Here is a 50,635-nt window from a genome sequence, read left to right as displayed (position 1 = left end):
GAGAGATTTTATACCTTGTCAAGGACCCCATAGCTAGTAAGTGGAGTAGCCAGAATTCAGGTGTGTCCTCCCTGACCCAGAGATGCACTATGATCCTGAGGGCAGTAGAACATGGCTTCAGACCACGGTTGGGCTGGGCTTCCCAGTCTCTCTGTGCTGTGGAAGGATTCAGGCCAGGGTCTGGTTGGCAGTTGGCAGATTCAGAACCTTCATTTTGTCAGTTTACAAAAAGATGATTAGGTTTAGAGGGCTCCCTTTGGAGAATTTTGCAAACTTGGAGAATCAGTCAATATAGTAATTTATTCATTTAAAAATAAAGGAGAATAGGTATATATTATTGGTCTTTTATTTTTTTATTTTTATTTTTTTAATAATCTCTACACTCAACATGGGTCTTGAACTCACGACCCTGAGATCAAGAGTTGCATGCTCTATCAACTGAGCCAACCAGGTGCCCCATATAATTGATCTTTTAAAAAATTTGTTTATAGATCTACTTAGAAAATCATATCATGGAACAAAATTTTCTTGGCAAGTATAGAATTTGACTAAAAGAGTGTATATTCTTAAAGTATATTCCTTTTTTAAAAATTTTTTTTGCACTAACAATATTTCTGTTGAAATGATGGTACTCATCATCACAATGAGAGCACCTTCCAATAGTTGTGCAGGAGACACATCCCACTGATGCATTCTTAGTCTTTGACTGTTCCTGTTAAGATGCATGCAGCTGACTACCTTTCCCTACAACTCCATTCACTAGATCACACTTCACGTATCCATTAAATTAGGGTTTATTTTACTAGACTGTGACTACTGTCCATCTCTGAATCCCAAAGCCTAGGATTGTGTTCTTAAGTGAATGAGTAGATGAAGTAAGCATTACTTTTGGTGACATTGGGGCATCACCTTTAGCAATTTCTTACAGAATAGTGTAGTTTTATCAGCAACACTTTTAAAATTCTCAGACTGGAATGCTTCTTGTGGGGAAGGGGCATGGCTAGTTTCATCCATATTTTGTAGGTTCTTATTAGCTTCAACAGCAGAGAGTGAAGTAGTATCGTTACTTTTGCCCAATGTTATAATAGCATTATTAGCATATTAATTTTTAGAAGTACTCTTCTGGAGACACAAGTTGGAGTATCTTGGGGTAAAATGAAATGATGTCAGGGATTTGCTTGATAAGATTCTGGGTATTTATATATTACTTCTGAAGTTAAGAAGTTAAAAAGTAAAAGGAATGAAGAGTCTGGCTTTGGTTTCAATTCTCACGTTGAATCCTTTTATTTAACTAATTTCTGATTTCAAATATTCTTATTGTCTAAGGCATAAGCTGTTTGTTAGCCAACGCACAAGACATGTGTAGTCCCCTCTCCCTGTTATTTCCTCTACAAAAGCTACAAAAGCTCTTTCTCAGCCTTCCTTGCAGTTAAGAATAGCATATAAGAGGGGTTTGACCAATGAGACACAGGAAGAAGTTGGCTGGGTCTCCTCAGAAGATTTTTACTTTCCTGATAAAAGGAGAATATGTGGTTGGTGCTACTCTTTTTTCCTTCTTCTCTGCCTTCAATGTGTATACAATATTTGGAGTTGCAACAACCATCTTGCAACCATGAGGCAACAGTCATGAGGGAAAGGCCAAGGACATTAAAGACACTGGCCCTTGCACCATCAAGTTGCTGAACCAACACTAGCAGCCTCCTAACTTACTAAAAATATGAAACAAACACCATTGGTAATCCCCATAGCTGGGTTTTCTGTAGCAGAACACATCCCAAATGTTCATATTGTTAGATACAAAGTCAGAGCATGAGTCCTTATTCTTGGTTCTGGAAGACTGGCACTTATGCATTCTGTAACCTGCAGTCTAATAATAATACATGGATTTGCATTTAAAAGACTGATACAAATTTTCAACCATGCTATGAGAATTTCATTTTTTTTTTTTTTGATGCTTGCTGATGGTGCAGGGTTAGTCTTGGATTGTGTATTTTTTTTTCTAACTGAGCTAGACTTCAGATTGTACCTGCTCTCTTTGTTCCTCTTGCTCACCCCCTTTGCTATGTGTTGAAAACCTTGTTACACCACTACAGACTCTACTCCAGTGACACCGTTTACAGAAAGAGGAAGCAGCTCGCACACAAAACGGACAAAAAAAAAATTTATTTCAAGCTCGTTTTCCTGGTAGATTGCCATGAGTCTTCAGCCAGGCCCTCCTAGATTCCTTTATCTCTGGTGTTTCTTCTTCAGCAGCTTTTGCTCTGCTCATGGACTTGTCAACACTCATATCAGAAAGATATTTATGCTGCGGAAAAGAAAGTTTCATGATGTTCTAAGAAGTAACTGAGTCAAAATATTACAATCATCGTATCAAGAGACTAAAGGGTAATGAGCTCATGGATAGCCTAAGTAACTAAGGAAGTGATGAAAGTCTCAGAGAAAAAGATACTGTTTTCATCCTAAAGTTGCTAGTAAAATGTGTTGGAGAAAGGGGAGATAAGAATGAGAAGAAATTAAGTGTCACTTGAATATGAAAAAATATGTAATCATTATTTAGTTTCTTTCAAGAGTTGTAGAAACACTTTATACTTCCACCAGAGTGTATGTAATGCCCATCTCACCACACTGTTACCGATATTATCTTTGAAAAAAGAAATTGTTGCCAAATCAATGGCTTATTTACCCAACAACTGTATCTGACTGTTATTTAAATGCAATGTTTAAGTGATCTGATTATTAGCAAGGTTAGATATCTTTATAGTTTCAGTAATCATTTGTGTTTCATCTTCTATAAATTGTTCAAATCCTTATGCATATGTTGTATGAATCTGGAAATAACACATTTAACTCTAGAGTATCTTTTATCAGATCAGAAACAGTTATCTAAGTTTGAGAAAGAAGATAAAACCAGAGTTTCTTGGTCATCTCAAAACAGTAATCTTTGGGTTTTTTTTTGAGATTTATTTATTTCTTTTAGGGAGAGAGAGAAAATGAGAGAGAGTGTGGTGGGGAGGGGCAAAGGGAGAGGGAGAGACAGAATCTCAAGCAGACTCCCTGCTGAGTGTAGAGCCCAATGAGGGGCTCGATCTCACAACCCTGAGGTCATGACCTGAGCAGAAATCAAGAGTCGGACGCCTAACTGACTGAGCCATCCAGGCACTCCACAAAACAGGAATCTTTGAATGAATGAGTCACGTGTCGGATCATGTAAATGTTCAGTGGATCAGATACCCTTATGTAAACATTGAATTTATTTAAATATGATCACTTCAAATTAATTTGGCTTACCTTTTCATTCGATTACAGTATAAGTGCTCTCCATTCCACCCTCAATGTGAACACTAACATGGCAATGAAATAACCAGGTCCCAACATCTCTTGCATACATTTTTACAGTCTGATATACTCCAGGAGGAAGGTCATAAACGTCAGAGCGATACAGTCCCGTATCCTCAATAAGGAGACAAAACACCATTAAATAACTTAAAAAAGGTAGTAGTCATTTATACATCCTATCAATTCTAATATGCTTTGTTAGACGACAATTAGAGAGCATTAGGCGCCATTGCACTTCTCCTCTGAGTACAAGTGAGGGTTTAGAGGAGGAACAAGCCTGAGAACATTTCAGGAATGGGCCACAGAGAAACATCTCACTCTAAAGAGATCTTGTGTCATTCTTGGTGTTAGATACTTTGTCAGGGTCTCCTGCAGAAGAAAGCTCTAGATTTCAGACAACATCTGGTCTTACAAATCCCAAAAGTTTTAACTGAATTATTTCTTTTTTTTAATTTAATTTAATTTTTTAAAATTTATTTATTAACATGTAATGAATTATTTGTTTCAGGGATACAGGTCTGTGATTATTCAGTCTTACACAATTCACAGTGCTCACCATAGCACGTACCCTCCCCAATGTCCATCACCCAGCCACCCCATCCCTCCCAAACCCCCTCCAGTCCAGCAACCCTCAGTTTGTTTCCTGAGATTAAGAGTCTCTTATGGTTTGTCTCCCTCTCTGGTTTTGTCTTGTTTCATTTTTCCCTCTCTTCCCCTATGATCCTCTGTCTTGTTTCTAAAATTCCTCATATCAGTGAGATCATATGATACTTGTCTTTCTCTGATTGACTTATTTCGCTTAGCATAATACCCTTTAGTTCCATCCACGTCATTGCAAATGGCAAGATTTCATTTTTTGATGGCTGCATAATATTCCATTGTATATATATACCACATCTTCTTTATCCATTCATCTTTAGCTGAAGTTTTTCTAACTAAGGATGTTGGTGATGTGAAGATGACCATTTCTTGAGATATAGCTAATCAGGAAAACTCATGGTTACAGGAAGGAGAGGAGCTCATCTGCCTTCTGGGGTCGGGACTGAAGACTGAGGGCCTTAAGGGCTATTTGTTCTCCTAAGCAGAGAACCAGATGTTCAGAAGACTACCTCCTCGGCAGGCTACTTTGATTTTGAAAGACGAAGTTCTGGGGCCTGGCCTGACTGGATTAGGATGGATTTGGAAGAGCATAGGAAGGAGATGAATTGCTCTGAATAATGCAAGGGGAGGTATTTGGAGGATGGGGGCATGTTAAAGAGTACAGCTCAAGACGGGGTCTGGAATAATTTGAGGAGAGGACAGATGTCAAGCAAGTCCTGCATTGGGCTCCCTGCTCAGCAGGAAGTCTGCTTCTCCCTCTGACCCTACCCCCCTTGTGCTCTCTCTCTCTCAAATAAATAAATAAAATAAAATCTTTTTTAAAAAAAAAGAGTCTGGTTTTCTGTTTGTCTCTTTTTTTCTTTGTTCATTTTGTTTCTTAAATTTAATAGGATTGCTCTGAAAAGAGCAGTTTTGTGAAGAGGTTAAGAGTGAGGGACTCTAGAGCTGGGGTTCAAATCCTACTTCTACCCCTTATTGTTTATGGGAAAGTTCTTTGTCTTGTTAATCCTTCATTTCGTTCCCTTATAAAACAGTGATAAAATAGTGCCTATCTCTGGGAAGCCTCAATGAGAAATCCATGCAAAGAACTAAGCATAGCATTTGGCACGTAAGATGTACTTAATCAAGGTTAGCTTTAATTAACATTATAGAAATGTTACCACAAATTCCACTTAATTTGATGCCTTATAATATAATCATTTTGCAGAGCTAGTCCCTGAGAGCTAACTCTTTTGATTTCCTCTCTTTTCCACACAACTCTTGGCATGGTTCTAGGAATGTCAGAGGCATTTGCTGAACTGAACTGATCTGAACTAAACATCAAACGTACAGTAGAAACTATAACCAGAGTTTAAATCTCTCTCTTTTGTTCTAATTTTTAAAGTCTTATGTAAACACTTATGAATAACAACCCTCGTATCAAGGCTTTTCCTTCAAAAATATGAGGAATGTAGAGGGAAGTACAGGAAGGTCATGATTTTTGGCCCCTGGGTGGTGGGTAAAGGAGTTCATTATATTATTCTGTCTACTTTGTCATGTAAAATTCCCTAGAATAATAAAAATAGTTTTTAAGCCAAAACAAGTAAGTTAAAGAAGAATAAATGTGTTCATTAAAGGACAGAAAAGAAAGCAGCACACTGATAAAGTTTGGTGCAAAACAAGTCATGCAGACTCATTGAATTTGTCTAAGATAGGCTCTGAGCATTACAGAAGCCATGAACATAATACATCTAGAATCCAGGAAGGCTTTATGTGAAACTTTTATCAATGCCAAAAGATGGACTGTATTATGCCAAGTGTCTGGACTAAATGAGGTGTCAAATGCATGAGATATAATTGGTGCTCAATTGTACATTAATGTTTATATAAGGGACTAGGATGAAGAGATAAAGAAAATGCTCCTTAAGTAAATAAATGACACTAACTTGGACACTGAAAAGAGGAAGGATAAACCTTAAAATACTTGTAATAAATTAGAGAAATGGTCAGGCAAAGATGGTCAGTAAAACAACAATGGTAAAGAATATGAAGGTGTGGTGGGGGAAAAGCAATTCAGACAGAGACATAAAGAGACTAAGAATACATAAAAGGGAAAAAGATGAAGATAATTATTTTAAAAAGTTACCACAAAGCCAATTGTCACCTAATTCCACATTTTTATTTTATAACAAATGCTGAAGGAATGATAGAATTAGAAAGCTACCATTTATAACTCCCACTGTAAAAATTGATTCTGGCAATAATCATCAATGGATCCTTTTTATAACTACAAGGTGAAATATAGTTGGAGAATAAAATATGCTTAAAAAATCACTTCACAGCTTGCTTATTAATTACAAGGGAAAGATTATGCTTTTGTAAATGGAGAGAAATTGTAGACCTCACCTCAATAAAGTTATCAAACAACCCCAACAATGTCAGCACCTGTTGTCAGGATGTACTTCTTGGTGTGATGCATGGGAAGCACATAATATCACCTATGTACTGTTCATGTCAAGAATGTTTGACATGGATCTGATCATGAGGAAACTATCAGACCAAGGCAGAATGTGGGGCATTCTACAAAGCAACTGACCTGGACACTTCAAAAATGAAATGCCATGAAGGATCGAGAAAAAAAAAAAAACCTTCTTTTTTAGGAGAGAGATGACAATGACAACCAAATGCTATGTATAGATAATTAGATCCTGAATTAAAAACAAAACAAAACAAAATGGTTAGAAAGAGCATTTTGGGGACAACTGGGGCTATTTGAATGGATTATATGATAGATTATATTACTGAATTAATGTTAACATTGGGGGTATAGTAATGTTATCACAATGGGGCAGAGATTCTCCTTAGTCTGAGGATGCATATGGCTTTATTTAGTATTTAGAGGTGAAGAACCATGATGTTTGCAATTTACTTTAAATTGGGTTCAGAAAAATAGAGAAAGAAAGAAAATGTGGCAAAATGTATGAGTGTTCCAAGTGTTTTTCTCTTATGTTACTAAGTGTTTGAAAAAAAAGTTGGGATAGAAAGGGTGAAACTTGAGATGATTATAGAAGTCTTATTTACCTATCAAGTAACACCATATTAGAGTGAGAAGTGCACTTCATTCATTCGTAAACATTTACTGAGTGTCCATGGGACACAAAGAGCTAAATGTATAATTATTTACATGCACCTGATATGTTATAGATTGTAGGTATTGAACTTCAGTTCTGGCTGGGTCATTTCCTTTCTAGTCCTGTTATCCTGCCATGCTGCCCCAGTAACTGCTTCACAAGACACAACAATAATTAAACAAAGCTGCCCAGGGCTCTTACCGTGTATTCAAAGCTGTGGCCGTGAAAGTGAACTGTGTGCAGGTCAAATTCACTCCCCATGCCAATCAGATACCAATTCACTTCATCCCCAACGTGGAACGTCAGACCTTGGTTATTTCCAAACAGTCTTCCGTTAATTGCTGTGAAGGGACACAATTTATTATATTCAACAAATATTTAAAATAATGTAGGTTTAAAAAAAAAACGTCTCATAGAAAGTATCACAGATGTTTTCGGAGGCCATGAGGATGTTAAAGTCAGCCTAAGGAAGCTGTTAAACATGACCAAGCCATCCATTCATGTGGGTGAGTCTAATTCTAGAGAGTTTTTCTTGCCTGAGGAAATGAAGCATTGACTTTGCTTTAAATAATTGGGTTGCACTAGAATATTTCACCACTATGGATACTTAAATTGATGGATACTTAAATGTGTCTATATATTTAAAGTATATTTAAAGTGGTCACAAGAGGCTTAGAAATTGAGTGTGTTCTTCTTTAACTGCTCTAAGTCAGACCTTCATGATCTGTCACTGGTATGATTAGAATGGCCTTTTAGTTGAGGTCTGGGCCTTTTGTCTTTCCCTCTCTCTCTAATCCTCTATAGGAGTGGTTTCCAAAGAGTAATAGGAAGAAAATATTAATTTAATTATATAATTATATATGTAATATATAATTTAATCATTAATCATATATAACTATATAGTATATAACATATGAATATTAATATATAACAATTAATAATCTATAATGAAATTATAGATTAACATATAACTATCAAGATATCAACATATCAATATATAAATATATAATATTTAAATTATATCAATATTTAAATATATAATATTTAAATTAAATTTAAATTTAAATATATAAATATATAAATTATATAAATTATATATAAAAACTATAAAATATCAATATCAATATATAAATATATAATATTTAAATTAAATTTAAATTTAAATATATAGATATATAAATTATATAAATTTATATAAAAACTATAAATAATATATAGATTATATATAAAAACTATATAAATTATATATAGTTATATATAAACTATATAAATTATATATTATATAAATTATATAATTAATATTTTATATATATAATTACATATAAATAATTATTTAATAAACATTAAATATTATTTGAGATTTAAGATTAACATTTAAAATAAATTTTAATAAAATATTTTATATAATCATTGTTAATTAATTTAATTATATAGTTATATATAGTTATATATATAATTATATATATATTTCCTCCTTTTTACTTTTCTATTTTGTGTTCATCTTTTGAAATGCCAAAAATGCATTAATACAGTGGTACAAATATATAATTTATAACCATATATCTAGGGAGGTTGGGTTCTAACTTTTAGCTGATGGAGGGATAGAATAGAAAAAACTAAGAGACTCTGCTTTAGACCGTGCTTCTCAGACTTTAATGTGCATGTGCCCTGAGACTCTTGTTCCCGTGCAGATTATGGCTTACTAGGTCTGTTTCACCTGAAATTCCGCATTTCTAACAAGCTCCCAAGTGATGCTGAGGCTGCTAGGACTACAAGTGGAGCACAAAGGCCGAGCTGAGTGCCAGAGCCGTTCCTCCAGTACACACCTCTTCCTGCTGTTCCCTCGTTCGGTGCCTTTAGTGCCTTCGGCACAGTGGTTCTGGACGGGATTTTGTCCTGCAGAGGACATTTGGCCACGCCTGGAGACATTTTGAGGTTGCACAACTTGGGGGGACGGTGTTACTGGCTTCCCGGGGGTTGGAGGGTAAGGATGCTGCTAAACATCTTACGATGCACAGGACAGCCCCCCACAATAGTTACCAGACTGAAATATGAATAGTGGCGAGCTTGAGAAACCCCAATTTAGATCGAGTCTAAATCCTTAACAGGGTAGTCAAGGTCTTGCACAATTCTGTAGGCTTTTCTTTTCTTTCTTTCTTAGGTCACATTCTTCCGGCTACATGGAATGTCATCCCCCTCCCTTTCTACTAGACAGACTCCCATGCATCTTTAAATACTCAACTTGGGCTCCTGGGTGGCTCAGTTGGTTAGGTGTCTGCTTTCAGCTCAGGTCATGATCCCAACATCCTCGGATCCAGCCCCGCATGGGGCTCCCTGCTCAGCGGAGAGCCTGCTTCTCCCTCACCCTCTGCCTGCCGCTCTGCCTACTTGTGCTCTCTCTCTCTGTGAGAGAGCACTGTGTTTGTATTTCTGTTACAGCAACCCCCCCTCCCCCGCCGGCCCCGCCAAGTCAGCAGAGATAGGCTGGCCCTGTTCTGTGAGCAACTTGAGAGAAGATGCCTCATCTAACTGGCCTTCGTATCTCCTCAGCACGAGTATAGTGCTCTGTGCCCTCCACGAGGCTTATTAAAAGATGATGGGTAGCAAGGATGCAGTCCTTGAATTAATTTCAAATTTACTATATGTATCTTGGGGGGGGGGGATGAAGAAGTTGAAAAAGATCACATTTGGGTTTGCCTTACTTAAGGATCCCTCATCTAGTCGCGTCCCCAAGCTTCCTCCAGTGAAAGGACTGGGACCAGAAGTCTGACTGAATGTGACTATAATTCAGTGAGATTGTTTATGTGCTTTTTTTTTGAATAATTGTCTCATTACTATGATTCTAGATGGGAAGGGGGACATAAAAAAGCAGGACGTGCCTAGTCACAAGCCACCTACAAAAGAATTTTGGTTGATGAGCATGGAGTTCTTTAAAGTTCTGCTTGGTGGGAAGATTGGATGGGGCCATGTGCTCTCCGGTTTGCCGCAAGCCCCACCTCTCCCTGTGTCCATCCAGGTAAGACACTTAGACAAGTGTGTAGGAAATCCCTCCAGAAATGATAGCTGGTATTCTTGGTTTTACATCACCTGCATGGTTCCAGAAGCGTTGGAATTTGCCTCACTGCTAAGTCTACAGCCCTTAGGCCAGATCCAGCCCTCTCGTTTCCTGTTTTTCTGTGGCCCATGAGTACAGGGTGGTTTTTAAATTTCCAAGTGGTTGGAAAAAACCAAATAACCAAAAAGAATATTTCCCAACATGTGAAAATTATATGAAATACAAACTTCAGTGTCCATAAAGGAAGTTTTATTGGCTCGTAGCCACTTCCATTTCTTTATGTCTCGTCTGTGGTTGCCTTTGTGCCCCACGGCAGAGTAAAATATAGCCTCTGGTAGGGACTGTGTGGTTTACAAGTCTACGCTCTTTACTCTCTGGTCCTTTATGGAAAAAGCTTATCAGCCCCTGGTCCACGGGATCTATGCCACAGCCCCATGCGATTGCGTTCTCTAAACTGCTGAGTCGGCCAAGGGTGAACCTTCATCTGCTCCCTTTGTGTGGGACACCCCACAGGCTCCAGCCGCTGAGGCAGCTAGTGGACATTACCGTGCATTTGGTTGCTGAGGTCAAACAGTTTATCATTCCTGTCTATGTTGTTCGGATCTGAAGAATAGGTGTTAACATTTTCTTCGAAGTACCAGGATTTGTTCTCATTAAAAATCATAAAGTGGAGCACACGGTGAACTATGCTGGCTTTGGTGTTTTTGCGACATACGATCAAAGGGCCTACCAGTCCACTGTTAAGGTCCTGCAGGGGAAAAGCAAGATTGTCAACTGTGCCCAAAACTAAAAATGTCCCCCAACCAGAGAAACGAGTCCAATCAAGGTTGAGTTCTAGCGAGGTCAGATCCTGAGTTTGTAGTTACTAGGATTCTGAGAGGAAGGAAGAAGATGTTCGACATGTTAGATCCTTAACTAAGGAAAAACGGTCAGCTCACTCACTCGAGTTGAAGTCTGATGAGAACCACTAACTCCTGAGAGGGATTTAAGTCACATTCCTCAGTGGATTTAGCTCTATTTTTGAAATAAACAACAACAAAAAAAAAAAAAAAACCAAGAGCTTTGTTTTTAATTAGAATTTCTCGGCCTTGGAGTTGGCCAGCCGCGAAGTCTAAAGGTCTGGGATCCTTGGCCATGTGATACCGCTGCTCCCAGAGCCGCTTCCAGCTGAGAGCCTTAGTTTGTTTATACTCATTTTGGTTTGGGGTTGAATGTCCGTGTAGATTCCTGTTCTAGGCAGAAAGCAGGCCAAAATAACTAAAAGTCTGCAGATGAGCCTTTTGTTGTTGTTGTTAAGTGAAAATAAACTGAACTCGAGCATTGATGGCTTAAAAAAATATATACATCTGTATGTGTTTATTTCTCATTCATCAGAGACTTTTAACTCCATACTTTGTTTTCTGTAATCCAAATCCAACAAAACAAGAGGATATTATATTTTCCAATTCACAGTGACATGTTGGAAAGTATCGTGAATCGAAGTAACCATAACGCAATGATTTTGCTCTTGGAAAATGCAAACATCTGTAGAATTAAAAGCTGAGCAGTATTTAGGTTGCTTAAATGAAAGATTACATAGAACTAAGATTGTTTTTTAACACAAATTCCTTCTTTCTTCCATTATAATTTCTAAGAGGAGATAGGAGGAAAACGATGACTTGATGTAAAGTTTACCTTAATCACATCCACGGTCGAATAGTAAAACCAAGGTATGCACTCAAAGTCCTTTGAGGCAGGGCCAGATCTTTCAGGAATCTGCCAAATGTATGTTTGGATCTCTCCTAAAATAGACAAATACAGTGTATATAAAGAGAATCTTTTAAAGCACATGTTTTTATGGAGAACCAGATAACGAGCAAACCCCAAAGCTATACAAATATTAGGCAGCATGGTCCTGGTTTTCACTTCTGGCTCTACTGCTCCTAGCTTTGCGGTCTTGGTCAATGTGTTTACAGTTTCTGAGCCTTCTGTTTCCTCCTGAGCATAAAATGGGAATTTAGGGATTAGACAAGATGGTCCAAATAAGGCATTACTTGGGTCCCAGGGTGAAGTTGATATAACTATCACAGCTGGCTCTCATGTTCTCAGGGTTACTGAATCAAAACCTTATAGTGATTTTGCCGTTGAAAAATGTCAGTCGTTACATATCTAACTTATTTGTTCAACAAATACTTATTGTAGTGAAGATAATGTAGGCTTTGAAACGCGACAGACTTGTTTTGAATTCCAGTTCTGAACCTTCCAATTTATAGATCACATGGGGCTCTTCCCTGCTCCCAGAGCATTTGCATTAGCCCTACTGAATCTAAGTCCTATACTCTTGCCTATTTCAGAAAAGTTCTTTGGGACACCTCCTTCCACTCCTGCCCCTTGCTGTATAATCCTGCATCTCCCACTTCCAGAGGCTTAAATTAATTTTCCCAAGCCCCTCCACTAACTGATGCTATCCCCAACTTCCCTGCTTCCAAATCTTTAACAATCAGTCTACTTAGAACCAGCCCTCCCCTTCCACCACACCACACAGTGCCTGGGTTCAGCAGATACTCAGCAGTGTTTGTGGAATGTACCCAATGGGATCCTTCTCCGACTACTGAGAACAGAGTCCTGACTTGCAAACTCCTTGGATAGGAGATTCATGTTGGCACTACCATGGGACTGTCTCTTTTTTAAAATCAAAAGGGAATATTTCACCTGCCATCAAAATCTCTCTTTCCTCCCTCTGCCCCACACATCTTCCCTTTTTGAATTTGGCTCTTTCCTCGATACTACTTGTTTTGGTAGGCAACTGGATTCTGGATGTCCCTCCCAGGTTCCCCTTTGAGAATGAAGGAAATTTTGCTCCACAGGCTGTCTACCCTCTTCTGAGACAGCCTTGGTGGAAGAGAGTCACCTTACCCAGGCTTACATCCAATGACAGCTGCAGGGACAGAAAGGCCCAGCTTTCTCACCCCAACTCAGGACAGCTGAGGACCACCCACTCTTCAGAACTTCTAGGGGTGGTTGGGATTTCTATTGAGGCTGCATCTCTGCATAAGCTCTCCCCCTGCCCAATTCTGTTTCTTTGTCTTTGATCCCAAGAGCACTATCTGCCCACAAATTTTCATTTCAGGGTCTGCTCCCTGGGCATTAATATTAAAAAGCATTTGTTTTGGGGGCACCTGGGTGGCTCCGTCGGTTAAGAGTCTGCCTTCAGCTCAGGCCATGATCCCAGGGTCCTGGGATCGAGCCCCACGTTGGGCTTCCTGCTCAGCGGAGAGCCTGAGTCTCTCTCTCCCTCTGCTTGCTGCTCCCCCTGCTTGTGCTCTCTCTCTCTCAAATAAATAAATAAAATTTGTTAAAAAAGCATTTGTTTTTGTCTGAGGTATGTGGAATGGCATGCTGTACAGTGGTGATGCCACAGAAATGTTAATACATGAGGTTCATTACTCCCTCTTAGCGACTCTCTCCCCTGCCCCCTTCTTCACACACTGCATCGTATACTCAATTCCTACTTTAGCACTTGAATTGGAGAGATGGACTATAGCCTAAGAATACCTGGCAGCCGGACAGTGGAGAGAGGGGAGGGAAGGTGGTTCTAGAAGAGACTTGTATACACGGGGGAGTTTTGCTCATGGCACCCATCCTGGAAGCAAACTCAAGACTTGTGAAAGGAACTCGCTCCCCAGCTCCTTCTTTAGACCCTTCCTACTAGTCCACTGGTCTCTCTCATCTAGAACTACACCTATACCTAAGAAAGGACATTAGCACATAGTCCTGCATAAAAGCTTTGAAGCTTTCTTTCCTCTTCTGAAGCAGTTACCTGGCTGTGTTGGAACAACAGTGGAATAGTTTGTTTTCACTCCATGAGCGTGAATCGAATATGGTCTTGAGGCTTTATTTTTAAAGATAATTCGGATTTTTTGACCAGGAGTGAGAAATATTAAAGGACCTAGGGAATATAAAAAGGAAAATGTGTGGAAATTGTTATTTATTTTAAACTATGAATCATCTGTCCTCTTAAGTATTTATACAGCGACTTATTTTTATCCTTTTTCCTTAACATGCAAGCCAAATAAAACACACTTTTAACAAGTGGATCATTGATGATTTATGAAACATGGTTTTTGCCTGGAAAATTTAAGTCTTTAGAAAACTTACTTTGATGAGCATCAGTTAATACCTACAAAAACACACAATTTAGAAATGAAATCTTTTATTTTCTTTCTTGACCAACCTTATCACTTAAACCTTTTATCCTTTTCCCCTTCACCTTAATGGAGAGTTAGGAGGAGCTGGAGGCCTTGTTACTGACCAACAGTGATTTTTTTTCTCTCTCTCAAGACTGAAGACCCCTTCATTATATTCACGCTCCCTTCCATCCCAGGCCAAGAACTGGAGGTAAAAAAAAATTGTTTTAAATCTTCTTTCTATTTAGAAGCAGATTATGTCACTGACTCTAAAAATTCTGAAACAGGGATGGTTTTGAGATGAAAGAAGCAGTAAGAATTCTCTTCAAACTTGTACTATAATTACTGAAATCAGAGCCCTGAAGATATGTACTGGATATTAGATTCTAGCTCGGGACATCCTCTCTTTGTCCCCATGGCCGTTTCACCTTCCCAAACACTAGAGAATTGTTTTCCCTGTTCTGTAAAGTGGTTGTTGTTTTTTTTCTTTTTTTGTATAAATAATAATGGAATCTAGAGGGTCATGTCGTGTTATTTATCTTGATGCATTCAGCCAGAATCCTAGCAAAAACTAACATCCTGCTGTTACTAAAGATAGGAGCCCGCCCAGTAGCAGGGGGAACTGGACAGCACAGACCTCCTTCCGGGGGTCGCAAAGGGACAAGCTCAAGAGGTCAATGAGGAGCCAAGAAGAGTAAGAGTAAGAGTTTCTCCAACAGCATGTAAATCTCAGGGTCTCACATCAGAAAATAGTCTCTAACAGGGGACCCTGGGTGTCTGACTCTTGGTTTTGGCTCAGGTCATGATCTCAGGGTTGTGAGATCAAGCCCCATGTTGGGCTTCTCACTCAGTGCAGAATCTGCTTGAGATTCTCTCCCTCTCCCTCCCCCTCTGTTCCTCCCTCTGCACGAATGTGTGCACGTATGTGCGTGCACGCGCTCTCTCTCTCAAATAAATAAACAAACAAATAAACAAATAAAATCTTTAAAAAAAAAAGAAGAAGAAAATAGTCTCCAATAGACACTTAGATATCAGGAGCCAAATAAAATTTGAGCATATGGAAATGCCATGTGACTTCTCGAAATATTATGCAACATACAGACATGTTATTTGACATATGAAAACATCATGTGACCTCTGGAAATGCTGTGGGACTTAGGGAAATGTTGCATGTAGGTGCTTGGGGGTGACTTGTAATTTTCCTAGCTGACCTGTCAAGGGTAGAAGAAAGGGCTGCAATATTCCTCACTCTTGGACAGAAGATGAAACTAAATATTAACACTTTAAGTGTTTAAATTAAACACTTAGGGTTGCCTGGGTGGCTCGGTCGTTAAGCGTCTGCCTTCGGCTCAGGTCATGATCCCAGGGTCCTGGGATCGAGCCAAACGTCGGGCTCCCTGCTCAGTGGGAAGCCTGCTTCTCCCTCTCCCGCTCCCCCTGCTTGTCTTCCCTCTCACTACATCTCTCTCTTCAAATAAATAAAAATAAATAAATAAAATCTTAAATTAAACACTTAAATTTAAACAAAGAGTTCCCCCTTCTCACTATAGTAGGGCTTCTGGGCTTCATTTTAATATCAGTGAAATGATCTCTAAATGCTACTTCTGAAGTCTCTCTAGAGTTCTTGAGTTCTAAGAAGCCAGGTAATCTGAAACTGACCACATTAACTTTCTATGGTCCCTTCAATTTCCATGAAACAACACTTGAATCAGTTTTCTTTTCCCAGTAAAAGTGCCTATCAGCAAACAAATTAGGATTAGCATGATAGGCCCTTTCCTCTGTCAAGGTGGAGGTTAACAATATCCTCAATGTGTGCAACAGTCTCTGGTGGCTGAGGACAGGAAGAAAAACCTGAAGACCAGTCTGATCATGTATCAATACCTAGTATGTCCAGATGTTTTTCATCTTCAGTTCTTTGTGTTAGATTCTTGAATGTGATATCATCATACTGACGGTATATGACTTTCTTGTATTTGGACCCAAGATACGTCCCAATTCTATCCAAATATATGCTTGTTTTACTTTAAGGAAATAAGAACAAAACCAAAAAAACCACAAAGTTAGTTAATTTAACCATTAAATTAGACAAATTCTCATATGGAAGAACTCCTTATTGCAACAACACAATTGATTAATGTCTAGAGGCCACTTCACCTCTTCTTCTTAAAAAAAAAAGTATTAATACTGGTAAGATGGCTGGATATTCATTCTGTACTTTAAAACATATTTTCTGGATGAAATTTTAGTTTTGATAAATGAATAAATAGAAAAAGTGAAAATCAGAGAGAGAAATCAAGTTTTACAAAAAGAAAAACAAAGGTCTTCGATTTGAGGTTCCCAGAAGAAGAGAGACTGACAGAGACAAATGAAGACAAAAGGAAAATCTGACTGATGCCACATGTTAAATGTAGCTGAAGTGATGTTTATTACACCTTGGAGTGACCAGGCTGGATGGTAACACACATCAGGAAGACTGGATGCAAGGAGTGAAAAGAAAGCGAGAAACAAAGCACAGAAGTAAGTGATGCAGATATTTAGAAAGAATTGAAGTCATTTATAATTGAAGGTAAGATACACAGATACACTGTGATTTGTAACGGAACGTATCCTAAGCCCACACGTGCCTCGCACTTACCATGCACACACACCCATCATGCACACGCACACCATACACACAAATACACATGTGCACACACGTGCACGCATGTGTGAGACTGAAAAGAAAGGGTGGAGGACTCCAGAAGGAGCCCTTCTCGGTTAGAGATGGAAGTTACTGCCATACTTCTCTCCTTGTAAATGTTGCAGTTGTTTCTCCCACTTCCTGCTAGGAGAATAATCCCACAGAACTTCCTCAGCAGCGATGTAAATGGTTTTCTCTTCCTCATACTGTGTTTGATCAGGGTTTGGCTTCTCACACTGCCTCACGTGGTATTTATGCTTCATGCCTCCTAGATAGTGCTCTGTTGTCATGCAAACTACATCAAAAGTTCCTGGAGATGAGTAAGAAAAGAATGCATAAAGCTTTGCATTCAGATTTCTTTTCTCTGTGAAGTCATCTAGAAGATATAAACCCCCAAACGTGATACAGTAAGATAGTCCATTTGGTTTTTTTTTTTTTTCATTAATTTGACAGATACTTATTCTTTATGCCAGGCTTATTTCTAGGCACTTGGGAAACATCAGTGAGCAAAACAGTTAAAAATCCATGTCCTAAGGGTTTATATGGCAGGGTGGGTGGGTGTTGCCGAGATAAAAATAGCAGGTAACGTTTATGGATGTTGGAAGCTGGTAAGTGCTATGGATTAAAAAAAGGCAGACCGGTGTGGGAAGGATTGAGAATCCTGGGCAGGGTGGGGCAGGGCAGGGGGGAGCTCCAGGGAGCAATGAGCAATATTTTATAGGATGATCAGGGTAGGCCTTGATGGAAGGGTGACACCTGGACAAAGATGAGAGGTGACTGATGGATCCGCGGCAAGAGCAATCCAGGCAGAGGAAACATGCAGCAAAATCTCTAAGCTGAGGGCCTGTTTGGTGTGTCTGCAGACCATTCCAGAGGTCTGTGTGTCTGGAGTGGAGTGAGCAAGGGCGAGAGGAGACAAGCTTGGTGTGGGTTGGAGGGCTGGGTCCCACGGACCCTTGGGAAACAGATGGTAGTGGGCAAGTGTGGAAGGAAGGAGACCTGTTAGGATGCTACGAAGTAATCCATGAGAGATGGTGGGGCTTGGATCGGAGTGGCAGCGGTGGAAGGCGATCAGACTCACACTTTCAAATCCCCAAGCAATGACAACAACAAAAAAACTCCAGCCTGGTTCAGACCAGTATATTCCACCTGAATTCAAGCTGTCTTTCTTTGATTTTGGTAATTTTATGCTCATCGCATGCCAACGCTGTTTCTCAAAGTTACCTTTATCATCACCAATACTTTCTTCTGTCTCTGTACGTGTTTCCGTTGTTGCTGTTACTTTTTGCAGAGGGTAAGATTCAGGAAGACTGACAAGGAACAAAACCTTCAGACTCAAGGATTTGGGAAGAAGTATTTGTTTAGAATGAACTGATGCCCACATAGCCCAGCACTTGACTCATAGCAGGTGTCTCCACATGTTTACTGCAGCTGATCTCGTTAAGTAAAGAGATGAAGAACGAAGCAATTTTTTTTTTTTTTTAAGTCCAGGAAAACATCTCCAGGGAAAAGGAGAGGAAGAAGTGGGGCGGGCAGGGGCAGGAAATCACCTGCCACCGAGTGAGTGCACAGGGCAGAGAGGAGAACGAGTGTTGGAAAAGCTTTCTTTCTTGCTTCCCTCTGAGTGCTCTTAATCCCAGGCTCTGCTTGTTTGTAAAGTAAAATAAAAAATTTTTACATGTAGAAAATGTAATCAAATGAATCTATGGTATCACCAAGAGTTCAGATACCAACCCATGGCATTTATGGAGTATCTAGCTTATCGTGTAGCCAGCATTTGATTGGTGCCAGTAGTTTTTGACCAAGATGAATGGATTTGTATTTTATTTATTTATTTTATTTTGGTGAAGGTGGATCTGCAGGATAAACGAAGGAACTAATATTTTATTGAACGTCTAACACACGCCAGGCACTTTACTATGCTGCATCTATCTCACCTGGTCCTTCCTTGTCTATTCCTTTTTGCGGATTGTAAATTATTGCAATCCCTATTTTACAAATGAGGGTATTAAGTTCAGAGCAGAGGGGAGATTCCTCTGACACCCCTAACAGTATTCTGATTAAAAAAAATTTGCCACAGCAGCAATCGACCTCACTGAAGTGAAAACATTTCCCTAGAGAGCCAAGCCAGCAAGGAGAGGAGTAGAGAGAAGGCAGAAGCAGACCGGTGGGTCTGGGAAACAAACAGATAGAGAATAGAGTGAAAACAGATTAAAATGCTTCAAAGCATCTTCATCACTTTTGAGGAGTGTGGATTGATTTAGAGTCTGGAGCCCAGGAAGAGAAAACCAAGAGGGGTGGAGGGGATTTTTGTGATCTGGGAAATGATATATTACTGCTCCTATAAATTACATGGAGCAGGGGAAAGGCTTTTTAAACACTGTTTATATAAGTTCCCTTTTTTTTCTGTATGAACAATATTCAGTGCATGTCAAGACACTGTTTTTCATAATTTGGGCACATTTCAGTGTGAAAGAGAAGATCTACTACTTACCTATGGAATCGGGTGTCATAAAAAGTGTCTGGGAGGTGTGGGGAAACAGAGCTATGGTGTCGTCCCTTGATCCTAAGGAAGTGAAGGTATTTCCTGAAAAATATATCCCATGTAAGTCTTTTTCTGATCCCACACTGAGAACGTGCCATGAAACGTTGTCTCCTAAGCACATGTCCAGTCCAGGCAGATTTCCATACATGTATCCATTAATGGCTACAAGACATTGGGGACAAAGAAAAGAATATTTAATTTATTGATAATTGGCATCTCTTCAAACTCAACAAAGGACTAATCCTAAGGCAGCTCAATCATGTAAGATAATCTCAAGATTATCTGTGTTCACCCCTTCGTTTTAGATTTGAGGAAACTAAGGCCAAAGAGGCAATTACTTGTCCAGTGTCATTAAGCTTATTTTTGGAACAGTTAAGATCAAAGTCCAAGTCTTTAGACTCTAGACCAGTCCTTTCCCCCTACACTTGCAGTCTTCAAAAACCAACCAACCAACCAACCACCTAACTCAATAAACACTCCATCCACCAGTGTCACTAAATTTGGCAGTAAAAAAATACATGACTTTTCTATCTCACATTTAGTAATAGCTAAACAATATAGTGCACCAACAAGGCATTGTTAAATATTTAGTAAGTTGAATTTAACATAATCATCCTAGTAGATAATATTTTTGTTGAGAAATTATCTTTAAAAGAAACATGAAATATATTAGCCAACCCTTGGGGAAAAATGTATGTCTCTCTTAATCTGTAATTCTTTAGACATAATGAAATTAAACAAGTGCTTAATGCATTTATTTTGTAAATTGCATGTTCCCTCACAATACATCTGGTTGGACTTTTGGAAGTCTGGATCCTTTTTATCCACGTTTTCAGGCTTTGTGGTAAATGTTCTGATATTTTCATCTAAGAGATGACTTTCATTTTCATCAAATATTGTGGCAAGCAGGTAAAACTCTTTGTCTTTTCCTTTCTGTGGATGAGAATAGAAAAAGAAATAGACATGAAATATAGATGCTCTATGTACAAAGTCTAGTCAAATAGTTGATCTGCATACAGGATTTCCTACACAAAGTGTTTTGTATACTCCTCGAAAATCCAGGCACAGATAAAGGCATGAATCCCAGTGAATGGATTTATCACAGAACTAAGAAGTTAGGAGAATTATCTATAGTTGTTTTCATATAAAGCTCTTACTCTAGGGACCCCTACAACTGAACTTCATAAAACTAAACTGTATGATCATAGATGTTTATAGTGGCTTTTCATAGGATGCTTTGTAGAAAGTGTGTTAAATAAAATGTTTTCAATTCTAGAAAGTCTGCATTTTTAGCATTTATGAAGAAATTAAATATGTACACGTATTTATATTTTTGGATAAATAGAAAGATTACATGTGCTATAAGAATTATGAGACTTATAATGCTTGAATTATATGGATACCTGTTAATATATCATCTCATTTTTAGATAAAATATACATTCAATTATACATATATTTATTTGGGGAGATTTATTAGGCTTTATTACCTTATAAATTATAAGTGCAAAAAAGAAATTAGATATCAGTTCACTTGTGAGTGAGGAACAGGGGAAATTCATCCCTCAGACATTTATTAAGCACCTACTACACGCCAGAGAGGGTCAGTCGTTTTCACAAAAAATTAACAAAACAACAACAAACAAACAAACAAACAAAAAACCCTCACGTATGGTTTCAAGGAACTTATGGTCTAGTGGGACAGAAAGGCCAATAAATACAATTGCATGGATAAGTGCTCCAATGGAAACATACACAAGGAACTATGGTAACTGACAGAAACCACTTTAGTTAGCGAATATTGTCTGAAGGGCAGGAAGGAACTTTCAGTCGGAGTTTTAAAAACGTCTCCCCTCTCAGCAGGCAAAGCCGTGAGGAGAGGCCATCCCCGATAGAGAGCAGAGGGCAAAATCAAAGAGATGTGAATGAGCCTTTCTTCCTCAGGGACTAACAAGCTGATTCTGCACAGTGTGGCAAGGAAGGAGGCATGAATCTGGAGGGGCCGACAGGGGCCTGTTGTGCTGACTTCTGAGCCAGCCAACTGCAGAGTATGGAGCATGCTATAGTTGGATTTGAAAAGAAGTGGTGTGGAGGCACAGTGAAGCAGGGTGAGAGTGGAACCCGGAGTCAGGAGGTTAAAGGAGTTCAAAAAGAGGGGATGGTACCTCCCAAGAAGGCAGTGGTATTGGGAGTTGGATGACTAATGTTGGAGGTGAGAAAGGAGTTGTTCATGGAAATCCTGGGCTGGGTGGTGTCATTAACAAAAGAGACAGAGTGAAGGAGAGAGGGGCAGGTAGTGGTTGTCCAGAGGGAGATGAAGAGTTAAAGCAGTCAAGCGGAAATAGAGGTGTCTGGTACACGCTAGGGTGGGTGCTCATTGGGCAGAGGAAGATGCAGGTCTGGAGTTCAGAAAAGGATAGAATTGAGAAAATCAGCCCACAGAAGAAATTGAACCTGCCGACTGCCACATTGCTTTGCCTCTGCAGTTCTGTCTCAGGCAACCTCTCACCAAGGCCTATCTGGACATAGATCCATGACTCACCTGTTTGCCATCTTTACCAAGGCTTCCATTTCTGCACACGAGGAGAGGCCCTACGAGGCCACTGTTGATGTCTCTTGTCATATTTACTGAGGAATAGTATAACCAGGTCAGACAGTTGGGATCTGAGGAGGTAGGACCCACATATCTTGGAACTTCCCATGTATAGACAAATATCTTGCCAGGATTTACATGTGAGGAGGGTGGAGGAGTACCTAGTAAGAAATAAATATTGGTAAAATAGGTCCTAGGACCAGAAGTACCCTAGTCTAGGCTGTTAGATCTCTGAGAGCAAGGACCGTATCTTGCTCACTTTGTAGCACCTCGGGTGACAGTTGAAAGGGGCTGAAGGAATCACGGCCATAATTAGGACACAGTGCTGTTATGATGTGAAAAGTGGGCTGCATCATGATTTGAGGAGAAATTTTATTTTCTAGCTGACATTATATTGCAGTGTGGCTTGTTTTGGCCTCCCTCAAACATTACTTACTTCCTCCAGGTGTTTTGTAGAAGGAGCCCTCATTACTCTTTCTGTAACGTAGTCCATGAGGCTGAATGCTGAGTGGCATGGAAGCCTTGTTATAAAAAATGATCTTGATGATCTGTCCCACTTCTGCCTTAATAATAGGGCCTAGAGACCAACAGAATTAGTAATTGTCCTCAGTTTTCACAAACAATTTTCAGGTGTGTTACCTGAGTAAGTTTCTTCTAGGAACAAATTAAAGAGACAATGCTATGAACCAGGAATGCCTCCGACTGCAAGAGCTCTAGATGATTCACGGTCTTAGAAAGTCACTTTGGATCGCATGAATATATTAATCTTATTGGATGTATAGGGACAAAAGAATGTAGTTTAAAATTGGGTGAATCAGAATGTACTGTTTTCATAAGGTTGTAAGATGACAGCCTAAAATCTCTAAAACTGTGAGATGTGAATACTACTTTGATTGCACAGAATATGTAAAACGGTGGTTATAACCCTGCAGGGCTACGAAGAGAATCTTACCAAGGATTCCAAGGTGCTCCTCTCTTGCCTTCCGTGTTCGGAAGGAAGCATCGGTATATTCGCGGTAAACTAGTTTTTTGTAAGATCCTCCGATTCTGGTCGGGCTTTGTTCAAAATGTAGCTGGGATTCACTGTGCAGAGAAAGCAGATGCACGAAGAACTTTTAAGTTAACAGTGATCACGTGAAAAGAAAACAAGAATCTGTTTTAAATTACTTGTAATATATTTATAAAAGCAATGCATGCTCATTGTAGGAAATTTGAAAAATAAGAAGAAAACTGACCCCCCAAAATTAAAATCTTCATAATCCCATTATCTACATATAACCACTGTCAACATTTTCCATGGATTTCTTTTCAGTCTTTTATCTGTGCGTGTGTGTATAAAAGTATCTATGCCTGTCTACTTGGCGGTTTATCCACACACTTTCTTCTGGAACACAAGGTTCTTTTTTTTTTTTCAGTCAGGTAGTAACAAACACCACTTCTAAAACAACTATGTGCAGAGATGTTAGAATAGTAAGATGAGAGATGTCATTCTTCTTTTTAGATTTTATTATAATAGGGGTGCCTGGGTGGTTCAGTCGGTAAGCGTCTGCCTTCAGCTCAGGTCATGATCCCAGGGTCCTGGGATCGAGCCCCACGTCGGGCTCCCTGCTCCGCAGGAAGCCTGCTTTTCCCTCTCCCGCTCCCCCTGCTTGTGTTCCCTCTCTTGCTGTCTCTCTCTGTCAAATAAATAAATAAAATCTTAAAAAAATAAAAAAAATAAATTTTATTATAATAAAATTAAATGGGGTCCCCTGAGAAAAAGAGTTTCTTAGCAGTGAAGTAGTGACTTGTCATGCTAACACATCATAGAATTTCATAGCCAGGACAATCAAGCAAGCTGAAAAAAAATCTATTAATTCATACTTATTTTAGTCAATATAAAATGAGAGTTGGACCTAACTCTGAATCTAATTTTTGCTCTAAGCCCAGATATCCTTCATATAAAATTTCCATCCCACAGATTGAATAATTTATTGATGAACTGAAGAAGTGAAAACACTCACTCGACATAACATTCTTAGTTTTCGCAAATTTTCTCTGAGTAAATTAGAGAAAAATAATTACCATGGGAAACACTGCTTGGTGGTTTCAGAACTTGATATTTTCTGACATATAACTTCCATTCAATAGACCAGAAGGTTTAAAATTGCTGTAATCTTTGAGTTGGTAAATATAATTATAGCAGTTGGACTATCAAAAAAACTTTTTGTGTACTTTTAAATACTGTGCCATGGTAATGTATTTTGGTCATAGTTTTTGGTCATTAAAATAGTAATTGGTAATATATTCTTAGTTGCTGTTGGAATAAAAAATATTTATAAAACATGATTTAAGGCCGCCTGGGTGGCTCAGTTGATTAAGCGACTGCCTTCAGCTCAGGTTATGATCCTGGAGTCCCTGGATCGAGTCGGCATCGGGCTCCCTGCTCAGCAGGGAGTCTGCTTCTCCCTCTGACCCTCCCCCACCATGGTCTCTCTCTCTCACTTTCTTTCAAATAAATAAATAAAATCTTAAAAAAAAAACCCAAAAACAAAAACATGATTTAAGAATGTCATAGGAAAGAAAAAAGTAATAAAAAATGTCATGGGCAATAATTTAATTATGCCTTCAGATCTTAGCAGGAAAGTATAAATTATACATGAGGAATGTTTTGAATTTTTATAAAATTGTTATTGATAACATTATCCACTGCCTCATAATTACATATAATAAATCTATTTTAAAACAGTGCTAGGGGAAAAAATGAGCAGTATGTTTTATTTCGCGCTGGCTGCCAAGGCACTTAGAGAAAAATTTTGTGTGGTAGTGATCTTTTAATTCAACATCTTCTAATTATTGATATAATTATTTTTCTCCTTTTGTTTTATCGGTATCTTTTTGTGATAAGATGCCTAAATCCTTCTCTTAGGAGTAGCTGGTTATGAAAAAGTTCGATTATCTTTATTTAACCATAAATATTTTAATCACTGAATTATTACCTTCCAGATGTTGTTAAATTTTCTTTAGTGAAGGAATCTACACCAGAGGGAGCATAGTTCCAAACAATTTTTTCAGCAGCAATATAATAACATACAACATGTGTCCAATGAACATCTGTTGAAGGTTTTCGGCAATTCCTTACGTTAAAAAAGGCCTTCATACTATCTGAAAAACAGTAAACCCAAGCAGAGAATGTTACTGCAACATTTTTCTTATTCCATATATATTTTATATTTTAGCCAACAATATTGCAACTTCTCCTTTTTGGAGAAATTTGAGGCATTTTACTTACGGAATCTGTGTAAAAACCTAAAATGTATGAAACAAATACAAAAAGCAGGATGCAAAGATAAAGGTTAGAGGAACATATATTACTGGAGAATAATCACCACCTTTGGACCAGTCCCTAGATGAAGATGTTGCCTGTCTACCAAGAAGAATTTGAGAGTCTATTTGGCCAAAAACATCTTTCCTTGGGGGTATAAAATTACCACCATTAGTCACTAATGAATTAGCTGATTTATTAGATTAACTAGAAGGAGGCAGGAAGAAAATCAAGGCAGGTAACTTTCCACGAGGGCACCAGTCCTGTGCTTTGATTTTGGAGTACTGTTGGTGGGAGTGTAAATTAGGACAGACATTTTGGAAGGCAATCTGGGCAGCATTTGTTAAAACATAAAAAGATACAAATAAAAAGATGTTAACTATAACATTGTTAATAAGCAAAAAACGTGGAAGCAATTTAAATGCCTATCGGGAGGCAATTGGATAAATAACTCGGGATAGATACATCCCCAATGTGGAAAACTATACAACAGTGTAAAAGAATAAGTTAGATGTATGTGGAATGTCAGGAAAAAGATTTCAAAACATTGATAAGTGAAGAAAGCAACAGCAGAAAATTATATGCAGCGTGATCTACTTATGTAAAACAAAACACAAAATATAGCAATGTGTTTTTTGTTTCTACATGTTCATATATATTGTGTGAGAATGCATAGTGAACAGGTTTTCAAGTATTCACACCCAGTGTTTACTCTCTGGGGAGGAACAAAGATGGCGATGGGAGGGTTGGACTAATGGTGTGTTCTTAAACCGGCTCTCTAAAGAAAAAAAAACACCATATTTGATTTATTTTGCTAATTTTTGTGGTCTAAACACTCCCACTGTGACCAGTTTGAAGTTACCAAGAGTTTACCAGCTGGCTGACTTAACTCCCTGCCCTCTTGAGCTGGTATGAGCTGGCTCCCATACATCACATTAGATTTTTGCTTTTTCTGCCTACTGCCCACCCCTCCAATCCTCCCCCCACCTCATTCCTTCCTCTTTCCATCCTTCCTTTCTTTCCAGCCAAAGTCTATTCATGTATTCTTGTAATTACTAATAAAATAAAATAAAATTTTAAATAAATTTTAAATAAAAACATTTTAAATACAAATTTTAAAAAGACTGGAAGTAAATTTTAAAAACCACACACAACTCTAGGACACGGGAAGAGATTAAATACAAGGGAAAGCTATGGAGTCAATCGAATCAACCAAGGAACTCTCAGAAGCTTCTCAATTGTGCCAAGGGCTGGCCCTATTCTTTCTGCAGAGCTGAGGGCCAGACCTGGCTCGAAGGCACCATCCGCAAAGTCAGTAAATGGGAAGAGTGGGATTGAGTGTACATTTTCACCTGAAAATGATATTCCTTTCTAAGTGAGAAACTTTTCACCATTAAATTCAGTCCTCGAGTTGCAGTGGCTGCGAGTGGTTCTCCTTTTTCCCCAGAGCCCTCGAGGGTCCCAGCGCATAGGAAATCCTGATAAATACTTGCTGTGTAGTTATTTCCGTAACTAGTGGAAGCATGATTCTAACCAAAGTATGAGACTTAGAAGGCAGGTTTGATCACAAAAGTAAACCCATTTTTGTATAAAAAAAGAAAAGTGAATTCTTCAGTTCTAATAATAACCGTGTTTTTTGATCGAAAGGTAAGACAAAAGAGTGCATGATGATATGTAGAGTTTGGTCATATTTAAGTATAGAAAAGGTGAATGACTTCATAACTGGCTATCGTATGATTCAATGGACAGTGTGATTGAAGAGGGAAACAAACGGAAATACAAAGGTTTCCTGAGTTCTGGATTAGTATCATTTAGTCCCACAATATTCCTGGCAATTCTTCTTACAGGGTTTTGGACACATGTTTTAACCTCTTGAAACTTGTTTTCTCAACTTAAAAACAAACAGTAATAATACCTGCTCTGCCATTCAGGCTTTTTGTAAGGCTCGCTGGCTAATAAATATAAAAGTTTTTTTGTACAAACAAAACAAAACACCCCTATATACCTAGAAGCGTTCATTACTATGGAGTTAAGTGTTAGAGACCCGGGTTCCAGTTCTGATCCTGTCACTGCCTTTCCAAAAGGCAACCCCATCACCTCCCTAGAAATCGCTTTCTATCATTTGGAAAAGAAGGTATTTGTGAGGGGTTGCAACGTTGAAAATTCTCTGACGCTGTGTTATGTAAAGGTCACAAATCCCTACCGTGTATCTGACATCCCAGCTGCCAGTCTCCAGGGCCCTTGGCCACCATGAAGGCATCTTCCAGCGAGGCAGGGAAGACAGTAATGGTGTCCTTTCTGTGGTTCCGGGATATCAGAGTTTGTCCATGCAGATAGATGGAGTGTGTGTCCAACACACCACCCATGCCCACAAAATACCACTTGACCCTGTCCTCAGCACACATGGTGAGATTGGGCAGATTTCCATACATGTATCCATTTATTGCTGAAAACAAACGTATGTTTTATTTTATTTTTTTATTTTTTAAGTAAACTCTACGCCCAAAGCAGAGCTTGAACTCATGAGCCTGATAGCAAGAGTTGCATGCTGTCCTGACTGAGCCAAGAAAATAAACGTGTGCTAATCTCTCACACACGGTAGATGAGGACCATACGCTATACATTCTTTTTTTTTTTAAAAGATTTTATTTATTTATCTGACAGAGAGAGAGAGAGAAAACAAGTAGGCAGAGAGACAGGCAGAGGGAGAGGGAGAAGCACGCTCCCCGCTGAGCAGGGAGCCCGATGCGGGGCTCGATCCCAGGACCCTGGGATCATGACCTGAGCCGAAGGCAGCCGCTTAATCGGCTGAGCCACTCAGGTGCCCCATATGCTATAGATTCGGCGCATTTCCTCAATACACAAACCTCACAGTGTCAGCTTTATTCTCATGCATAATCTAACATGGGATTTGATTGGTGTTTCAAACATGAAAAGGCCATAAATATTGTATATAATTAGAAGTGTCAGGAGCACGAAGAATTACAGGCAAGAGGAGGAAAAGTGAGCGAAGGGCAGAGGTCAGTGACGAGGGGAAAAGAATAAAAAGAAGCTAAGTCCCGGAAAGAAGAGAACAAGGATGGGTGACTGAGGGAATGAGAGTGGCTTTTCTGAAAAAATCTTATGTAGAAACATTTTTTTTTAAGAAACACATTTTCATAAAATACCTGGTCAGTTATGTTTTTGTTCTTCCATAATATTTTATTACCTTAAAATTATACCTTTCCTTTTTTTTTACCATCTCCTTTTGATCAAGATCAGACTTTAGAAAACAAATGCATCTACCTAACTTTACATGCTATGAAACTCTGCAAACCAGCAAAATTTACTAGATGCCTTGCATATCAACCAGCGTACCTTGAGGGAAAACTGGAAAATGTAAACTCAACCACACAAACTTGAACAAAAGGAAATCACTAAATAGAATCACCAAAGTTAGAGTTATAGGGTATGATGAATAAGAAAGCTTTCTTTAATCTTACAAGGCATGAGATTGCTCTCCTGGAAGTCAGGATCGTTAGCATTAACTTTGCCAGATTCAGTGTATGCATTAATATTGTCATCGATATACCAGCTTTTGTTTTCATCAGTTATGGAAAACATCAAAACGTAAGATCTGTCGATATTTTTTTCGGTGTCTCCATCCAGTGTGCCTGAAACATAAAGAACAACAAAACTTGCTGTTTGCAATAATTATTTTTGCCATGAAATAAACTGGTGATTCTAACTGATTCAACTTAATCTTGCACACCTACAGACAGAACTCTAAGGAACAATGCACGCAAGGAACAGGCAAACAGCCTCTCAGCTTCCTACTTTCTTCGACCCTGCTGATTCAACACTTCTCTATAGGAGAAAGGTGTCAGGCATTTTGTGAAAAGGCGGCTAAAGTGAAGTTCACTGGATTTGACTACCATCTAGTGACCAACCTGGACTTGAACTGAGGTGTTGGACTCACCATCGCCATCTAGTGCTCGGAGTCTGAGAGGGCAACTTTACTTTCTTGACTGAAGAATCAAGGTCAAGGCAGGAAAAGGGAGCTCATCTGATAGAAAAATTCCACGAGGAGAGCAGGGGGAGAGCCCACTTATTCTGGTTCTATTGCTACAATGAGATTTTAAAAATATGTTACCTCTTTTGCAAGTCAGAATTGGTCCAACAAGACCCGAAGCCACGTCTCTTGGCGTGTCTACATGGGAGTGGTAAATCCTTGTCACGCAGTTACTGTCATCGGGGCCAGGCCCCTGATTTTCTTCTACAAACCACTTGTAAGTATATCGTGCCCCTGGTTGCAGACGGTCATCTTCCTTTTGCTCGCTCGTAGTATTATCAGGATAGAGGGCACCTAGGAAACATAATCCACACTGCGGTCACAGTAACCATTGGGCAACAGTATTTTGAATGTCACTCATGCCTTCTCTAGTAAGCCATGAATATATGTTAATTTCTATTTTTGGAATCAAGTGTACATTTCTCCCTTCCTCTTTCCTGTCTCCTGTCTCTTCTTCCTTAGCTGGCTTCCACTTGAATATCCAGCTTGTCTAGTTTCTAGACGAAACCGGAATGAGATAGGCAGTATAATTGCAGACTATTATCACCATTATTGACGGATTCCAAAAATATTTACTGTATATCTACTATATGCCTAGACCTCAGATACAGAAACCTAGACTCCTGACAGGCCTTCCATATTTTCTTCAGACTTGGGACCCAGGGCATCAAGAGGTATTCATGTGTCCTCCAAGTAGACCACTGGAGCCCAAAAGTGGCCCTCTGCATAGCTTACATTACCCTGAGCTTTTACCCCAGTTCTGAATCTGGGGCCTTTCTCTTCTTTCTTTCTTCTTTTCCTAGAATTTTTGCCTCGAATCTTTATCTCTTGAGGCTAGAGTCCTCATAACTATGAATAAAGTTCTTACATTCAGTAGAAGACTTCAAAGCATGGCCAGCCTCTCATATTTACCCATATCCCAGCAACCCCCTGCTCCATGGTGAACATAAAACCTTATTTTTTTGGCTTTCTCTTCCCTTTTTCTAACACCATTGGGCAGCTGTGAGTGTAGATGTCTAGGAGACAAGATACTGTCTGGAAAATAATGATTTCTCTTGACAATGATGTTTTCAAGAGGCTAATCCTCATCCATTAGGAAATGAAATGAGGTGGGGTAGAATAGTATTCCTGGAAAATAATGATTTCTCTTGACACTGATGCTTTCAAGAGGCAAATCCTCATCTATTAGAAAATGAAATGAGGTGGGGGTAGAATAGTATTTCTGCCAACCTAACATTTGCTCATGAGCATCTCCTACCAAAAAAAAAAAAAAAATGTGGCCCATGCTTTCTCTAGTAAGCCATGAATGTTCATTAGTTTGTATTATTATTATTGTGAGTGAAAAGTGTGTTTTCTTTCCTAAGAATTGCACAAGGGTGGGCACTTACTCAAGATGAAAAATTGAAAAAGGATTGTCAGGTATAAACATTAAAGACATCAAAAATAAGAGTTTGCATTCACCCCAAACTACTCCCAGTTCATAATTACCCTGCTTTCCCTGAGGTCTTGGGCTCATACTTCCCATAAGCAACAGCTCAGGAATATAAGAAAAAAGGATCCACTTACCTTCATTGTCTTTAGAGTAGGTGAGTCCATGAGGATGGAAACTATACATTCTTGAAGCAAAATTTTTTACATGAACATAAACCATGTCTCCAGTCTCTGCCTTAATTATCGGCCCTAAAAATCCCAGCCAGGATGGTTTTTTAATGATTGTTTGAAATGTGTCATTAGTATACTGAAAATACAAAGCCTTTTTATAAACAGATCCTATCTTGTCTTGGCTTTGTTTTAGATATTTATAGGACTGAAACTCTCTGTAAAAAATAAACAAAGAAACAAAAAAAGAGAACTTTAATAAAGTTTGACAGGAAGGAAAAAAAATGTTAAGTCAACTGAAACTAGAAATAAGAAGCTTTACAACCTAATTTTGATAGACAAAACTCAGACACGGGAGAAAATGTGAAGGGAATCAAAAAAAGGTGGTGTAAGCAAGGAGAACGTTGGAGTCTATGATGAAGGGATCAAATACAAGTGTAGCAAGTAATATGCGTGGCATTTTGGTTTACAAGACTTACCAAACTCTCCATACTGAGCCACAAAAAGGCTTCTAACCCCACTTGAAGGTCACTTTAGATCTCAAGCATTAGATCAATCCCAGTAACTTAGAATTGTTTACCCATTTATACGGATTTGTGGATTTGCTGGTAGACTTAGGGTCTTTTTGGCCAACAAACATGGTAAATCCAAACCCCCACGCATAACCACTAGATTTCTCCCTCCCAATTACTTGAAAAGAGAAATCAAGAACAGAGCTGCAATTTTAGAATCTCTGCCATACCCTCCATATCAGAAGGAAAAGTGTTGTTTTATATCTTGAGCATCACACAAACAAAATTGATGATAAACACAGAATTAGAAATGATCCTTGAAATATTGTGCCATGCTGGCAAAAGTGGCGACAATTCTAAGAAAGAACAATTTCTGATTTCTATCAAGAAAACAAAGGAAGCAGTTCTAATAGCAAATGTGCCCTTAAAGGGTCAACGATGGGAAATTCTTCATTAGCATTTTATCAGTGAATAACAATTACCAACTTCTGTTTCTGAGAGTAACTTTTTCATTGCAAAGGTGTTACTTACTGATCTTCTGAAAAAGGCTTCCCATTGAGCATATTTTTACCAGTAGGAGCATAGTTCCAAGTGGTTTCTTTAATGCCTATGCTGTAGTGCCTGTCTTTTGCCCAACCTGGAGAACTAATACAAACCAGAAAGATTAATGGTGAAAGGGCCTTCATTTTCAAACCTTAATCCTGGAGAGTCTAAGTGAGTGATGCCTGCCTTTCTTTTATAATCCAGGCTTTCTTCCTTTATTTGTGTCCATTTACATAATAAGTAGGAGTTGCATAAGAGCCCATCATGTTTCATCTACACATACGTCATTTCCATTCCAAATGCATTTAGTTTTCATTAGTCAGGCTGAGTGAAATGTTGCACAACCCATAGAGAATACTGGTGCTTGGCCAGTATTAGAGCTTGCCTGAATTATTGGGTAGATGGGCTACCAGATTATCCCCCGACACCATCCCCCAACAATTACTATCTGTTCCTAGGTTATAAGAATCATCTCCAATTTATTCTCCAGCCTCCACGTTCTCCCAAATTCTTCATTGCATGTTAGTTTTAATAATTCGTTGCTCTAGATGTTAATTTAAATTCCTTGTCATTTAATACTTTTATTCTCAAATTTCTTGAAATTTAAGACTGTCCATAATCTGCCCCTAATCTGATATTCCGCGTTCATCTGCATAATTCACTTAGAGGACCCCTTCCCTCTGGGAAGTTGACTTATTAGGGACCCAGCTTATCCAAGTTGTCCCCATTTTTCAAGCCTCCTGAAACTTTACCTCCTTAGTGAAGACCTCCCTGATTATTTCGGCCTATAGACACTTCTCTCTTTCTGAATTCACCAGCTGTGTCCAGGCCTGGTAATTAACTACACAGTTTTGTACTGTTGTTTAAATATACATGTATTTTCTCTACCACCATTGGATTATAAATCCTAGAGATTACTTCTTTTTATTCTGTATATCTTCTAGAAATGTCAAGGAAGAAATGTAAAAATTTTTAGGAACAAATAAATAAAGTCCCTTGGCTATAGTTACAGTACGTAAGGAAAGGAACAGGAATCTTTGTCACTGATTTGTATATCATCATTTATTGGGATACCTATTACCATTGGGTCTTGTTTGAGACTTTACAATTGGAAAGCCACGATGCCTTTCAACAGTTAGAGTGGTATTCTGATTGAGGTTTGGAAACCCACACTTAGAAATATTAAGGCGGGGCAATCATATAACATGTATTATTTTGCAGCTTGCTTTTATTCCTCAACTACGTGTCTTAGAGACCTTTATATATCACTGCCTAGAAGTCTACTTCCTTCATTCCAATTGTAGCATTTTTTTTCTATTATGAATGTAATTCATTTATTTTTTAAAACACACAAAATCAAAGTATATTTTTCCTGGGTGCACATACAGATGTCTATACACACTTAAGGAGGTGCCCAAAAGGGTACCTATCGAACTAAATACAGCTCTGAGAAGAGAGAGGATTATTATATTTAAATTATTTTTTACAAGGAGGATACATTTCTATATTACTTGATTTTAAAAAATCAACAAAGTATTTGCGTTTTTTCTTTCTTGGATTAAAAAATAACGGGACTCTGAATCTTCCTTATAAGCAATAGTTGCTAAATTCTACAGAAATCAAAACTTCTAGGCTGTTGTATCACAAAAATTATTCACATTTGTGAATTCGTAGGTGAGTTTTAAAAACAAGTTGGGTAAACAGTCCACTGCTTTGGCAGGTTTTAATGTCACCAGCAGATGCTGGAAGGAATTCAGAAAAGCTAAGCCTGGAGGGACCTCGGTGTGTGGAAAAGCTGCCCACAGGAAAATCAAGAAGAGGAAGGGTTTCACAAGTGGCACCCTTGGGGAAACAGTTGAAAGGGTTGGAGAGAAGGCTCACATCAGACCTGCTGGGTCTCACATGAGAGAGGGATTAGAGACAGCCTCTCTGGCCTCAAGGAGGAGACCCATGGGTTGGAATAGTTGGAAGCTCTAGTCTCACATATTTAGCTCTGTATATGGAAGAACCTTATGACCTTCCCTGTCACTGTAGCCTAGACCAGGAGCTGTGAAAGACCCGCCACCCAGCAGGCAGGGGGAGGGATTCCTTCAGCGGGCTTTCCAGTGTCCCTTTATCCCGAAATTCTGTGACTTCCTTCCTCATCCTCCCAGAAACATTAATTTTACTTTGGAACGTGGATAATAGAAGACCCATTCAGCTGCCTTTTTTTCTTCTTTTTATTTAGTAAGCACCCCAAGAAGTGCAAAGTCTAGTGTATTCAAATCAAACAGATGTATCCCCACTTCCCAACTCCACCATATACTAGCTATGTGATTTGGGACGAGTTGCATTATCATTCTGAACCCAAGTCCCCTTATCTATAACAGAAAGGTAGTAACAATTAAAGCTCCTGGCCGCTGTGAGGACTTACCTTCTAGCCTATCAAAGAAAGTTAAGCATCCTCTCCCCAAGACAATGAAAATGGTGTTGGTAAACACTCACTGTTCTTCTTCTCAAGAAATAACTAGGGAAACTGGCTTTGTGTGTGTGTGTGAGAGGGTGGGGGTGGATGGGTGAGATTGGAAGGCAGCACTTTTTCTTAGGTGATGTTACATTTTATGGCTTGGAAAGATGACAATTTCTGTCCTTCCCTTCCTGCATAGACCTCAATAGATCCGTCTTTTGGTACAGCAGTATTTCAAGTTGGTCACCATTATTTGGTTATTTTCTTGGTTTGTAGCCCAAGAGCATAAGGCAACTTACTTAGCTAAGCTTTGTTGAATTTGGCCCAAAGGTGTAAGTTCAAACACCTTAGAGGAAAATTTGGATTCCTTCCTGGTTTTTCCATTCCACAGCTGAAAATTGTTTAAGAAGAAATAGAGCACATGAAAATATGCATAAGGTTCTAATGACACTAGCACCTTGTTTGCAAAAAAGCTTTACAATATATAAAAATTACCTTTAAAAAATTATTCTTCAAAATGTAATCTTCAAAACACTCTCCTTCACCTCAACTCTTATACCTGTTAAATAAATGAAGTATCTAAAGCTCAGAAGGTCTAGGAACTCACTGCATGATGCACACTTCCAAGTTATGGTGCCAGGGTTCAAACAGAAATCCCTGGATTCCAAATCAAATGTTTCTCTTGTGTGACCTTATTAATTGGCTTCCATAATTTAAGTGCATATACTTCTATATTATTAATAAATGCTAAGTTTTGCTCAGAACATATAACTCTAATTTTATCTTCCAACAAAGCAGACCAATGGGATATAAATGATGTGGAGACAGGATGGGGAGTTTAAAGACAATGAGGAAGATGTTAGCAACATTTACATCCACTTCCATTCTTTCTGTTTCTTCTGCCAATAACCACTATTTGTTGAAAGTCAGATGGTCCTTAGTCATTTTCTGAACAGTAACTCTAATTGTGTCAGCAAATCCTGAAAGGAAAGTTCATTAAGTTCTTTTGATAGTTGAGGAAACTAGAACTTGGGGGTTTTAAAGAACTGACCAAAGCAAATAGGTGTTATTGTCAAATTTAAACCCAGACCTTAAAGCCTGGTGGATGTTCTTACTACTAAACTCCCCACCTCCTACTCTGGGCAACTCTGAGCAACTATCAACCAGATCAGAGGAGTTTAAATAAGTAGAGCAATAGGCAGCTGGGGCAGATAGGTACACTTAGGCTAGAGCCCTGTGTCCTTCTCAGGTTGGAACTATGTAAACTGCAAGCTTTTATAGTATGGGGTAGACTCCATGAGGGACCAGATGCCCACAGAACAAGGCATAGAAGGAAAGAGTGGGAAATGTTGAGGACCAAGAGGAAAGAGAAAAGCAGGCCCTGATATTTGGAGCTGGCCTGATACTATCAGCTGGGCCTTGTCCTGGGACTCACAGTTAGACCTTGGTGTTCTTCTCCTATTGGACATAAAATTTCCTGAACTCTAGCATCAGACTACACCACTGTGACCACAATGAATCAAGACAAAAATAGGTCCACTCCAAAATAATGTCTGAACACACAGGAGGAATATGAACATTGTCCAAACCTTTAAAATAACCAAGCATTCCCTTATCCTGGCTATAACTGACTAATGCTTCTTCACCAATTATAGCTTTAGCTTGGCTTTGTTCCTCCTGACTTATAGATAAGATTTAAGACATCCAGTCATAGAATCGACCCTCCTGCATCCAATCCAGAGCAAAGCCCTGCTTCCTTAAACATCCCCCAAAACACCTAACACAAGCACCAATCCTGTAAACCCTTTGTAACACCTTCTTTCTGAGATACTCCGTGATTCTCTATGGTATGTGTTGTCTTTCATTGCAACAAGCAATAAACACAACTTACTCAATTACAGGCATATTCCTGTGGTTGGATTAGAGTGCACTGACACTAATTTCCCCTAGGAAAAAAAATCCATAGCATGGCTACTATTAAAATATTATCAACATGACAAAAATTAAGAAATGTATGTCTCCAACCTGGACCTCTCTGCCTAATTCCAGCATATATGGTGGTCTACTCGACATCTTCACTTAGCTGTTTAGTACAGCACTTCACAAACACTTATGTGCAGATGAATCCTCAGAAAAATCTGAGGGTCTTTCAAAATGCAAATTCTGAGTCTGTAGGTCTGAGGTGGAGCCCAATATTCTGCATTTCTGTGCTGGCTCCCTAGCGATGCCAGCGCTGCAGGTCTATGAACCATACTCTCCGTAGCAACAACCAAATAGACACCTCAAACTCAACATGCCCAAATATGAACTTCTAAGACTTTCATTCTTAGCTCCAACATGTTAGGAGCTTGGAAGTCATCACTGCCATCCTTATAACAAGAAGCACTGGACAAACTGGAAATCAACAACTTTTCTTAAACCCATTAGAGAAGTAATGCAAGTAGGGAGATGAAAATTCTAAAAGAAAGAATCAAAAGAAAATGCTAGAAATCAAAAAACACTGTAATAGGAATAAAGGTGCTTCTGAGGCTTCGTTAGACTAGCCACAGCCAAGGAGAGAATCAATGACCTTCAAGAGCAGTCAATAGAAACTTCCAAAAGTGAAATGCAAAGAGAAAAAAGAATAAAAACAAAAAACAAACACATACACACACACACACACACACACACACACTATCTTGGAACTATGGGATAATTTCAAAAGATATAACAAAATTGGAATGCCAGAAGGAGAAGAATGAAAGAAATGGAGTAAAATAAATATTTGAAATAATAAGGACCGAGAACTTTCCAAAATTAGTGACAAATACCAAACTACAAATTCGAGCAGCTTAGAGAACAAATGCTAGAATAAATACCAAAAAACAAAGCCCCATACTTAAGCATATCATATTCAAACTACAGAAGAACAAATCTAGAGAGAAAATCTTGAAAGAAGTTAGGAAGAGGAAAGTATCTTCTCTACAGAGAAACAAGAATAAGAATTATTAAACTGGAATGATCTTGCTCATCTTCCTAAAGCCATTCATTCCATTCACCTCCTTCTTCATCTCAGTTAATGGCACCTCCAGTCTTCTAATAAAGCCAGGTCAAAAATGTTGGATTCATCCTTAGCTCCTCTCTTTCTCACGTTTCACAACCAGTCTGCCACCTGTTCAAAGTATAACCTAAAATCCAGCCACTTCTCACCACCTCTACTGATACTTCTCTGGTTCAAGCCACAGTTGTGTCCCTTCAAGGAACTGTAAGAGCCTCCTAAATAGTTTCTCTGCTTCTACTTTTGCCTCCCTCCAGTCTGTTCTTAACACAGGAGCCTGAGTGACCCTTTAAAAATATAAATTCCATCAGGTCACTCCTCTTCTCAAAGTCTTGCAATGACTCCCTATTTCCTGCAGTATAAGATCCCTTCTATGGCTTTCAAAGCTCCTTAATGACTTCACTTCCCATTATCTCTTTTTGCCCATCTCCACTCTTCTCTCCTTCACTCGCTCTGCTCCGACCCGGCTTGCTTCCTTGCTGCTCCTCGGACCTACCAGCCACACCTGCAACAGAAAGGTTTTGCACTGACTCTTCTCTCTGCCTGAACACTTCCCCTCCGGTATCCTCATGGCTCCCTTCTTCATCTCCACCAGGTCTTAATTTAAATGTCACCCTCTCGGAAGAAGGAAGGGGGGAAATCGGAGGGGGAGAAGAACCATGAGAGACGATGGACTCTGAAAAACAAACTGAGGGTTCTAGAGGGGAGGGGGGTGGGAGGATGGGTTAGCCTGGTGATGGGTATTGAGGAGGGCACGTTCTGCATGGAGCACTGGGTGTTATGCACAAACAATGAATCATGGAACACTATATCTAAAACTAATGATGTAATGTATGGGGATTAACATAACAATAAAAAATTATAAATAAATAAATAAATGTCACCCTCTCAATGAGGGCTACCCTGACCATATGATTTAATATCAACACCTGCTCCACTTCTCTTCTCCCTAGCACGTGGGATTCCCTTCTGTCCACAGCACGTATCTTCCAATTTACTATACAATCTTCTTCTTTATCCGGTTTATAATTTATTGTGTGTCTCTTTATACTAAAATGTAAGCTCCATAAGGGCACAAAATTTTGTTGGTTTTGTTTGTTGATGTATCCCTAGCACCTAGAACAGTGTTCGGCACAAAGTATGTGCCTAATGAATATTTGCTGAATGAAAGCATGGTAGGATACCCTGAAACTGGCTATGTGACCTGGAAAAACAGCAGCAGCAACAATAATGACAATTTTGGAGTGCTTTCTATGTGTTAAGCACTTTATGAGTTTAACTCATTTAATCTCTATAACCTTGAAAGTGAGACAACTAAAGCAGGAAGAAGGCAAGACTCCCACCCAGGGGGCACCTGGTTGGCTCAGTCGGTTAAGCATCTGCCTTCAGCTCAGGTCATGACCTCAGGGTTCTGGGATCGAGTCCTACATCGGGCTCCCTGCTCAACAGGAGTCTTCTTCTCCCTCTCCCTGTGCCCCTCCCCCTGCTTGTGCTCTCTTTTTCTCTCATATAAATAAATAAAATCTTAAAAAAAAAAGAAAAAGACTCCTACCCAGGGCTGCACAGCTGGTGAAAGACAGAGCCAGAATTTGAACACCCAGGTATTTGGTCTCCAGAGCTCAAGTTCACAAACAGTGTGCTATGTTGAGAAAGTGGATTATCCTCTCTGTACTTCAAGCATTTTCCTTTTCATTACAAACTGTTGTGCCAGATTATTTTAAAGGATCTTTCCTTATCCACAAACCTGAATGTCACTCTGCTTCACTATTTTATCTACTTTGCTGATGGTTTTCAGACTAAGTTATAAGATAAGGACTTGATGGAACTAGGACCTGGTGGCTCTGTGGACACCACGTTGCAGATCCTTCAGAATATTCCTACTTCCTATTTTCAGATGCAAATATCACACAACTGTGCATGAGTAAACTTTTTTTTCCCTGCTATGATAATACAATGCTGGCTAGTCCTGCCTGTCCAAGTTCCCTTAGTATCTGTAAGAATGAGCAAACAGGGACGCCTGGGTGGCCCAGTCGGTTAAGCGTCTGCCTTCGGCTCAGGTCATGATCCCAGGGTCCTGGGATCGAGTCCCGCATCAGGCTCCTTGCTTAGCAGGGAACCTGCTTCTCCCTCTGCCCGCCGCTTCCCCTGCTTGTGTGCTCTCTCTCTCTCTTTCTCTGATAAATAAATAAAAATCTTAAAAAAAAAAAAAAAGAATGAGCAAACAGTGATTTTGTAAATCAAAGTTCTTCAAAGAAAACAGAACAATTTTAAATAGCCAGATTAATCAAAACTAGCAGAGCCCCCACTCCTGCTTTTAGGAGCAATCAAGGACTTTTGTGGGGGAGGGACTGAGGGAGTCTGGTACAGCTCAGAGATATTCAACTGGCCGGAAATACTGAGATATAAAATGGTGGGATTAATAGAAAACTGTATGGGAAAAAAATTTTTTTGCCCCTTTTGTTTACCAACTATGAGCCATTTCTACTTCACGGTACATGTGAATGACACTCATAAATAGGAAGTCATGTCTTCACTCATTTATTCAACATTCAGCGGATGCTTATGGAGAGTTTTTATGTGCCCAGCCTTATGCCAATCACTAGGGGGGTAATGACATTTATAAAAGAGGGCAGTATAATGAATGAGGAGTGTCTGTGTCTGATGGTAGAACCACACATAAAGTATGGCCAGACAAAAACACAAACCTCATTTCTTGTTTGTATTCTCAAATATATTGTCTGGCTTATTTACTTACCACATTACTAAAATCAACCTATCTTCAGTGGATGAGTAGCTGCCATTTAAAAAAAAACATTTAAAAAAATTATTGCCACAGACTGCAAGGATGTTTCAACATCTGCAAATCAATCAGTGTGATACACTACATAAATAAAAGAAAGGTCAAGAACCATATGATCCTCTCAATAGATGCAGAAAAAGCATTTGACAAAGTACAGCATCCTTTCTTGATTAAAACTATTCACAGTGTAGGGATAGAGGGTACATACCCCAATATCATAAAAGCCATATATGAAAGACCCACAGAGAATATCATTCTCAATGGGGGAAAAACTGAGAGCTTTTCCCCTAAGGTCAGGAACACGACAAGGATGTCCACTCTCACCACTGTTGTTCAACATAGTACTAGAAGTCCTAGCTTCAGCAATCTGACAACAAAAAGAAATAAAAGGCATCTGAATCGGCAAAGAAGAAGTGAAACTCTCGCTCTTCACAGATGACATGATTCTCTATTTAGAAAGCCCAAAAGACTCCATCAAAAAATTGCTAAAAGTGATACAGGAATTCAGCAGAATCGCGGGATATAAAATCAATGCACAGAAATCAGTTGCATTTCTATACACTAACAATGAAGCAGAAGAAAGAGAAATCAAGGAATCAATCCCATTTACAATTGCACCAAAAAACCATAAGATACCTAGGAATAAACCTAACCAAAGAGGCAAAGGATCTGGACTTGGAAAACTATAGAACACTCATGAAAGAAATTGAGGAAGAAATAAAGAAATGGAAAAACGTTCCATGCTCATGGATCGGAAGAACAAATATTGTTAAAATGTCTACCCTACCTAGAGCAATCTATGCATTCATGCAATCCCTATCAAAATACCATCAACTTTTTTCACAGAGCTGGAACAAATAATCCTAAAATTTGTATGGAACCAGAAAAGGCCCTGAATAGCCAGAGGAATGTTGAAAAAGAAAACCAAAGCTGGTGACATCACAATTCCGGACTTCAAGCTCTGTTACAAAGCTGTAATCATCAAGACTGTATGGTACTGACAAAAAAACAGACACATAGATCAAAGGAACCAGAAATGGACCCTCAACTCTATGGTCAACTAATCTTTGACAAGGCAGGAAAGACTATCCAATAGAAAAAAGACAGTCTCTTCAACAAGTGGTGTTGGGAAAATTGGACAGCCACATGCAGAAGAATGAAACTGGATCATTTCCTTATACCATGCACAAAAATAGACTCAAAATGGATGAAAGGATGTTGAAACATCCTTGCAGTCTGTGGCAATAAACTCAAAATAAATGTGAGACAGGAATCCATCAAAATCCTTGAGGAGAACACAGGCAGCAACCTCTTTGACCTTGGCTGCAGCAATTTCTTGCTAGACACATCTCCAAAGGCAAGGGAAACAAAGGCAAAAATGAACTATTGGGACTTCATCAAGATAAAAAGCTTTTGCACAGCCAAGGAAACAGTCGACAAAACCAAAAGACAACTGACAGAATGGGAAGAGATATGTACAAATGACATATCAGATAAAGGGCTAGTATCCAAAGTCTATAAAGAACTCATCAAACTCAACACCCAAAGAACAAATAATCCGATCAAGAAATGGGCAGAAGATATGAACAGACATTTCTGCAAAGAAGACATCCAAATAGCCAACAGACACATGAAAAAGTGCTCAACATCACTTGGTATCAGGGAAATACAAATCAAAACCTCAATGAAATACCACCTCACACCAGTCAGAATGGCTAAAATTAACCACTCAGGAAACAACAGATGTTGGCAAGGATGCGGAGAAAGGAGAACCCTCTTACACTGTTGGGATTGCAAATTAGTGCAGCCACTCTGGAAAACAGTATGGAGGTTCCTCAAAAAGTTGAAAATAGAGCTACCTTACAACCCATCAATTGGACTGCTGGGTATTTACCCCAAAGATACAAATGTAGTGATCCGAAGGGGCACCTGCACCCCAATGTTTATAGCAGCAATGTCCACAATAGCCAAACTATGGAAGGAGCCGAGATGTCCTTTGACAGATGAATGGATAAAGAAGATATGGTATGTATATACAATGGAATACTACTCAACCATCAAAAAAATGAAATCTTGTCTTTTGCAATGACATGGATGGAACTAGAGGGTATTATGCTAAGCAAAATGAGTCGATCAGAGAAAGACTATTATCATATGATCTCACTCATGTGTGGAACTTAAGAAACAAAACAGAGGCTCATAGGGGAAGAGAGGAAAAAAGAAAACAAGACGAAGGGAGAGAGGGAGACAAATCATGAGACAATCATAGGAAACAAACTGAGGGTTGCTGGAGGGGAGGAGGGTGAGGGGATGGGGTAACTGGATGGTAGACATTAAGGAGGGCACGTGATATAATGAGCACTGAGTATTATATAAGACTGATGAATCACTGACCTCTACCTCTGAAATTAATAATACATTATGTTAATTGATTGAATTTAAATTTAAAAAAATTAAAAATAAATAAATTTAAGTATAAAAAAAGTTATTGCCACAGAATTTTAGGGCAACCAGAAGAGAAGACCCAACAACTATTTGGAACCATGACCTTATTGTGAAAATGTCTGTGTAATCTCCCAGGTTGATGACTTTGAGAATATCTGCATCCACTAGAATATGCACCATCCGGTGTGTTTCTTATTAAAATAGTTACACTATGTCACACTCACAACTCTTCAGCTGCTATCAGCTAAAAAAAAGTGGGTTGATTGCAAAAATTAATTTGTAATTCATCCTTTGGACTTCAGGATGACTTTTCTCCCAATGAAGTAGTCTTCTGAGTGGTGGATGCATTCCACCTCTGCCCTCCAAATGACATTGTAATCCCAAATATAGATAAAATAACCAAAGATCATTGTTACTGAAACATGGCCACCTAAAGTAAATCCATTTGAAACTGGAAATAAAATACTTGATGAGGATTTTATTGTTAGAAATGAAACCAAATAAGAGAATAAGCTTATTTTACTTTGTATCAGTTGAAATCCTACTTTTTTGATTTATAAAGATGAGTTTCACATGGTTTCATCTAATATTTAACACAATTTTGATTAGGCCTATAAGTCTGCACCAAATCTTAGGATGAAGCTAAAACAAATCAAGTGTTACTTGGATTTAAATGTTATCATTTTTGTTGACAAAGCTTTGAGAGAGCACAATGTGAACTCCTTCATTTCACTTTTGATATATGTAGCACCTTCACAGAGAGGGTCATTTTGCCTAAATATTGAAGGGAACCCAAAGGCATCTCTAAATCTATCATACTCAAATCATTCTTTTGACACATGTAACCTGTCATAATTCTTTGACATTTCTTCAAACATTTGCTAACCTAACTCTGCCGGATCCTTATTTGTCAAGACCTTGTGTGTAATTTGAGTAGTTCTCTATTACTTTCAGTGACTTGAAAGTGCTCCAATATTTACATTTAATTGGCACTGGGAAGTGAAGCAGGGAAAGGAGAGAAGCCAAAAAGCGAGTGAGTTAATGCTGTGGGTAACTGGGGCTCAGTCAGGCTGGGGATTCTTTGAGAAACTTGGTAATAATACCCCCTCAGAACTATCCTATTGAAGAGCAAGGAGGGTATGGAATTTACCACCAGAAGGTCACTGCTGGGCTGTTGACTCCTAGGCACTTCTGGCCTCCCCGTGTGCTGTGGAAGCATGCTCCTACACCCAGAGAATATATTCAGGTAGAGAAATGCAGAGAGTCATCTGCCTGTACTTGGACTATCGGCAGAAGCCCTACAGGGTGCACCAAGGGGAAATGTGAGAGGCACTCACACGTCTGCTACACTCAGTTGGGTCACTTAGAGAAGGTGACGTCAGATGTCTCCATTCAAAAGGTATCTTTTCCCCTTTGTAATTTATAAGTAATTTCAAAGGTGACCTTTGAGTAAACGTCTTATTCCCCAAACATAGTTTTACTCAATGATTTTACTGTCATTCATTCATAACTTCTTTTTTTAAGATTTTATTTATTTATTTGAGAGAGCAGGAGTGGGGCAGGGAGGGGCAGAGGGAGAAACAGACTCTTTGCTGAGCAAGGAGCCCGATGGGGGGCTCGATCCTAGGACGCTGGGACCATGACCTGAGCCGAAGGCAGACACTTAACTGACTGAGCCACCCAGGTGGCTTATAACTCTTATTAACATAAGGGATCAAACCTTATCTCTAATCGCTGAGCTCCAAAAAACCTATAATTAATGAAAGTAACCTCACCTGGGTCCCTGAACTCTTTGAGCCTGCCTTAATCTTTCCCCTTGGCTATCCTTTTAGATCTTCAGTCCAAAGAACTGATCCTTAGGGGTTTGTGACATTATAGAAACTGACCCACGATACCAGGAACTGCCTCCAGGATTCTTGCAAATGTTTTTCTTCAATCTTCCTGCCCTTACCCCTAGGGCTGGGTACTATTGCCTCTGCCAAAATACGTGAAGAGTAGGCCTAGAATTCAGAGGCAGAGCAGTGAGACTTGCCCCGTCATAACCAAGAACACCAAAAGGCTCCAAGGAGCCTCATTTTCCAATTCGGAGAAGCTAACAGAAGACTCCTCCATGATGGGGCTCAGTCGTTAAGCATCTGCCTTCGGCTCAGGTCATGATCCCAGGGTCCTGGGATCAAGCCCCGCATCGGGCTCCCTGCTCAGCGGGAAGACTGCTTCTCCCTCTCCCACTTCCCCTGCTTGTGTTCCCTCTCTCACTGTCTCTCTCTCTCTGTCAAATAAATAAATAAATAAAATCTTAAAAAAATAAAAAAGATTCCTCCATGAGATTTCCACCATGGTGGACTTGATAGATTCAGGTCCCAAAACAATATGTTATTTACTTTTGAAGAAGAAAAAAATAATAGCAAACATAAACTTGTCTGTGTTAGAAAAGAGGCAACAGTGCAAATGAGTGTGGTTCCCATGGCCTGCCCGCTCTCGGAAGTGGGCAGGGGAACAGTCCCGAAGAGTGAAGTGAGTGTCCTCAGCCAATGCAAATGGTGGACAACAGAAGGGAGATCAGGAACATCAGCAGCACGTGGTGAAGCCAGACCAAGTAGAGATAAAAATCTCACCCAGTCATGCTGTCCTTAAGTTAAAAGGTTAGTACATTTGCAGCAGGGCTCCTGGTGACGACTGCCCTTGACCTATCTGTCTCTCAAGTCCTACTGCCTGGGGACTGGTTGCTCTACACCTGGTGAGCAGGTGTTATTCTGGGACACTCTTTTCCTTCTTTCTGGGAATTCCTCTAAGCTCTCCTCTGTGATCTATCTCCTGTTTCCTGAACCTTATTTCTTCCTCTTTGTGGAGGGAGAATTCTCTCATTTTGGTGGAGTGTGTTCTCCAGGAGCTTCCTGGGAAGGTGATATTTTGAGAACTTACTCATCAGAAAATGTCATGTGTCATGGAAATAATTTCCTTCAAAATGTAAAAGGCATTGCTCCAGTCTTTCTCTAATTTAGCTGTTTAGAAGTTTAAAGCCAATATGATTCCCTATACTTTCTATGTGAGCTGTTCTTTTTTATCCAGAAGGTTATGGAATATCCTCTTTCAGTCAGAGGTTTTAAAACTTCATTTGGTATACCTTTTCTATCTGGATACTCATGCTGTTCAGTTTCATGAAGTCTTTTCTTGCATTAAAATTATTTCTCACCTGGGGCACCTGGGTGGCTCGGTTAAGCATCTGACTCATGGTTTCAGCTCAGGTCATGATCTCAGGGTTGTGAGATCTAGCCCCAAGTCAGGCTCCATGCGGAGCCTGGAGTGTGGAGTCTGCGTGAAATTCTTTTCCTCTCCCTCTGCCCCTCCCCCACTCACGCATGCTCTTTCTCACTCTCTCTAAAATAAATAAATAAATAAACAAACAAATAAATAAAATCTTAAAATTATTTCTGTCTCCATTTTATCTGTTATCTCTTTCTAGAAATTCATATTATTTGGTGTTGACTTCTTAGACTGACTGGTTTTCTAATTTTCCTTAGTTTTTGCTCCATTTAAAAAAAAAAAACTCTTATTCTTTTTGCTCTAGTCTCTGAGTGATTCCTTGACTTCATTTTCCAAATCGTCTACTGAGTTTTTCATTTATGCTATCTTATTCTTAATTTCTAAGAGTTTTTGTTGTTGTTGTTGTTGTTCTTTGAATGCTTCTTTTTAAATAGCATTCCTGTCTTTTCTCATGAACACAGAAATTATCTTTGTGAGGAATTCATGGTATATATTTTTTAAGGTTTTCTTCTTTCCAAGTTTGTTTCCTCCAAATCAGTGTTTATTTATATTTGCTTTAGTCTCTATCTTTCATGTAAGAGGCATTCCTTAGATGTGTGAGGACCCTTGTCTATCTGCTCATGATTATGAATGAAGAGAAGAGCTGATTGCAAGTTGAGTGTGTGTGTAGGGCTTATTGACTCTGAACTTCACTGTTGGGTAAACTGGGTGAGCCGTTTGTTGAAGAATTGCAAATGTCACTATATTAGTTTCCTATTGCTATGGTGACAAATAACTACAAACTTAGTGACAGAAAACAACACAAGTTTATTATCTTACAGTTCTGGAGTGTAGAAGTCCAAAATCAGTTTCACTGGACTAAAATCAAGATGTTGGCAAGCCTGAGTTCCTTCTGGAGGCTCTAGATGAGCATCCATTTCCTTGACTTTTCCAGCTTCTACAGGCTGCCTGCATTCCTTGATTGATCCCTTTCCTCCATCTTCAAAGCCAGAAGTGTAGCAGCTTCTCCCCTGTCAGATTTCTGTTCCTATCTTTGTATCTTCTCTCTCTGAACGTGATATTCTTGTCTCTCTCCGTAACGACCTTTGTGATTACATTGGATTTGCCTGGATAATCTCCCCCATTTAAAAATACTTAATTATTCACATCTGCAAAGTCCATTTCTAGGCAACATATTCACAGGCTCCTGGGAATAGGACATGGACATTTTGGGGGGTTATTATTCAGCCTACCACAGTCAGTATCTAAGTTTTCCCTCTTACACCAGCCAGACTCCCTACAAGAGGCTCCAACTTGGAAGGTAAAATGTGGCTACAAGTATTCTGAGATCTGAGTGGAATAAAGGGGTTTGGGGCAGGTGTCTCTCGGCATTCCTCCTTCAGGATGAACCAGTCACTTAATGTCTCTGATTTTGCTGCAGTGTCCATATCTTTGGTGAGTTTAGTTCCCTCCAATTCAGAGACCCTCTATTTTACCTTTTCCAGAGAATAAACTTTCAAATATCTGCCACTTTCTAGTGACATAGAGAGGAGAAGGGATACAGGGAGGCACTCAATCCTTCTTGTTTTAGTGTTCTTCCTTTACTCCCAGTTCCAGATGAATCTGGTGCTATCCATTTGGGAGTCTTCTGAAGATTCTGACATGTAGATTACGCTGGCTCTCTGCTCCCCACCCCCACTCCCAGAGCTTGGGATTTTCGTGTTTCATGAATTGGTTTTGTCAGTTATGTTTTATCAGTATGCTTTGTAGCTTCCACAATTTTATTGCTCTTGTCTCCTCTCCTGATCTCTGCATATTTGTTGGTTTATGTCTTTAAAAAAATCTTTATTATAAATTTAGTGTGATTTTAGGCAGGAGTGAAATTAGATGTGTGTGTGTGTGTGCTTTCATATTAATGCAGAAAAAACATTTGACTTGAATTGGTTATGTTTCCTTGCGTCAGGCTTGGGTTGGCTCTGACTGCAGTGGCCAGGCACCACATCTAATAAAAGGATTTTAGTGGCCAGGTTTTTTGTGTCCTGCCCTACCTGCCCAATTACACACTAAAGCTTGACTTCTTGCCTCAGTTTCCTACCAGAAATCCCAGTTCCTCTGAGACTGGGCTCTTGTCCCTAATTCTCAGCTTCATCTCACAAAGCAGGAAGTAGAACTGGCAGGAGTCATTCTGAATATAAATAGTTGGGGTTTTCATAATAGTACCCTTGAGTTGCCCCCTTTCCTTGTGGCTTTTCAGTGGGATGGAAGTATATAGGCCAGAGGCTGAGGTTTTAGGAACCTGATTCTTTATTTTTATTTTTATTTATTTATTTAACAGAGAGAGAGAGAGAGAAGGAGACAGCACAAGCAGGGGGAGCAGCAGAGGGAGAGAGAGAAGCCCGCTCTCCGCTAAGCAAGGAGACCGATGCGAGGCTCGATCCCAGGACCCTGAGATCATGACCTGAGCTGAAGGCAGACGCTTAACCCACTGAGCCACTCAGGAACCTGATTCTGACAGCTATTGTGTTTACATTCTCCAAACATGTGACAAAAGGAAGTGCAGGCCTGCACTTTGTCTAGCCTAGAAATGCCTGCCTCTTACCTCTGCCTACTTTCCTTCCCCAGACTTCTGACCCTATCTTCTCCCTAGAACTGTAGGACATTCCTTTACTCCCTTCCCCTTCTGTTATATTTGTGGTATTTCCACGTCTCAGCCATCCCAAATCTGCTCCAGCTACACTGAGTTCTGATTTCAGTCACCCGGGTTCTAAGAGCTTTATATGTACCAACTCACAATCTGCATAACACCTCTATTATTTTTTTAATATTATTTTTTTAGAAGGGGAGTGGGGGCAGAGGGAGAGGGAGAGAGAGAATCTTAAGCAGGCTCCATGCCCAGCACAGAGCCAGATGTGTGTGGCTTGACCCATGGGGCTGATCTCAGGACCCTGAGATCATGACCTGAGCTGAAATCAAAAGCCAGCTGCTTAACCGACTGAGCCACGCAGGCTCACACACTCTATTATTATTCCTCCTTTACAAATTCAGGAACTGAGGCACAGATACTGTAAGTTAACTTGACCAGGATTGTACAACTAATAAGGCAGAGTCCCGATTTGAATCTGAGCATTTTGACTCCAGAATACATCTTTAAACCATCTTTAAACCACTTTAAACCATCTTTAAACCACTATGTTATAGACTTATAAATCACATCCATGTGCCAAACACTGTTTTCTGATATATATATATATATATACATATATATATATGATACACATATCTGAGATACATAAATATATAATATGTAAATAAGATTATACAAATTAGTATATATATATATACACCCATATAATCTTCATGGATACTATAGATCAAGCAAACAACCAAAAGGAAAGATACTGAGGCTCTGAACAACAAAATTAACAACTTCACCTAATGGACACTGTAGAATCTTGCACCCAATATTTGGAAAAATATGCACTTTTAAAGTACATAAAATATTTACAAATAGTAACCATAAAACATGTTTTAAAAATGTTCAAAGTATCAGAATCATATAGACCACATTGTATAATCACAATACAATTAAGTTGGAAATCAATTTTTTTTACTGTGAATTTTTTAAATTTTATTATATTATGTTAATCACCATACATTACATCATTAGTTTTTGATGTAGTGTTCCATGACTCATTGTTTGCATATAACACCCAGTGCTCCATTCAATATGTGCCCTCTTTAATACCCATCACCAGGCTAACCCATCCCCCCACCCCCCTCCCCTCTAGAACCCTCAGTCTGTTTCTCAGAGTCCATAGTCTCTCATCGTTCATCTCCCCCTCCAGTTTCTGCCCCCCTTCATTTTTCCCTTCCTACTATCTTCTTCTTTTTTTTTAACATATAATGTATTATTTGTTTCAGAGGTACAGGTCTGTGATTCAACAGTCTTACACAATTCACGGTGCTCACCATAGCACATACCCTCCCCAATGTCTATCACCCAGCCACCCCATCCCTCCCACACCCCACCACTCCAGCAACACTCAGTTTGTTTCCTGAAATTAAGAATTCCTCATATCAGTGAGAGCATATGATACATGTCTTTCTCTGATTGACTTATTTCGCTCAGCATAATATCTTCCAGTTTCATCCACGTCGTTGCAAATGGCAAGATTTCATTCCTTTTGATGGCTGCATAATATTCCATTGTATATATATACCACATCTTCTTTATCCATTCATCTGTTGATGGACATCTCGGCTCTTTCCTTAGTTTGGCTATTGTGGACATTGCTGATATAAACATTGGGGTGCACGTACCCCTTCAGATCACTACATTTGTATCTTTGGGGTAAATACCCAGTAGTGCAATTGCTGGGTCGTATGGTAGCTGATTTCGTCTCATTTTTCCTCCCTTCCCCTATGATCCTCTGTTTTTTTTCTTAAATTCCACATATGAGTGTCTTTCTCTGATTGACTTATTTCACTTAGCATAATACCCTCTAGTTCCATCCACATCATTGCAAATGGTAAGATTTCATTTTTTTGATGGCTGAGTAATATTCCCGTGT

General features: G+C 39.2%; 1 protein-coding gene across 1 annotated transcript; it reads right to left on the bottom strand.

The window, feature by feature from the left end:
• Positions 1–3,292: 3,292 nt before the first annotated feature.
• Positions 3,293–32,236, bottom strand: LOC116635273 (ceruloplasmin-like). The gene is made up of 18 exons (XM_032409192.1): positions 32,082–32,236; positions 31,006–31,256; positions 29,521–29,733; positions 28,871–29,041; positions 27,592–27,834; positions 25,063–25,228; positions 23,037–23,167; positions 22,521–22,661; positions 22,034–22,245; positions 20,275–20,425; positions 19,442–19,654; positions 17,050–17,257; positions 16,149–16,288; positions 13,901–14,029; positions 11,776–11,882; positions 10,648–10,849; positions 7,248–7,387; positions 3,293–3,451 (listed from the first exon to the last, which is right to left on the bottom strand). Exons 1-18 carry the CDS (start codon positions 32,234–32,236, stop codon positions 3,293–3,295), a joined length of 3,132 nt encoding a protein of 1,043 aa, XP_032265083.1.
• Between the last annotated feature and the right edge of the window lie 18,399 nt (positions 32,237–50,635).

The sequence above is a fragment of the Phoca vitulina genome, unplaced genomic scaffold (genome assembly GCF_004348235.1).
Source record: "Phoca vitulina isolate PV1807 unplaced genomic scaffold, GSC_HSeal_1.0 scaffold10, whole genome shotgun sequence".
NCBI classification, from domain to species: domain Eukaryota; kingdom Metazoa; phylum Chordata; class Mammalia; order Carnivora; family Phocidae; genus Phoca; species Phoca vitulina.
The sequence above is the reverse complement of the archived record's forward strand: the minus strand, read 5'-3'. Positions and strand labels throughout refer to the sequence as shown.

Excerpts from the sequence above, each read along its gene's own strand:
- LOC116635273 (XM_032409192.1), bottom strand. The coding sequence starts at position 32,236 with ATGAAGGCCCTTTCACCATTAATCTTTCTGGTTTGTATTAGTTCTCCA. Across the intron at positions 31,257-32,081 it reads AAGCCTTTTTCAGAAGATCA|AGAGTTTCAGTCCTATAAAT; the intron begins GTAAGTAACACC and ends TATTTTTTACAG. Across the intron at positions 25,229-27,591 it reads GCTGGGATGTCAGATACACG|ATAGTATGAAGGCCTTTTTT; the intron begins GTAGGGATTTGT and ends ACTGTTTTTCAG.